Source organism: Sus scrofa, chromosome X (genome assembly GCF_000003025.6).
Source record: "Sus scrofa isolate TJ Tabasco breed Duroc chromosome X, Sscrofa11.1, whole genome shotgun sequence".
Taxonomy (NCBI): domain Eukaryota; kingdom Metazoa; phylum Chordata; class Mammalia; order Artiodactyla; family Suidae; genus Sus; species Sus scrofa.
The window spans coordinates 22995615-23067703 of NC_010461.5; the positions used below are offsets into that span (position 1 = coordinate 22995615).

Consider the following 72089-nt stretch of genomic DNA (forward strand, 5'->3'; position numbering starts at 1 on the left):
GGAACTCATATTTAACTTTAAATAAGAGAAGTCTACTTAAATATTTTGTCTTAGTACACTATAATTTCTTTGAGTCAATAGAAATGATATTTAATATTCCGCTTAGAAAAAGTACTCTTCCTTTTAATATTATTAAACTAACTTAGGAGGCTATGATAATAATATAGGTGATATAGCTCAATAAATGATATTGTAAGTGAAAGAACTGCTGCACTCAAATGGAGGTTGCATTACATTCCTGATAGTCCTTCTGATTTTGTGACTAAAAGTAATAATTTTCAAGACGAGATTTAACATTAATATGAAAGTATTAATCTTAATAAAATCCTTGGATAAGCTCCTTTGATAAATAGAGGAAAACACTAGTCACCCTTGTTGGTACAACTCAGTACAGACCATTATTATTTTTTTCCATATGTAAGATATGGGTAAAGGTGGGAAGAATTAAATACTACCACTTGCAGCAACATGGATGGACTTGGAGATTATCATACTAAGTGAAGTAGGTCAGACAAAGAGAGATATATATCACTTCCATGTGGAATCTAAAAAAATGATACATGTGAACTTATTTACAAAACAGAAATACCCTCACAGACATAGGGAATAAACTTATGTTTACAAAAGGGGAAAGGTCAGGGGGAGGGGTAAATTAGGAGTTTGGGATTAATATATACATATTATAAATAAAATAAAGAACAAGGTCCTAGCTATATAGTAGGAACTATATTCAATATGCTGTAATAAACTAGAATAGAAAAGAATTTGAAAAAGAATCTATCTGAATCACTTTGCTGTACACCAGAAACTAACAAAACATTAAAAATCAACTATCTTCAATAATTTTTAAAAATCCTCTATTTCTTTATTTTTAATGTGACTACTAGAAAATCATAAATCGTATATATGGCTTTCATTTGTGACTCACATTATATTTCTATTGGGCAGTATTGTCCTACACAGGATTCCTTAACGTATGGTAAAGCAACATCACTGACATTAGGATCTGGCTAATTCTTTGTTATCGGAGGGTTTTCTGTGCATTATAGAATGTTTGAAAGCATCTCTAGCCTCCACCTGCTAGATACAAGAACACTTCTCCTCAAGTTGTTAAGACCCAAAAAGTCTCCAGTCATTGTCAGATAGCCTCTGGGGACAAAACTGCTTCCACTTGAGAACCACTGGTCTATAGTACCTGAAATGGTGTCAATAATACTATACCAAGAGAAGGTGGCAATACTAAATTTGAGAAAGGAAAAACACAGATACCTGAAATTCAAATGCATTGCATTTGCTGATTTGTTGTAATTAACATGAGGATATTTTTCAAAATACGGTTTTCTACTGGAAACACAATGTTATTGTAACTAAGAATATGTTCATAAAACTATGAATTCAAACATGTATCTCCTTAATTTAAAATATAAAATAAAGATTGTTCACAAAAAATGAAATTAAAATTTCAATACGTATTATTTGTTTCAAAAAAAGATCTTTTCAAGACATGGTGTCATTTTTCATAATGACAAATGTATGCTCTAAATGACGACACCAGTTCAAGTTTACGTAAATAATAAATTAATGTGACTACATTCTTTCTGTGAATTCCCTGGTTACATCTTTGTATCACGTCTAAAGAGTGATGGCTTTAAATTTCTCCAATATAAAATTAAAGTTTATGTTTGATTTCATAATCAGTATTTTACCAAATAAGGAGAATAATGAAATTGTATGCATTGAATAAAGCTAAAACTCCTTGTTTTACTAATCGTCCATGTAGCAACATAAAAAGCAGCTCAAATTCCTAAAAACATAACTAATACCTGTTTATTAAATTGTTAAGCAAAGAAATCTCTAGTATATTTAGCTCAAGCCAATAGTCTGTAGTGACTTTTATCACAGTTCAGCTATAGGCTCTTTCAAATAGTGACCCTTTATTGTATGGTACCACACAAATCAATAACCACTAAATTAGAGTTTGTATATAATATTAATGACTGTGTTAATACTCAATGTTGTTTTCAACTGTGAAAAAGCAACAGGAGATCTCATGCCTCATTTGTGTTGCACTTGAAGAAAAGGCAATAACCAAACTTTTTTAGCAAGAAAGAAAATAAATTTTCATAATGAAATATAATCTTTTTTATGTTTCTCATTTTTAATTAATTAATTAATTAATTAATTTTGTCTTTTGTCTTTTGAGGGCCGCACCCACGGCATATGGAGGTTCCCAGGCTAGGGGTCTAATCAGAGCTGCAGCTGCCAGCCTACTCCACAGCCACAGCAACTCCAGATCCGAGGGTCATCTGCAACCTACACCACAGCTCATGGCGACGCCAGATCCTTAATCCACTGAGGGAAGCCAGGGATCAAACCCGCAATCTCATGGTTCCTTGGATTCGTTTCCGCTGTGCCACGACAGGAACTCCTCATTTTTATTTTAAATTAAAGAAATGTGCATTTGACTTAACAGTAACTGCTCCCAAGGTACAGTAAGTTAATAATGTCAATTTCTTTTTTTATTTTTTATTTTTTTGCTAAGGCCTCATTTGAAAATAGGGGAAGAGAAGAAAGAGGATGTTCAGGTGAAGTGGAAAGTGGAATAGCTAAAAAAAGCACAGCTAAGCATTGTGCTCAGTGGGCTAAAATAGCACAATTTTCATTGGGACTACAGAGAATAGAATATAATAGAATAATTTACAATAACGTGCTTGTTATCAAGTACATGTTCTCTGAGGATTTTACAACATCTGCTCTCTTTTTCTACCACTATAGTTGTCCTATATCCCAAGAACCATTACTGGCATGTGGTCCATGGAGGGACAAATTTGCTACTTTGGGTCAATGAATAGCTGCAGGGTGGCACTGAACCTCTGAGACCCAAAGCTGTGATGGATATGTGCAAATAAATCAATAAAATATTCCTCGTTAAAACGACTACCTTACATTTCATAAGACTTATCCATTTCCTATAAATGTAATCTCACCTGATACAAATATATAATAGCTGTGGAGTGAGATTATTTCATTAGTATGGACCGTCCAATCACTTTTTAGACTAAAAATAAAGAAAAATGTTGCTAACTGATCACTGCTTCCCTGATTCTATGCTTCTTGTTACCATGCCAAAAAACTTCTCTCATCTTTTGTTTTTTTTCAGTGGGCAATGAAACGTTTCCAAGGGCCCAGAGCATTCTAATATACCTTGGTGAACACATTTTGTGTATGTTAATGGGAAATTTTGTAGCCGTCACCCAAGAATGTCGAGAACTGTAATAATTCTGCCAGAGGCCACTCTGCCAAAGTAATCTCATTTAGGAGAATACCCTTCTGAAGAAACTATTTAAATAATAGGCAGAAGATAATATGTGATCCAGAAAGGCAAAAACATGAAGTCCCAGGATAGGAAACAGTCATTTAGACCCCTTGGTTAGAAATTCCTAACAGCAGGCTACAGATGGGCAGGGTTTCTTCTTTCTCTTCTCTTTTCTTATTCTCCTCCCCTCCATTACTCCTCTTCCTCCTTCCTCCCTTCTCCTTCCTCCCTCCCTCTCTTTCTCTCTCTCCCTCCATCCCTCTCTCTCTTTCTCTCTCTGTTTCTCCTCCATACACTCTTACTGAAAAAAAATCAGCATACTGAATTTCGGAGCAGATCTGGACCTGGGCAGAATTGTAAAGCAGGAGATTATGTGTCCTTCCTCCTTACATCTTCCATTTTTCTGCACTCTCTGTGCATCCTAGTACCCACTACCTTGGGCTTAACCCTGCTGTCTTACTCATTGCTGTTGAAACTACTGCTACAGCACTGACCAGTTCCTCAGGACCTCTCTCATTTATATTAAGTTATAGGAAGATATTATGGAATCATCTCTACTAGTGACACATTAATTTTTAGATAATCTATTAAAGACAACGATTCCAATGAATGAATTTCTAAAGCTATACTGAAACAAGCGGTGATGCCAACTGAGACAGAAAAGTTGGGTTAAATTTATCAACTTGTTTATCATGAATACTGTAGGTCCATTTCCTCGATCACACAATGCAGTAAAGTTACCTACTCGAAACTTGATCTCTGATAGTAGAGCAGCTACTGAGAGGAAATTGATGTGAAAAAGATCATTCTTGTTTACTGACATAAAATATCATAAAAAGGCCAGGACATTCACGCAAAGACATTTTGACCTGGAGACAGATGCAAAGAAGTGGTATGTAAAAACATTTTTTTCCTGAGGAGACAGGGGAAGCTCAACTATGAAAATAAATGTCCAGGTAAATTATTTAGGGTACTTCTGTGAAAGATAAACTTTTACTTTTAAAATAAAAAAATGAACTGGATGGTTTATGATCTTCTGTGCCATTCACAGGTGATATATATGTGAAAAGTAGCACAATAGTTCAGGACAAAAAACAGCAGATAAAATCTTTTGGAAAACTGGCTTCTTAATTTGTTTCTCTGCCTGCAAAAATCCTACTAAACCCTTTCAATTGGATGACATTCTATATCCTAGTGTCTGAAGAAATACCCAAATGTGTATCACCGGAGAGGAAATTCATTTTAAAACTGAGAAAAGAGTCTCAAATGACTGATGAAGAATAGCTGGATCTATATTCTAGAATGAACTACGTGTTGTCTACCAAATGTTTTTATACACACACATATAACACAGACATTTGGAATAAAATATCCAAAGAAATACATGCATATATATATATAATTATTTTTCTTATAAAAATAAATATCAGTGTTTACTTATTTAATGTTTATACTAAATACAAGTTTTTTTTTTTTTAGAAATTTATGGTATAAATCAACTCCAGGTGACCATGTATCAGAAAAATTTTTCTGTAAAGGGTAAGAGAATAAATATTTTAGGCTCTATAAGAAATATTGTTTCTGTTGTAGCTAGTCAAATCTGCCATTATATTGTGAAATCTGTCCCAGACAATACAGAGATAAATGGGTGTGTCTGTGTTCCAATAAAATTTTACTAGCAAAAACAGGTGCCAAGGATCAGATTTGACCCACAAATCATAGTTTGGTGATGTCTGCTCTAAATTATATTTTCACATAAAATTCTTTGTCCTTCCAAAAGATTTCTTTCTTTTGGAACTCTGGTTCTATCATTGCAGTGGAATGCTGCAGTAGGATTCCAATTTTAACTTCCAAACACTCTTCAATAAAGAGTTGAAAGCATCCTCTAGGAATAAGCAAGAGAAATGCTTCCTTCTATTATTTTCCTTCCCCCTCCCCTTGCACTTCTGCATGAAAAAGACTATTTTTTATCATGATCTTTCTAGTATTAAAGGGAATCTTCAGTCTTTACACTTAATAAAAAAGTGAACAGCTATGGTTGTCCTTAATAGCCACTGTACGCCCTTGTGCAAATGCTTGAATGATCCCACATGGTTATGTGAAAATATGTGTCTGGTTGCCTGAGACAAGTTTCTGTCTTTTGCCTCTGTGTTACAGACACTCCTGTTTGCCATGAGTGTTTGTCTGGGCAAGGTACATTTAAAGTGTATTTCCATCTTCCTTTTAGAGGATAGGAAACTCCCTTGATATTGAAATCACTGGCTCTACCTTTCTTGCCTCTTATTAGTAAATAATTCTAATTTATTAGAATTATCCTGGTGTAACATAATATTCCCTTATGTGTCTGTCCCATTAGTGCCCTATAATAGTGTTCACTTCTTTATCTTTGAGCCAGGTAAGTGTTTTAATATTTTCTTCCAATATAAACCATCAATACCATTCTATCGTCCCATATAAGTATACAAAAAATTTGCTTGATTTATGCCTGTACTTGTATTAACTAATGGATTATTTTTGAAGACTAATTTCTGTCACATAACATTCCCCTGGTTAACAAATTCCACAGTCAACAGACTTCCAAAGTGAGATCACATTGGGCAGCACATGATGAAGCACTCAGCGCATCTTACTCATTTTTTCCCCTTCGAACAGAAGTTAGGAATTTCACAGCTGGAATCTAGGACCATGAGACTCTTATAAAGTATCTTTTTGATGAGACTGGGTGTGTTCAAGGTGGTATGGCCGTAGACTAAAATATCTTTTTGGAAATAATGCTTTTTAAATCTTTATCTCAAAGTTTTTACATTTCTAATATTTGTATAGTTTTAGTAATGAACATAATGTACTGGAACATCAGTACAAGTATAAATTTAAAAATAAGTAAAAGAATATGTTTATGTGGGAGGCACACTCAGAAAAGTATTACTGATAAGAGTACATGATCAGTCAATGATGAGGAATTCAAAAGTCCCTTAAAGTTCTCGACCAACCATCAAATGTCTCCTGGGGCAGTGGTCATGTCTCTAGAAGAGAAACAGGATAGTATATGCAGTAATATGGGATATATAGTATTTAGCAGACCCTAGTTTGACAGCCCATGCTGATATTTTGATACAGATCACTCTACTGCTCACCATCCAATCCTACAGGGAGAAAGTAGGTGCTGAATTTACTGAGCTGTTGATATATTATATCATGCTAATAGTTATCAAGACTATGACCTTACAGACTTCATGTTTCCAAACTTTGCCGACATCTCTTAGACACCACATAATGTTATGCTGTCTATAATAGGCCCTTTGCAGTAAAGATCACATCAACCGAGTAATTCAGTTAAGCATCATCTTGGTTTCAAGGTTGTGTGATGTGGAAGTTCACCCTGAGGATTGCTGCATTGCATGTTATAAATTCTTACCCATCGACTAGTTTGCAGCAACTCAAATTCAGGACCCGAAATGGTCACCTGAATTGCTCAGTCATACTTCACTGTAACTTTGGAGAGGAAATTACACACTTTCAAAGTATTTGCAAACTAGGAAAGAACAATACTTGTGAGAAGGGAAAATAAGAAAAATTAAAAATTTTGAAATAATTCCCCATCTCCACAAAAGTATTATAATTTCTTACTTAAGAGGCCTCAAATACAGGAGATAGAGGAGTGTGTCTGATTGATTCAGGAAAAAATAAAACTCAGCTAATACATTCTTTGTCCCTGTGTTAAATGAATGATCCCCCAGTTCTCTTTCATGTTTCTAATGTGGCATATCTCAAAACAAATACATAGGATTGGAACTTGTACCATGAGGAATTAACACAGAAAAACTTAAGTTCTAGTTATATTTTACTGTTAAGTAATTGATAGTATATAGAGTCACCAAATTCTAGCCCCCTTCTAGAAGAAGAGATTAAGGTCTATATTACAACTACTCTACGGAAGACACATGTTCCTTTGTGCCCTGTATTTATCTTTCATAAAATAACCATATAATCTGTTTATTGTACTAGCAGTGTCTCTTAAGGTGCAAATATCAAACTTTTGTTCCTCTCAGTCACCATTAGATGAACTCTGTGGGACCAATTCTCCCCCTGCCTAGGATGACGTTTCAAGTAAAACTTTTACAATCACTGTTAAATAATGAAAAAGCATTTGGCCACATTTACTCTTAAGGACAGTCTCAAGTTCACAATTAAAATGTCCTCTGTATTCTAACTATCACGATTCCATAGTCTTATTTAGTTTGGAGGTGGGTCTCTTACCTAGCCTCACTCTTAGGTATTATTTGGTTCTCCACCTTTGCCATCTCTACTCCATCTTGTATTTCTCCATTTTTTCCACTCTCTTACTCCAAATGGGCAGCCTATAGGATCAAGAAAAGATTTACTTGAATGACAGATGTGTTTTCTTGGTGATTCCCTCGGAGTATGGCAGATTCCTAATGTCAATTATTTCAAGAAGCACTTCATTTGTGTTTGTGAGAATCATTAAGAAATATTCCAGATGGAGCCATCCAAGTTCATCACTCCTGACTTTGAAAATGTCTCAACTATTGCTGAGAGCTTAGGACACCTCACTCAGTTTCTATTCATAAGGTGGGACCATAATCTACAACCAGTCAGGCAGCAATTTTAGGAAAGATCAAAGATAAACCCAGGCAGATTTCTTCACATTAAGGCTACACTTAACTACATTGCAGGTGGCTTTTAATTCTTTGCTTTCTTTTCCATCTTTTTTCTTTTTTTTCTTTTGCTTCTTAGGGCAGCATTTGTGGCATATGGAAGCTCCTCCCAGGCCAAGGGTCAAATCAGAGCGGGAGCTGCTGCCTATGCCAGAGCCACAGCCATGCCAGATCTGACACATCTACAACCCACAGTTCACGGCACCATCAGATCCCTAACCCACCAGAAAGCCAGGGATCAAACCTGTAGCCTCATGGGTACTAGTCAGGTTCTTAACCTGCTGAGCCACAATGGGAACTCCTAAATTTTTTATTGTTTATTTTGACTTTTGATGGGTGGACAGTTTGACCTCTATGGACTCTACTTGGCAGACTTTTTTATTCAGATGCAAGTCTGTCACTTGTTCCTCTACAGCCCAAATTCAAGGAGGCACAGTATTAATTGTCCAAATGCTATAGTCAACATGGTAACAGGTTTACCTCAAATTCCTGTTTTCAAAGAAATAAATCATTTTGGATCCCTCACTAAGAGCATTTCTTAAGTTTCTTCTCAGATGTACCCACTATCCAAAAGACAGTGTTTATCTTTCCTAAATTTTATATTTCATTACATATGAATAGTCCCATGAATTATATATAATGATTTTTTGGTTTTAAGCTTCATATAAGTGATGCAATATAATTCGTCTTTCTGCAATTCGATTTTCTCTCTTATGTTTTAAAATTTTAGTGTTAATAGCATGTCCGTGATCCAGGATTTGTATATCATTACATCAATGACTCATGATACATGAATATTAATTCATTTTAACCTCTACTGAATACTCCCCTGAAAATGTATAATTTATTGATCCATTTTCTATGCATAGGTCATGTATTGCTTTTAATTTTTCATGATTATAAGCCATGTTGTAATAAATAATTATGCAAATGATTCCCATGTTATGCTTGCTAGTTTTTCTAAGGTATATTCCTAGAGATGCATAGTGATCTTAAGGTATGAACATCCTTAACAATTGTAAAGTTTGTGAAATTGCTCTTTATATATTTACTTATTTATTTTTGCTTTTTTAGGGGCGCACTTGCAGCATATGGAGGATCCCAGGCTAGGGGTCGAATCAGAGCTACAGCTACTGGCCTACACCACAGCCACAGCAACGCGGGATCCTTAACCCACTGAGCGAGGCCAGGGATCGAACCTGCATCCTCATGTATCCTAGTTGGGTTTGTTAACCACTGAGCCATGAAGGGAATTCCTGAAATTGCTCTTTGAAGTCACTGTACCATTTTACACTACCATTGGCAGCATATGAGGGCTTTTTTCCCCCCCAGATTCTTATCGAAATGTGTCTAGCAAACTTATGAAAAATTGGGCAATCTGATGACTTTGTGGTTGTTGCTATTTTTTGGCATCCCAAAAATCATTAGTGAGTTTTTCTGTGTATTTTTTACATGTTTGGGGGGGGTTGTCCTTTTTATTAGGTTATTTGTCTCTCTCTCTAGTTTACAAGTGTCCCATATATTTTGAATACTAATACTTTGTCACTTGTATTGCAAGAAATAGCTCCTGTTACTTGGTTCCTGAGCTGAGAGCATCAATCCCCTTAGGCCTGAAACTGCTCTGAAGCAAGAAAAATACCTGCACAGCCCTGACCCTGGTGAGGGCATCAACTTCACCGACTCCTAGTGCTGCTTTGTAACTGTAGATCTGAAAAATGATATACCAGCATGTCAGCATTATTTACTGATAAGCAATATTGATGGTTTGCACGTGGTCTTGGTGAGGGACCTGGACTGCTCTGCCACTGGGGCAGGTTATGCAGTGGGAAGATGCCTGTGAGACCATCGGGACACAAGAAAACCTGGCTGAGACTCCATTTTGGGTTCTCTAGTTTTGGGGTTTTATGGGCATGCATAGTTGGGTTTTGAGTTAAGAGAAAATTGTGTTCTTGGTCTGAAAGAAAAGGTACATCTTGGTATGGCCTCTGCAAAGGTAGGATGATGGCTTGGTTTTTCCACACGCTTGCTGTGAGGGAGCCTTTGATTGTGATCCATATTGGGACTTTAATGCTGGTGCCTTACTGTCACTTTTCCATGAAATAAACTATTCATTTTTAAGCCTTGTCATTTTTGGTCCTGTGAGTGTCCTTTAGCAATTGAACTCTGGCTAATGCCTTTTGCCTAATCCTTAGTATATAACCTGTCATTTAATACTGTTTACAATGGGATCACTGATTTCTGTAGTTAGAAACATATATAGTGATCTTTACTATTGAAATACTTGTATTACAGACTGTTTGGGTTGTGTTTACAATATGAATATACCTACTTGCTATGTGGGACTAATGTTTCTTAAAAATAAGCGAACTTCTCAGGATATTCCAGAGAAAGTTCATAAAACATTAAACAAAGCATCAGATTTTTTATATACTGGTAACTGCAGTAGCTTGGCAATAGTTCCAAGAAGTTAGAATGTCCACTATCCAAATTTCCTTAATAGTAATGAACAGTTTGCTTGGACTGAATACAGATGGCAAACAAATGTTTGTGGTGGGAAAATATTCTCAACATAATATTCTGGTTTAAAATAAATATTTTTACATAATGCCTGTTTTATAGCATATAATTATAATGTTTAATATTGCTCTACCTTTAGGAAATGAAATGGAGCCAATTATCTAGAAAAATAAAGAATTAAAATTACTTTTTTTCAGTACATATCAGACAAAAATGTATGTGTGTTATACATGTACGTATAAAGATAAAATGACTTGTATAAAATATGCAAGTCATTCATCTATAACTGAACACACTATCTGCATATTTGACTATTTGCATTATATATACATAACATGTCTCCATATAGGGAATGCATATATTTATAAACTCATATAACCTAATGATTTGATTACTTTCATTAGAAATGCTCTGATAATGAGTTCCAATTCAAATATCTACATTAGTTTTAGTATTTAATCCAATAATTTGATAACCAGTTATTTTGTATATTCTATATATTAGACAGGGGTCAAAGACTAAAAATTAGGGAATAAGTAAGATATACAACATGACCTGAGAGAGCTCATAATGTTACATAAGGACAAAACAGATACATTATCAGGAATAAATAAAGACAGATAACTATACTGACCCAGTCCAGGGAGAGCTTGCTTATTGGAAATTGGGAAAAGCTTCATGAAGTGAGTGGCAACGTCAGCTGAAACTGAACACTTAATCCCATTAAAACATGAGAAGAAGAGCTGAACAGACATTTTTCCAAGGAAGACACACAAATAGCCAACAGTACATGAAAAAAATGCTCAACATCATTAATCATCAGGGAAATGCAAATCAAAAGTAGACCTCATACCTGTTACATTGGCTGCTATTTTTAAAAAGCAAGGAATAGCAAGTGTTGGTAAGGATATGGAGAAGAGGGTACACTTGTAAACCATTGGTGAGAATGTAATTTGGTACACCACTATGAGAAATAGTATGAAGGGTCCTCAAAAAATTCAAAATAAAACTGCAATATGATCCAGCTACCCTACTTTTGAATCTTTATCTGAAGAAAATGAAAACATTAACTTGAAATGATATGCACCCCCATGTTCACTGCAGCATTATTTATAATAGCCAAGATATGGAAGCAACCTAAGTGTCCATCAATGAATGAATTTTAAAAAATTGTGGTGTATATACAAAATGGAATATTCTTCAGCGATACAAAGAGTGAAATCTTGCCATTTGCAACATCAAGTATAGACGAGGAGGGCATTATGCTAAGTGAAATAAGTTAGACAGAGAAAGGCAAATACCATATGAGTGCTCTTATATGTGACACCTAAAAACAAAGCAAATATCTGACAGACAGAGAATAGACACAGGTTGCTAGAGGAGAGGGATGGGGATGGGGAGGTGGGAGGTGGTAAGAGAAATGGATGAACAGATTTTTTTCTTTTAGTTTAATAAATTGAATAATATTTTTAAAACAATTATTGAATAATTTTAAAAGCAAATAATTTAAAAAATAATAATTAAAAAACAACTAGGAGAAGATACATAGCAACATTTATTAAGGACAATTCCTTAGAGGGAAAAATAATGGAGATAATGAAACAAATATTCTATTTATTTTTTTCTTTTTGAGACAAATATTATCTTAAGGCATCCAGGGGCTTCTGAAATAAGCAGACTCTGGTCCCCTGAAATAACTTGTCGAGAAATGGCTTTATTATACATAATTTTCCAAAATGTTTTCTATTACATTCCAATACCATTGATATTCATTTAAAAAAACAAAAACAATTAAAATGATTTGGGCACTCATTTTGGGCAAGGAAGAAAATACTCTGAGTCAAATTATGAGCATGGAGAAAGCATAAATTATGGACTCAGTACAAAGATACTTAAGTTTGGATGGATTAGAGCATAGAAAGATGAGATTAATGAAAACTTGAATGGAAAAGTGTGATAGAATGAGATTAAAGCGGACCTTATATGTGAGCCTTTGAAATTTGGACTAAGTAGTAACACAGGAGGAGGCACTGAAAGTCTTTAGGTGGCAGAGTGATATGCACAGTTTCCTGGGTTTAAGACAAATCCAAAGGTCTTTATCTGGCAACTTCTGAGGCCAACTCAGACTACAAAAAGCAATCTATAATTGTGCTGTTCCATACAATAGCTACCAGCGTTACGTACCCATTCAAATTGAATGTTAATTAAAATTAAATAAAGTTTCAGTTTCCCAATTGCATAAGCCACTTTTCAGGTTTTCAATAGCTCCCCTAATGGCTACTGCACTGGAAAGGATTGAGGGTAAGAGACCAACATTTGGTTATTGCCTGTATATAGTTAGTAAATACAGTAAAAAAAAAAAAAAAAAGCTAAAAATACTGAAGGTAGAAAACTTTGGGAATACAGAGAGAGGATTTTTTTTAAAACCACCATTAATGTGCTAAGGAAGCAAGAGGAATTAAAAAATAATATATGGAGAGAAGCACTGGACAAAAAAAAAGTGGAGAAATATGAGAGAAACACCATAAACATGATAAATATAAGAAGGCAAATTATTTCCAGGATCGAATGATAACTGTATTTAACATCAAATTTCATTTTGCTAAGTATTAGAGTATTCTTTCCATAACATTAAAATGGATTAGGGCAACGTTATTTAAAATATGGTGTTATTTAAAATATAGTTCATAGCTTAATCTGCTTGAATATAGATTTAATAACAAAGTCTTAAGTTAATGTCATATTCATAAGTTAGTTAATGGGTGGAGACCTTATTTGCCTTTCATAACATCATTTAATAGCATCATTGCGTGAACAATTGTTAACAAATTAGTAACAGCCAAGTTCGTCCAGTCACTCTATCTGGTTTTCCTTACCTTCCATTTGATTGGTTTTTGTACATGCTTTTAGCCTACTGAAGTAATAGCTGGAAGAATTAAATTTATACTCACAATTCATCTGCACTTTGTCTAACTGCAAAGAAGTCAGCAAAATTATATTTTCCATCTTTCTTCAGAAAGGACGACCGAAGCTACTGTTTGTCATTTAAAACTATCCCCTACATTTCTAAAGTTCTCTGAAATTACATAATACATATTCTAACTGTACTGGTCATCAAATTGTTTAGTCTACTGTACAACAGCATTGACTTGCCTGAAAATTCCATTAAGAAATATCTCTAGAGTGCATTTGACCTTGGTACATTAGATTGAAAACATGCTGACACACTTGCATGGGCTAGAAATAAGCACTTCAAAACAATGGAAAGGATGATAATTTCTCTCAGTTAGTGCATCATTTATATGTGTAGCATTTTAAAGTTTTTTAGAAGAAAATGATATAAATTAAAATGTTTATTATATAGTGCTTTATAGTTTTTACAATAAAAGCACAGTTAATTAAATTTTATCTTGAAACATTATTTCAGTCTGGTGTTACACAAGAGCAATTTTTGAAGAATTGGTCATATTATAAAATATGATTCTAATTTTATTGAAACCTAAATCTAAGGTCAGATTATTTAATTTTTTTATTTTTTAATTAAAAAAATTTTTTTTTACATTTTATGTCCATACCCATGGCATATGGAAGTTCCTGGACCAGGGATTGAATCCGAATCACAGCTACAGCAATGCCAGATCCTTTAACCTACTGTGCCAGGCCAGGGTCGAATCTGCACCTTTGCAGCAACCTGAGCTGCTACAGCCAAATTCTTTTTTTTTTTTTAATTTTCCCACTGTACAGCAAGGGGAAGATGTGGTATATATACACAATGGAATACTACTCAGCCATAAAAAAGAATGACATAATGCCATTTGCAGCAACATGGATGGAACTAGAGAATCTCATACTGAGTGAAATGAGTCAAATTCTTAACCCACTGCACCATAGCAGGTATTCCTTAAATGTTTCTTTTCAGTTAAGCCAAATGTTCTAAGTTATGAAAAACTGTCTTTTCAAAAGCATTAATATGCATTAATTAAATATGTAACAAATGTGTTTCCATTTTTCAGAATAAAAAAATTTTAAGCACATACTGTAAAATTTTAGAAGGAAACATATACAAATTATAGTGGTTATCTGGTTATCTTTGACTCTATTTTTACCTCATATGCTCTACCTGCTCCAATGAGTCTGTAATAATCATGTAGCACTCCTAAAGTGGGAAAAACAATGCATTTTTTGTAAACATAATAAATATCTCTTTTTTTGTCCTTTTAGAGCCACATCCACAGCATATGGAGGTTCCTAGGCTAGGAGTCCAATCGGAGCTGTGGCTGCCGGCCTACGCCAGAACCACAGCAATGCAGGATCCGAGCCGCATCTGCAACCTACACCACAGCTCACAGCAACGCCGGATCCTTAACCCACTGAGCGAGGCCAAGAATCGAACCCACGTCCTCATGGATACTATTTGGGTTCGTTAACCACTGAGCCACAACAGGAACTCTTAAATATCTCTTATTTATACAGCTCTCAACCAGAATGTGCATCTTGCTTTAACTGTTCGAGAAACTGGTCAAAGAGAACAAATTTTCAGTTTCATATAACATGTATATGTTCTAGGAATTGAATGTATAGCAAGATGGCTATAGTTAATAATACTGTATCATATACTCAAAATTTGCTAAGAGAGTAGATCCTCAGTGTTCTCACCAAACGTGCCAAAAAAAAGTAACAACAACAAAAAAAGCGCTATCTGTGAATGGCAGTTTGAGTAGAAATCACTCTGAAATATCACTGTTTTAATTGAGAAGCAGGTATCATTTAATATGTGTATGTTTGAACTATTGGGTTTTCTATTTGTTCTTCAAAAAAAAAGTATCTGATTTCAAAAGCCATATTTTCAATTAAACATTTATTGAATATGACAAATCAGGTACTATGTTAACACCTTTAAAAACAGTACTGTATTTAATGATCTAAAACAACACTATAAAATCATTATTGTTAACTGTATTTTACAGATATGAACACTTATCCAAGGTAACACAGTTTTAAGTAGAGCCAGCATTTCAACCCAGGTTTGTCTAATTCTTCCTGTTATAGAGGCAGACCTTGGAGTTATTGCGGCAATAAATCAACTATCATGATAAAGTCACAAATTTTTTGGTTTCCCAACATATATAAAAGTTATATTTCCACTATACTGTAATCTATCAGTGTGCAATAATAGCATTATGTCTTTAAAAACGTACAAACTTTAATTGAAAAATACTTTATTGCCAAAAAGTGCTAACCATCATCTGGCTCTTCAGCAATAACAAATATAGTACTAATGAAAAAGTTTGAAATATTGCAAGAACTACCAAGAGGTAACATAGAGACACAACATGAGCAAATGCTGTTGGAAACATGTCACCAAAAGACTTTACGCAGGGTTGCCGCAAACTTCCAACTTGTAAAAAAAAAAAAAAAAAAAAAAAATGCAGTTATCTGCAAAGCACAATTAAATAAGGAATGCTTATAGTTGCTTTGAGAAAGTGAAACAAAGCAAAATAGATACTTAGACAATATAGAAAAGGAGAAAAATATATATTACTCAATTCCATAATTCAGAGAAAACCTTTTGATGAACTTCCTTGCTGGTTTACATTTCATTTCAAAACGATGTATAATTGTATAGAACAGGGTCAGAGAATACTGAGTTATTTTCGGCTCATTTTGTAAGCATTTCCCCATGTCATTAAACATTCCCTTGCTGCTTTCTAGCAGTTATGGGAAAGTCCTTTGTTTGATTTCATCTTACCTAATAATGAAAAAGTACAAATTGTTTTGAATTCTACTAAGGTTAATGTTAAGCTTGGCTAACATTTTAATATATATGTCTTCAATTATTTTTGCATTTTATTAGTCTTCCCTATTTCTCAAACGTGTCTGGCATGTTCCCTCCCCAAAGCGGAGGCACACTTACTCTTTTCCTGTCCTGATTGTTCTGACTCCAACTACCTGCTGTCCTCACTATCACTTCCTTCAGGTCTACCATCAAATGTTACCTTCACAGTAAAGTCATACGTGGCCAACTTATTCAAAAGTACAACCATACAATCACCAATTCTGCACTCTCACCATCTCTATTCCCCTTTTATATTTTATTTTTCTTTGTATTATTACCATCTAACATACAATATATATTTATCTCTTTATCTTGGTTATTGTCTTCACACTATTTTGCCAGCTGCCTATGGGGGCAAGAATATTTTTCTTGGAAGACAGCTGTGCTCATCACTATACCACCAATGCAGGAATATTTTTCTTGACTAACTCACTGCTATATCTCCACTACCTAGAATACTGTCGAGTAGGTAGTAGATGTTCAATAAATATTTATCAAATGAATACATAGTCATCAATAAAATTATCACAGTATGTTCCTTTCCCCTCCTTCCCACTGAAATCATTGAACTGAACAATAAAAGGAAGTACTGCAGAGATCCACACGTGAGATTTCTAATAATTAGTAGATTTAAGAGAAAAGGACAACCTCAGGTTTCCCAAATAAAGTTCAAACACTGCCGGGAGCCTATATTTTGGTGGAACAGTGAAGTGAGATATTGTTTTAGGCTGACTTTCTGGGTAACATTTCAAGTCTTGGTATAGTGAACAGAAGCCTGACATCACCAACTTGGGTAAATTTACCAGTTCCTACACTCAAGTCAGTTCAGACACCCAGAGCACCTTGACTCATGGGGAGGTTAGGTCATATTGAATGATGTCCTTGTGATGCAGCCAGAATTGATTGCAGTGACTACTCTAAGCCTTTTCCTAGAATGACAGCCATTTACTAGGATGTGTGGGCACTGGGGAAAATACAACACCCTAAGCGTTTGGGAATTATTAGATGCTAAGTATGATGTGTCTCTAACCCCTGGGGAATTTTAATGCCACCTTGACCCGCTGATCAAAGTGGGGGCTTTGGAAAATCAGATACAGAACGAGTCTTGGGCTAAGTCCATCTATCAGTGAGTTCAGACCACAGACTTATCCTGTAGTATTCCCTTAATTACTGAGTAGGCATTGGCAAAGATTTATGAAGTATCTAGCAGAAACCCCACCTTGGTTTTTGGATCCCAGCAGTGAGAGCTCTTAAAAAAAGAAAGGACAATTTGAAGATTGTAAAACGGTACCCTCCTACAAAAATAGCAAGCCAACATGCTACCACATCACTAGAGAATTCCAGAGATTAGTGCCACCTGCAAAAACTTAAAGGTGCAGCATCTGTGATTTTCATTTAACTCACCTATTTCACAGTGCAGAGGGCCTCTGGGTCTCAAAGAACAGCTGTAGATTATTATACATTTAATCACATGGTGATTCCACTTGTTCCAAAAAAGCTATCTTTACCAGGGCTTTTTGACACTGATACTGGCACCTAGTATAGAGCTAACCTAGCAAACACTTTCAATACAAATCAGTAAAGCAAATCAGTTGTACACTTTCCCCTGCCAAGGGCAGCAGGACATATTCCTTGTCTTATCTAAGGACGATACCATCACCTTGTGTACAGTATAACACTGGAGACTTCGGTTTTACTCACATCCCACTGATTACCTCTCTGGTCCATTACATTGATTATGCTAATTGAAGCTTTTCACAGAGAAGTAGCCAACACACTAGATGCCAAAATTCAGACATACCATCCTTGGAAAGTTCATGGGCCTCATCATTGACGTTACCAGGTAACCAATTATCTATGGCACATTGTGATTGTCCCTCTCAAGTGAGAGACAAGTTCCTGCCACTCAAACTTTGCACAGTGAAAAAAGCAGCGAAATTCTTAGAACTTTGAAGCAATACATACCACATTCAGGAGTGCTTTTCTGATCAACTGTGGTAGCTCAGAAGCTACCTGGTTTTGAAGAAGGTCTAGAAAAAGAGACAGTTCTATGGCCAGCTCAGGCTGGCATTCCAACTGCCCTAGTACATGACCCTAGGACCTCAGAGTGGCAAGGAGGCAAATCTAGACAAAAGAATCAGAGAAGAGACCCCTAGTGTTTTGGAGGAGGGCTAGGATATATTCGGACAAAAACCTTCCTCATCGTTTTGTGAACTATCCCCACTCCAGGGAGGGCAAGGAGAGTTGGAAGAAAGAGGCAGCCCTTCTGGATGAGTATGTGGCAAGTTTGGAACTTACCCAATAGGCTTGTCTGGGCGCTGCAAGGTGACTGAGTCCATACACATCCACGAGAATCTTAAAACACTTACTCAAAGGCCTGCACGGGCTTCAATCACATATCCAAATGGTCTCAACGCACCTCACTCTCAAGGCTGCAGCACCCTGGAAATGGCCCTGGCTGTGAGAGCTTCAGGCTGAGCAGACCTTCCAAGACCAAGGGAATGGGGAGGAGCCTCTGACTGCCTGGATCCACCTGGAGGGTCAATCAGCAATCACGTCCTCTTGATGACCTCCTTCAGCAGTATTTAAAACCAGCCCCTAGTTGGCTCTGGGCTCTCACAAAGAATGTCCGAGTATGGAAAATCAAGGGCCCCTGCCACCTCAGCTTCCCATTATAGGTTGTATGTTTTCTGACACATATCCTCATAAATTTGAATTTATATATCAGTATTCCATTTCTTTAGGTGAAAATGAAACAGAGGATACTGCTGCCAAGCAGCTTTAATAACACAATTAAATATTAGGAGCATGTGGCTCTTACTGCATTCACTTGTGCTTAGCTACCTCTCCCTCTAAACCACAGCTTTGGCTTCAAGGGGGCATTCCCTAAGACAAGAGTCAGGAAAAGCATGGACCTAACTGGTGCATGAGTCTGCATATGTGCTGGAACCAGCTGGTAGTACAAGTTACTGCATTATGGCCTCACTGAGAGATAAAGCCTTGTTAAACTATGATAAAGGGAATTCTTCTCAATGGGTAGCTTTTACACCTCCTGCCTCTCACTACTACGGGAGGTAGGATTCCCACTGTGGCTTGTGGCTTTTTCAATGTTTCAGCTTTTTGGTCTCCTTAGCTCTGCCCTTACCTCTAATACAAACCCTTCACTAAATTCAATCAGACCTTTAAATACTAACTTTCCATTTTCTGAGGAGAACCTGACTAATGCAGATGTGCTAAGAAGTGACCAGAATTGCTCTTTTATTTATAAGAAAAATCTAGAGAACCACTGAAATACAAAGTTCTTAAAAGAGAGTTGTTACTGTATTAGACTCTAATAATTAGATCATTCTACGAATACGGTTCACGTGACATTGAGATGTATAGTCTATGTGAAAAAGCAATTTAACCACCTCAACATACCTGAATTGTAAAGGCAGGGGGAAAAAAAACCCAAACCTGGGATAACAGTGATTTTTTAAAGGATATTTTATTCAGAAAAACGGTAAAGAGGAATTATTTATAGTGGTCACTGGCTTCAGGTGTATACCATTTCTTTATGGACAAGAATGGTAATGGCTGTAAGTGGAGGATTCTTAGCACATACCACCCTTCTGCCCATCAAGTGAATTCTTGCCCACTTCTCTCCATGAGTGTACCTGAAAGAATGGTACATGAGTACAGACTGGTGGGGATAGAAAAATCACTCTGGCAGTTAGATAATTACAGATCCCTGATGCCAGATATTGGATTTCTCTGGCAAAAAACAACCAGTAAAAGCTAAAATCTGTTTGGGTTTTTTTGTTTGTTTGTTTGTTTGTTTGTTTTTTGTCTTTTCCAGGACCACACCCGTGGCATATGCAGATTCCCAGGCTAGGGGTCTAATCAGAGCTGTTGCTGCTGGCCAATGCCAGAGCCACAGCAATGTCAGATCTGAGCCGCATCTGCGACCTACACCACAGCTCAAGGCAACACTGTATCCTTAACCCACAGAGCGAGGCCAGGGATGGAACCCACAACTTCATGGTTCCTAGTTGGATTCATTAGCCACTGAGCCACGAAGGGAACTCCAAAATCTGTTTTGTTTTGTTTTTTTAAACCCCTTCAGTTTAGGTGCTCTCTTAAATGGTAATAGTTGAAAAAGATTTAATAGATTATGACATTTGAATGTGACCAAAAACTTTTTTCCCCTCTGAATCTGTAGTAGCTTACCATTCCCTTGGTCTTTGCTATAGAGCACAGGGAAAAGTAAGAATAAGCTCATGCTTTGATTAGTATTATCTCAAGATTTAGTGAAACTGCATGCTGTAATCTGAGAAAGATGCCCCATCTGTATTTGAACTCTTCTTTAAGATTCTTAGGAATGAGTTCATTTTCAGTAACAAAAAATTACTGAGCGCCTATTATGTTTCAAGGCACTCTTCACACCACTGGAGATCCAGCAATAATGAGTGTTGCTTAAACTATAATGGGGCTCTATGGAAAATAAAATAAGTAAAACATTCCACATGTTGTTAAGTATATGGAATAAAATAAGGCAAGGGAGGTGGATAGGGATTTTTGAAGAATGAGAAAAAGATTCTCAAATTAATAAACTGGTCAAAGTCTTACTGAGAGGCTCTCATTTGACTTAAAATCTACAAGAAGAGAGAAGAAAACCATTGGGATATCTTTAGAAGAGCAGTCCAGGCAAAGTCAAAGGAGAGGAAGGTTGCCATTGAGGGTGTGAAAGCTCTGAGGACACATTTGATCTACTTAACTTTTTAGCTTGGAGCGCAGGTTTTCAGTTCCATCACTATTGATATATTAAGCCAGATAACTGTTTTCTGAGGGGCCTGTCCTGTGTGTTATTGAATATTTACCAGCATTCTGGGTCTACCCATTAGAAGCCAGCTAGCTACCTGAGACAACCAAAGATGTCTCCAGGCATTGCCAAATGTCTCTTGGGGAGCAAAATTGTCCCAGTTGACAACCACTAACTAGAACTTAACATAAATAATGACAGCCAAATACATTTTTCTTTAATTGTACAACCATCATCTGCTTGGCCTGTAAAAAGAACAAATTATTTGATTAGATTCTTTGCCTCACTACATACTCAGTTCGGACTTAGGTCAAAAGGAAAGAACTTCGTGACAGATGGCTTTTCTGGTCTTGAGATGGTATTTATTTTTCTAGTCATTCCACATGTGTTCGACTACATGTTTTCTGTAGCTGTGACAAGGACATGGAGTTCAGCTATGGCCATTAGAGTGCATTAGGCTGGATCTCATTAATGTATATTCATCCAACAATAGGTGCTTTTGTAGGTCATGAAAGCAGTGTCGGAAAAATGTTCTGGGCAGAGCCAGAATTCTTCACTGCACCAGGCAACCCTGTCACTCCCTAGCACCTTGTAAAGGTCGGAAGCAAAATCTGGACAAGCTGAATACTTAAAGCAGCAGTACCATTCAGAGAGGATTTTCAAAATTTTAGGTGACAGACCTCAGTAAAACCCAGATTCTAAGAGATGTTGATTTTTTCAAAGAACCAAAATTATTGGGTTTTGTGGCTATCAATAATCACAGATAAGGGATACATAGTCTACATATATACAAACACAGTTTCCATTAAGTATTTTTAGTTTATGTAAATGGAATTTTTCACTGAGCCTTATTTTTAGGATTCATCTACACTGCTACATGCATTTCTAATCAGCTGTTTCTAACTACTGCATAATGGTCAATTGTTTCTAAAAGGTTTTTACTATACACTCTCCCAGTAAGGCACACGTGGTAGGCCTCCAAGTCTGTACAAATAATGAAGCAATGTAGATCATTCTGCATGTCTCCTCATGGGCCTATAGAAGGATTTTCCTGGGAAATATACATAGTAGAATAGCTGGATCATAGGTCACACTTATTTAGTTTGATAATATAGTGACTGACTGCTTTCCAGAATTTGTTTTTTTTTGTTTGTTTGTTTGTTTGTTGTTGTTGTTGTTGTTGTTGCTATTTCTTGGGCTGCTCCCGCGGCATATGGAGGTTCCCAGGCTAGGGGTTGAATCGGAGCTGTAGCCACCGGCCTACTCCTACAGGAATTGAAAAAATATGTATTCATGAAGATCAGCTTTGCTAAAATTATGAGTCTACGAAAACAAGACTTCACTCTTTTGTGAGAGATGGAGGCAGCCTTTTCACCCTGTTAGCTATACTCTTAAGTTTTCTAGGTGTTTTCCTAGTGTAAATGTCAACTCCTTAATCTTTATTAGTAAGAGCATTTATTCAGACAGACATCATCTTAAAAGTAGTGCTGTGATATGACTAAGAAACATATTCTGCCTGGAGGTTACAGAAAAACAAACAAATAAACAAACAAAAAACTAAACACGTACTGTATAAGAGCATCCTGAGCTTTCTTTTATTCAAACTATTTAACTCTCAAGTTTCATAGTTGTTCTTTCTGGTTTGTATTCTGCATAACTTAGCATTGCTCCTTTTGGTATTAACAATTGTTCATTTAAATTCTGTACTTATTTCATTTAATATAGCTGATCCCCATTAGGAGATGATGCAGATATATTTAGAAAGTTGAGAAAAGGCAGATAATAAACTGGATGGATCTATTAAGACTTGGAAATAGTGTATTGATGCAATCAGATTTTCATTTAAAAATGATTACTGAAGGTACAGTGTAAGAAGTGTGTTCAGCTTATTTGGGTAGAGTAGTACATAATATCATTGTAGTAGAATAGATATGAATTATTTTAGTAAGACAGAGGAGAGACAAAGGTGGCCTTTACCAAGGAAATACCAGCATGATAGAGCAAAGTTCACAAAAAGACTATGACTAGGAAGAATTCACAAGAATTTAAAAAATTCAGTAATTGTTTGGTATTGGGGTGGGCTATCACTGATGACTTTCAGTTTCTGGCTTTGTAACATGATCAAGCAGTATCCCATGTAGAGTTTGCTTGGGCTGCCATAACAAAATACTACAGGTGGGTAGATTAAATAAGAGAAATTTATTTTCTCACAGTTCTGGAGGATGGACGTCCAAAATTAAGGTGCCAGCAGAGTTGGTTTCTGGTCATATACCTCCTCCTGGCTTGCAGGTTTCTGCCTTCTGTCTCTTCACATGGCCTTTTTTCCATGCACATGTGGGGAGAGAAAGAGATCCCTGGCATTTCTTTCTCTTTTAAGGACAACAGTCCTTTCAGATTATGCTCACACCCTTATGATCTCATTTAACGTTATTTATCTCCTTAAAAGCCCCATCTCCAAATACATTCATCTTGAGGATTAGTTTTTCAACATATGAATTGGGGGGTGGGGGATACAATTCAGTCCACAAGATCCCAGGTTTGACATATCTTTTTTTTTTTTTTTTTGTCTTTTGTTGTTGTTGTTGCTATTTCTTGGGCCGCTCCCGGGGCATATGGAGGTTCCCAGGCTAGGGGTTGAATCGGAGCTGTAGCCTCCGGCCCACGCCAGAGCCACAGCAACGCGGGATCCGAGCCGCGTCTGCAACCTACACCACAGCTCACGGCAACGCCGGATCGTTAACCCACTGAGCGAGGGCAGGGACTGAACCCGCAACCTCATGGTTCCTAGTCGGATTCGTTAACCACTGCGCCACGACGGGAACTCCTGACATATCTTTTATGACTGAAAGAAGTAGGTTAAAAGTATGGATTACTGCAGATATTTTCTCCCAGTCTGTGAGTTGTATTTTCATTTTCTTGATGGTGTCTTTGAAATGTTTTAATTTTATTAAATCCAAGCCATTCATTTATTTTATCACTTGCAACATTTGGTTTTAAATAAAACAAAATTTGCTAATGTAAACCATAGTTTATGATAGCATAGTCAGAAAACCACATAGGTAATTCAAGTTAGTTTTATTTATGTTAAGAAGTCTATCAGCCAAGATTATGTTCAGCTGTATAAAAAAAAACACCAATGACAGTGGATCAAATAAAATATTTTGTTTGTTCCAGGAATCTGATGGGTTCAGAATATTTCCAAAAACATCCTCTAACCAACTCCAAAGAATTGCAGATTGGTTGTCTGAAAGGATCTTGCCTACATTCCCTAGTTGCCTAGACCACAGAACAAAAACCTGACTAAACCTTTGCCCAAAGGCATTACACCAGGGAACCTTGACCCCATGTTTCTGTTTTGACAAGACACTTAAGAAAAATAGCATCAGAAATACCACTGATGAGAGCAGTAACAAGGTATCAACCTGTGAGCAGAAACCAAGACAGCAGGTTTAGTTACGATATATTATTAACTGTAATAATAGAGTTAGGATTCCAAAGAACACAAGGTAATAACAGAGTTAGGATTCCAAAGAACACAAGGTAATAATAGAGTTAGGATTCTAAAGAACACAAGGTAATAATAGAGTTAGGATTCCAAAGAACACAAGGTTACTTATCAACAAAGCCAATAAAAGCATGCACTCTTTTTGGCCAGTTTGGTTTATGCAACCACAGTGAAGCTGGGGATGAGATTATCCTCACTAAAACATGCACATGTTTACATACATCACCTGTGGGAGAATTAAGTGATGTCGGTATGACTCCACTGAAAGCACTGGAATATCCACAGAACAGGTCAGTAGCAAGTGATCCATCTTCTGGAAGAAAGTAAAACAACAGATTTAGAAGAGAGATTTCTACCACATTAAAGGAGTTAAGATCCCGACTTTTTAAAAACTAGAGCTTGTTATTCAATGAAGCCAATATCAATCTATCCATCAAGTACTTGAATATAGTATCCTTTTATTAGCTTAGCTTATGCAAACCCAGTGGAGCTGAAGAAAGAATTAATTTCATATGAACTTCATCAATTCCAATTGTAGGAAGGGCAATTCTCCAAAGGAAAACTGCAATGCAGTTCCTCAAAACAATGGGAATGTTTCTTAGCAGTTAAAGCTAATGATGTCCGCTAGAGTCCATCTTTCACTCAACTTACTGACAATCAACCTGCTGAAAGTGAATATTCCAAATGAGTAATTAAATGAAGGACCAATTTGCAAAATTATCAACTTTCCTAAAACCAATGACCAAATACGGGCAAACCAAAAATGGTTATAAGAACAATGTTAATGTCCATTATCTGTGTATGAAGATGAAAAAAAATTATCTTGAATACTAAATACATTCAGAAAGAATTTCACCATGGTTAAAAAGTTCAACATATTATATAAAGATGAGTCTATTTTAACTGTTAGTGTTCAAATGTTATTTCATATTTAATTTTATCATTTTATCATTCAAATATAGTATCTGAATTTAATCAATTTAAGTCCATTGTGCAAATTCACATATGTACCATTAATAAATACTGGCTTTGAAGACTTAATTATATGATTCAATGAGAATCATTTTTAATGGGCAAATTCATTTCTCTTCTGCAAACCTTTGAAACTTACATTAATTTTGCAGCAGTTTGCTGTATTTCCAACATTTTTTCCACAAAACAAAATTACAGCATTTCCTAAGTGACTATATAGCTGCAACTAATTATAGATTTGGGGTTTTTTTGGTTATATTATCAAGTTATTAACTAAACAACAAATTTAATTTAGCTAAATGAATATATACATGTAACTAGTTATCATTCAAAACTCTACTTTGATTTGGATGCTTTTATTGGAATTGAATTATTTTATTTCATTTAAATTAAAAGAAAACAAATAGTAAGACTTTTGCTATTCCGGCATCCCTGACACAAGGCACTTGGACCACATCATGAAGAATCTCGAGGCTCCCAATTTATCTATGTTGGTTTAATTCTCAGAATATCTCCCTTCAAATAGTAGCCCTACATGTTAATCTAGTAGTTCCCCAAACCAGCAGCACCAACATCACCTAATGCACGTGTGAGAAATGCAGACCCAACTTCAGATGTACTGAATCAGAAACTTTGGGGACAGAAAAGGTGGTCCAGTGCCTAAGTTTTAACAAGCTTCCCAGGCGATTACAATGCAAACATCTGACAGCCACTATAACTGCATGTGAGATAACACTTACTGTGCTTTTTGACACAAGAGGATCCTCTTTTGACCACTGATGTTTCAGAGCAATCTATGTCATGTCGTCCCACCATTCTAGGAGCCTAAAGTGTGCACGCAGAAACTGCCCCATGTATTAGTTCCTTCAACTCTCTTTTGCTTTGTGAGCTCCTTGTTATTTTCACAGAATATTTTTTATAATGTATAATATCCAGTCCCATCTTGGATCAATCATCCACACAATCTTTGGACTAGTAGACTTCTCAGGGAGCCTCTTTCTTCTAGAGGTTTGAAAACCACTCATTGTGTCTGTAACAAGTTTACTGCCAAGCTGGCCTGGATAAGGGAAAACATGACGCCCCTTGCACTTGACTTAAAACATGGGGAAAGCAATCTTTCTTCTCTTACAAGTATGGAGAAAATGCCAGTCAGGGTGGCAAGACTTTATGCTATCTTTCACCTCAACTCTTTTATACTGCTTAGCTGAGTGAAAAGTTAATGCCTGCAGAATCAGTTTTGGTCCAGTTTCTCTGCAAGGTCATGCACCACTCACTTTATAATACAGGGTTATTTGGCAGGTATAGTTTTAGACTTTGGAATCTCCAAACTCTCGTTTAAGAGAAACTGCTATTTTTAACATCCAATTCAATGCAGGTTTTCAGGGATATGTTCGACCCATAACATCTTCACTCACAACACTTTTACTTCAGGCAAAATGGGTAGACATCATATCTTCTCCAAGAGGTGAGGAAACAGGTCTAGGGCAACCACAAAGCAGTTATGGCTACATACTGCTATGGCCTAAGATTTACCATGAAGAAAGGGTTTACCTGCTAGGAAGGACCTGGGGTGGGCACCTTCAACTGGTGTGAAACCTCCTCCTCCTTATACTTGAGAGCACAGATTTGGGGTCCTGCTTTTCTAGATTCCAATCTTAGCTCTGTCACTTACTGGCCTTGAGGCTTCAGGAAAGTAATTTAATTTTGATCGCCACTATTTTTTTTTGGGTAGACAACAGATATTTCAATGTTCTCCATGCAGTGAGCTGAAACGAGATGATAAACATAAAGCCTTACTATAACTTCTGGTACATAACTGGTACTTCTCATTATTAGTTATATTAAACAATATCAGCCTCAGTCTAAAATGTTCAAAAGACAGACAGTGGCCTAGAGCAGTATTCTCAAGAAGTGATCCTGAAACCAGCAGTGGCATAGCCTGGAATCTTATTAGAAAGCAAATTCTCAGGAGTCCCACCTAATCAGACAATCCAATCGGAATCAGTAACCTGATAATGTTAGCCTAAAAACATATTTTATACATATGCCTCTTTTTAGAAGTAGAATACCCTCTCACAGGCATACTCAGATCTTTTGATATAGTAGTCATTCTCAAATTGCGGACCCTGATCAGCATCGTGTGAACACTGGCTAGAGATGCCAATTCTCAACCTCACCTTTTGAGACCTACCTACACAGACTCAGAAGGTGAGGTTGGGCCATCCAATCAGATTTAACAAAACTTCCAGGGATTCCAATGCCCACCAAAGTTTGAGAACACTTTTCCCTGGACCACTGGTTTTTAGTATTTCTGCAAAAGTGAACCCCAATGACTCTTTCAAAACAACTGAAGCATGGGTTTTACAACCAGAGATTCTGACTAATTTGACATGAAGTAGGAACTGGGAAACAAACATTTTCAGAGTTACCTTGAGGATTACAACATGCAGGAAGTTTGATAACCACTGCTTGACTGAGCTGCCTAAAGATACTAAAGGGAGCAGCAGCAGACCTCATAGCTTCAGAAATCTTAAGAAGACCACACAGTGACCTTTCATGGGTTATGTGCCCACATTTACTTCAAATATTTTGGCAAGGGCAACAGACGATTGATTGATGGAGCCTTTGGATTCTCACTCTTGATATATAGAGAAAGGTGAATTCCACCAAAATAACTCAGAATGAAATTCATGGTGAGTAGTTCCTAAGAGTGGAATCATATATTTGGGGACAGGGTAGTTCTAAAAGCAAACCAAAAACATGCAATTCAAAAAAAAGTTTGGGAGGAATTTTTATTGCCAAAATTTTTTGTAGTATTTATCCTTCAATGATTATTATGGTTACATCCATCTTTTCTTCTCAATTTAAAGTAAAACCCAGTTTCTTTTTCTAGAGAAACACTTCTTTTCTAAATTATTAATATAAAATTGCATAAAGGCTTGTCACATTTATAAACTTCTCATATATTCTGGTCACAATAACTTTGTAATTATATAAACACTCATTCTGTTTTCCGTCAGGTTAAATTTGTTGTATATGCTGAGGTCTTGACTATACTCTCAGATATGTTACAAATATAAAAATTGTCACCCTAAACATATAAAAGTATTCTTGGAAGTTAAAATCAATCAGAATAGTCAAAAATAGGTATTTAGGCACAAGAACTATGAGAAAGTAATCAAGATAACTATTTTGTAGTTGTGCCCACAATCATGGATGTATTTGTTAGTAAACAGTGCAAGGTGAATGAAACATCAGAATACGAATAATTGATACTGTAGCAAATAAAAAACTAGTTATAAAATTATTCATTTATAACAAAACTATAAATCATATATGATCAAAGGTACCATACATAAGCAGATACATTTATAAACTCTGCTGTAAAAATTCTAAATTGGAAGGCCTGAGTTGCTGAAGGCCTTTATCTGGCAAGGTCTTTAGTAATGAGGATAGATCTGCTCCATGGGGCCCTTAGACGCCCTCTAGGACAGGAGTCTTTGTGTACTTGGGGCTTTGAGCCACACGATATTATCAATGTGATGTTGGAGAATGTCTGTTATTTTAGGCCTGGGGCTTGAACCACACTATGTTGGTTAACCTCTGTCACAATGGGGCTGGAGAAAAAGTACCCCAAGTCAGACATGGTGACTTTCCAGGCTAAGTATCAAGGTCAGGGGAATCTTACGTGGTTGGCAGCACCTGCACATGGGGTCCCATGTGGGTGCTTGGAGGATTTAGCTCAGTGAATGGGACTCCACCACAACAGGACGACTGGAGGGTTGCACCAAGTTTCTCCTACACTCCTCCTTGTGCCCCCCTTCTCTTGGCTCTTTTGAATGAGTCTTCTTGCGCTGCCATAGACTAGAAGCATAAGTTTGACAGCTTTTCTGAGTCCTGTGAGTCATTTTAAAGCAAATATTGAACCTGGGGGTAGTCTTGGGGACCCCAGTGAGGCTGATTAGTAAATGATGTCCCACATGGACAAGCTGCATCCAGCTCTAATTACATGAGAATAACCAGTGTGATGTGTAGTTACCCTCACTGAGCTCCCTCAGGCAGGCGGCCTCTGCCTGAATCCAGAAAAAAGCTATGCTGAAGATGCCTGATGCCATCTCCTGATCCCACAGGCCATCATCCTGTAGGAGAAAACTCTGGGATTCCCACAGGTCCCAACAGGACTTAGGAGCCAACCCTCTGGAAGAAAGCAGAGTTGAGATTCAGAAGACCATATTTCGGAGTTCCCGTCGTGGCGCAGTGGTTAACGAATCCGACTAGGAACCATGAGGTTGCGGGTTCGGTCCCTGCCCTTGCTCAGTGGGTTAACGATCTGGCGTTGCCGTGAGCTGTGGTGTAGGTTGCAGACGCGGCTTGAATCCCGCGTTGCTGTGGCTCTGGCGTGGGCCGGAGGCTACAGCTCTGATTCGACCCCTAGCCTGGGAACCTCCATATGCCGCGGGAGCGGCCCAAGAAATAGCAACAACAACAACAACAAAAAAAAGACAAAAGACAAAAAAAAAAAAAAGAAGAAGAAGACCATATTTCTACCAGGCATATAAAGTTCAATGCCCAATTTTTAAAAACAAATGTTTATGGAATATAAGGGAATCCAACATTAATTAATCTAATGGATAGTGGAAAAAGGCCAAATGGACCAGTTTGATTTCTATAGCACCCATATTGTTGGGGATGGCACTCTCTACTTAAACACCATTAATGGAGATATTAGGAAGTACAATTCACCAAGGTAAACCTGAAATGCAATTTTACAACCAATGTAAATTTTACTTTTTTTTAAAATGAGAATTTCAATGTTTCTTTCAGGTTCTCTCTCTCTTTTTCCTCTTTTCTTTTTTGTCCCACAGTCAGCCTGTGGAAATTCCAGGGACTGAATCTGTGCCACACAGCAGCGACCAGAGAGCCACACAGGTGAGAACACAGGAGCCTTAACCCACTAGGACATCAGAGAACTTCCTTAGTGGAAGTTTTTGGAGCAAGTAAAGCTAATGATATCCATGAGTTCATCTACAGCTAAGGTTACAAAAAGTAAAGGTACTTTAAATTTCCAAAGAAGTTATTTTCTAAATGAGCAACCTGACATAATCAATGACCAAATAAAACACACCAGAAAAACAGCATATAATAATGTTAATATGTTATTATTATCTAAGGATCAAAACTATTTTTCATGTATTAAATATCTTAAAAAGAGCACATTTCACCATAACACAAACTTCAGCACTTTAAAAAGAAATTAGTTCATTTTAATACATTTTTTAAAATTCCATTAATAAAAATTTTTAAAACGTTTACTAATCAAATATAGAGTATTGAATTTAGCCAAGTTCTTTCCAATCTGTCTCTTATAAACTCATTTTGAGCTTTAATAAACATTCATTTCTAGGAATTGAACATGTGAATCAGGAGGACATCTTGAAAAGATGGACTCAATTTTCTCAGGAAATTGGAATATATCCATAATCAGCTAATGGATGAAGGGAGGTAGATCACCTTTTTCAAAAAACCAAAAATTTTAGTATGTACTCACTGGTGATATTTATACCTGTTTATGTATATTTGTATGATTTTGATTACACGAGGAAGATTTAATCTGAACGACAGACTTGATATGAAAGTACACACACATACCTTTTAATTTAATTTAAATTCTTTCCTTTTGAGGCTTGAATGAAGATTTAAATTATTTTCAATAATATAAACTTTAAAGGAAATTTGGAGATACTCTGGCTCTTCTGGCATTTCTGAAACTAAGCCTGAGACCATGACATGGACTCTCTAGGTATCACTTATCTGTGTTGCTTTTATCCTCAGGAATTCTTCCTTCTAATGGTAACCTCACAGGCAGCAACACCGGTTATCAGAGTGGTTAACTCAAAACAGCAGCACTCACACATCACCTCACACTTGTTACAGTGAAAAAACCAGTTCCACTTCACATATGGGGAACCATAAATTCTAGGAGTACCAGAGGACCCAGAAATCCTGTTTCCACACACATGATGCAGGCTAACATCTGAGTACCAAACCTTCTCCACGTGAAGTAACACTTACTGTGTTCTTTGGAATGCAGAGGCTTTCCTCTTGATCCTGTGGTTTTTGAGTCTCCTGTGAAGCCAGCACCACTGCTTACCAAGCCTCCACGTGCGTTCAGGGAGCACACAGAAAATGCCAAGGACAGGGCTTGCTCGGCTGTCTCTGTGTTTGTAACCTCCCTGGTTGTTCCCAGAGAAAATTTTAATGAAGCATTTTCTCCAGTGCTATCAAGTTTGATCTCAACTCTGAACAGGCATCTTGGGCTAGTGAATCTCCTGAGGAAGTATCTTGACTCAGAAGATTGAAGGACACTCATTGTGTCTGCAGTGAGTTTGCTGCTGAGCTGGCCTCATGGGGGCAACTCTCTGGAAGAAAGCAGAGTAGCAGACTCAGAAGACCTATTTCGAAAATATATGCAAAGTTTGATGCCGAATTTAAAGAAATACATGTTTATATCATAACATCTATAATATCAGGAATCCAACATCCATTAATACATCGGAGAGCTGAATATGGCCCTATATTGATCAGGACGCTTTCTACAGCACCAGTGGTTTGGGGGATGGGGTTTTAAATTCTCCTTTCCCTTTTGGGCTTGAATGAAGATTTAATTATTTTTGATAATATAAACTTTGAAGGAACTTGGGTGATACTCTGGCTCTTCCGGCATTTCTGAAACTAGCTTGAGACCATGACATGGACTCTCTAGGTATCACTTATCTTGTGTTGGTTTTATGCTCAGGAATTCTTCCTTCTAATGGTAACCTCACAGGCAGCATTACTGGTTATCAGAGTACGTAACTCAAAACAGCAACTCTTAACATCACCTTAGACCTGTTGCCCTGCAAAAACCATTTCTACCTCACACATATGTAATCATAAATTCTAGGAGTCCAAAAGAATCCAGCAATCCTATTTCCACACGCCATGATGATGCACACAAATGTAAAAGCAACCACACTCCATGTGACGTAACACTTACTGTGTTCTTTGGAATCCAGAGACGCTTCAGCTTTCTTCCTCTCCTGTACTTCTGAAGCTCTAGAACAGCCAATATTGCCTCTTCCCAGGACTCTCTGGAGCTTGGGTGCACGTGGAGATGCTGCCAAGAGTGGACTTGCTCCAGCTCTCTCTGGGCTGGTAACTTCCTGGTTTTTCTCAGAGAAATTTTTAATGAAGGATCATCTTCAATGTTAAGTTAGTTACCAATTTTGAGCAGGGATCTTTGGACTAGCGAACTTTCTGAGGAAGCTTCTGGTCCTCATATGTTCAAACGTCACTCACTGTGTCTGCAGTGAGTGCACTGCTGAGCTTGCCTCACTGGGCCATGCTTTCTGAAGCCTCTTGTACTTGGCTTGAAACAGGGAAAAAGCAGACTCTCTCCCCCTCATACAAGGCTGGAGGACACGCTGCCATGAAGAAGACCCTTACAATATTCCTTCTACTTTATCCACCTCAACTCGTTCATGTCTCCGGATTGAGAGATCAGCAAATGCCAGAAGAACCAGTTTTGGCCAGTTCTGGCAAGATAAAGGAGCACTTCACTTTAGAATAGCAGGGTAAACTTTGGAGTCTGGGGTCAGACTCTCCTATGAGAGGAGTTGTTGCTTCAGGATTCAAAGCCATGCAGGTACTGAGGGGGTGTCTTCCCTTAGGGCATCTTCACTCCCGACACCAATTATTGGCACATTTGGTGCAGTTTTCCGTCTTCCCCAAGAGGTGCAGAGAAACATACCTGAAGCTGTCACAAAGCAGTAGTGGCTGCATACTGCTGTGGCTCATCTTGACATGCGGAAGATGTTTACCTGCCTGGCATAGGTAAATTTCCAGGCCAGGCACCTCCATCTGCCTTGAAACCTCCTCGTCTTCATTTAATAAAAAAGAGATTTTGAGCCCTGCTTTTAAACTTTCCAATCAGAGTTCTGCCACTTTTTTACCTGTGGCCTGAGGAAATGTATTTTTGCTTGATCCTCAGTTTCTATATTGCAAAATGTGTAATGTTTCCACACCTTTCTCACACACTGAAACTGAAATGAGATAAAATCTATAAGTCTCAGTACAACTCCTGGCCCAAAACTTAATAGTGTCATTAGTAGCCCTTTACCCAAATTTCAGAATCAGTCTAAAATCTTCGCTGGAGAGAAAACACAGTACATATTCTCAAAATGCTATCCTCCCCAAACAACATTCACATGAACAGCCTGAAACCTTGTGGTGGGTGCACTGCAAATGTCTGATGGGTCCTCAAATATAGACTTGTCTGCAACGCCACAGTAAGCTCAGAAGTCTATGGAGGTTTTTGGTTAGTTTTCTTTTTTGTTGTTTTTGTTTGTTTGTTTTTAAATTCTCCTGCTATTCTTCACTCCGAAGAAAAGTAACTTTTTCACTGGTATATTCAGACCTTAACTCAGCGCAAGGTAGTTACTCTCAAAGTTTGCTGATCAGCAAAACCTGGGCACCTATTAAGCTACACATTCTCACCTCACCCACAGTGACCTGCCTAGTCAGAAACTCTGAGGGACGCTAAGGCACACAAGGTGGACTTCGGCAAGCACTCCAGGCCTTTCAATGGGTGCCCAAGTTTGATGAAATTATTCTCTTGATCAAATGTCTTTAATATTATCAGAAAAGAGGAAAATTTTGGACATAATTACAAAACCATGGAATCATGGATTTTACTCCTGGAGAACTGATGAATTTGAATGTGACAGAGCCTGAACAACAGTTGTTTTCAACTTTGGGGATAACAGGTAGTAAATCAAGGAATCATGACTTAAGAAATATCACGCCCATCTTTACCATAAGGCATGAGAGAACCTGTCTTCCTAAATCCTCAAAAAAAGACCTCACATAAACATAATTTATGTTCTCTTTCTCCCACAGGTACTTTGGCCCTGGGAATAGAAGACTGATTGAGGGAGCCTTAACATCTTACCCATACTGTTTGGGGAAGGTGGGCTGTCAATGAAAGTAATCAAATTATTATGGACATTGTACACATTGTAATTAACATGTTTGTATCACTTAAATTCATGGTCAAAATTCTATTCTCCATTTTATTACGTGACTTCAAATTTATTTTTTTTCTGTTTTCAATATTTTAAAATTGTTGAGATGTGTGTGAATAGCATGGTAACTTGACAGTAGGCTCGCAGATCATATATCTCTAGTTTTCCTATTTATCTGCCTGTTTATTTTATTTTCCTTTTTTGGCCACACTCATGGCATATGGAAGTTCCCGGGCCAGGGATCAATCCTGCACCACAGCACCGACCCAAGCTGCCATAGTGACAATGCTGGATCCTTAACCCTGTTCAGCCGTAAGAGAACTCCTATTTGCCTGTTTAAAATCCAGCTTTATATAGGTGAAATTGGATAAAGCACTATATAAATTTAGGTGTACAAAATAATGATGTGAGATATGTATATACTGTGAGATGACTACCACAGTAAGTTTACTTATTATACATCTCTGTTAATTTTACACTCACATGTTCTCCTTCGAATGGCAGCCTTATATGTTGCATCTGTGGTTACTCAAAACAGCAACTGTAACCTCAACTCTATTCTTACGAACATGCACAACAAAGCCCCATCTCAGGCATATTGAATCCTAAACTCTGGAAGTAGAGGAGGGTCCGGCAATCCTGTTTCCACAAATGTGATACACAATAATGTATGAGAAGCAACCACACTCCACATGTGGTAACGCTTACTGTGTTCTCTGGAATCCAGAGGATCTTTTCTGACTCTAGACCAACCAGTAGCTCTTCTTCGAAGCACTCGATGAGCATTCAGTGAGCAGGCAGAAACTGCTAAGGATGGGATTTCCTTCAGCTGTATCTGGGTTTGAAACTTCCTGGTTGTTCTCAGAGAAAACGTTAATGAAGGCTTATCGTCAATGTTAAGTTGGATCCCAACTCTGAACAGGGATCTGTGAACTCGTGAACTTTCTGAAGGAGCTTCTTTTTGTTAGAGAAGCTTAAAGGCCACTCACTGTGATTGCAACGAGTACACTGCTGAGCTGGCCTCACTGGGGCAACTCTGAAGCTTCTTGCACTTGGCTTAAAACAAGGGGAAAAAAGACTCTCCCCCTCTCATGAAGTTGGAGAACACTCCTGCCATGAAAAGCACTCTTCCAATATTCTTTCCACTTTTTTTATTCTCTTATATCTATGGATTGAGAAGATAGCTAAAGTCTGAGAACCAGTTTTGGCTGGTCCTGGCAAGATAAAGGAGCGCCTCACTTTAGAATGGGAGGGTACTTTGGAGTCTGGCGTCAGACTCTCCTATGAGAGGAACTGTTGTTTTCTACATCCAGACAGAGCCATGCAGGTATTCAGGGTGTATGTGACCCATGGCATCCACACTCCCAGCACCTTTAGTTGTTGGCACACTTGGTATAGTTTTTCATCTTCCCCAAGAGGTCTAGAGACACACCTGGAGCTTCCACAAAGCAGTAGTGGTTGCATACTGCTATGGCTCAGGTTACCATGGAGAAGACATTTTACTGCCCTGAAGGGCACAGGCCAGGCACCTCTACCTCCTGTGAAAGCTTGTTCTCATCTTCATTAGCACAGGTTTGGGGTCCTGCTTCTTCAGATTCCTAGAGGTGCTCTCCCACTTTTTTATGGTCTGAGGAAAGTTATTTATATCTAATGCTCAGTTTCTATGTTGCTAGATGACTATTATTTCCATACTTTCTTCATGCAGGGAAACTGAAATGAGATAACAAATAAAAGCCTTAGTACAATTCCTGGTAAACAGCACAGTAGCTCTCTTTACTTGTTCTTTACTCAAATTTCAGACTCAGTGTAAAACAGTCAAAGGAGAGTGAGGAAAATGATATTCTCAAAATGTAATCCGCCCCCCCCCCAAACAGTAGTCACATGAACAGAAAACCTTTGAACTGCAAATTCCTAGGGGATCCACATATATAGACTTACCTGTAGGACCTCAGTAAGCTGAAAATTCTACGTGTTTTTTTTTTTTCTCTTTTAAAAAAACTTTTTATGCTACTCTCTGTTGAAAAGAGCAACTTTTTCACTAGCACATTCAGATCTTAACTCATAGCACAGAGCAGTTGTTCTCAAAGTGTGTGGACTGATCAGCAATACCTGGGCACCTATTTGAGTTACAGGTTCTCACCCCACCAACCTTGACCTGCCTAGTCAGAAACTCTGAGGGAGGCTTGGGGCATCCCAGGTGGATTCAACAAGCACTGCAGGCCTTCCAATGAGTGCCAGAGTTTGAGAAAACTATTCCCTTGAATCAACGTTTTAAAATTATCAGCAAATACAAATCTGTTAGATGTTCTTTAAAAAACAAAAAAAATTGAAGGAGTTCCCACTGTGGCTCAACAGTAATGAACCCCACTATTATCCATGAGGACAAGGGTTCGATCCTTGGCCCCACTCCTTGGGTTAAGGATCTGGCATTGCCATGAGCTGACATGGCTCAGATCTGGTGTTGCTGTGGCTGTGGCATAGGCCAGCAGCTGTAGCTCCAACTCTACCCCTAGACTGGGAACCTCCATATGTTTTAGGTGTGGCCCTAAACACACACACACACTGAAACATGACTTTTATACCTGGAGAACTTAATTTGTGGTGGAGCTGGAGAAAGAGGTATTTTAAACTTTGAGGATTCTAATGGGAAGTAAGTTAAGAAATCACAACTGACTGAAGAACTATCATACCCATCTTTACCAAAAGGCATGAGAAAAGACCTTGTCTTCCAAGAATCTTCAGTTAAAGACCTCACATTAATACAACCTAAGTTATGTCCTCACACCAACTCCTAGCATTTGACCTTTGAAGAGAGGATTGATTAGGAGAGACCTGGCCTCTCGCAGATGCTCTCTGGGGTAGGGTTGGTTATCAGTGACATTAATCTATTACTATATAGAATACATATATTTTAATTAATATGTATTTATCAATTGATGTTAAAATTATATTTTCCTTTTTAAGCTTTGACTTCAAATTTAATGTTTTTTACATTTAACTTTTTTTTTTTTTAATGTTGAGATGTGTGCTATTGTGGTAACTTGACACTAGCACAGTAGGTCTTATACCTCTAGATTCCCAATTTATCTTCCTTTTTTTCTTCCAGCTTTATTGAGATGTAATCACATAAAGCTTTGTACAATTTTAGGTATGCAAAGTAATGCAAAGTATATATATTACTTTACATATATATATATGTATATATATATATATATATATATATAGTGAAAATGGTTACCAAAATAAGTACATCTGTGTTGATATTACCCTCAGATATGTTCCTACAAATAGCAGCGTTACTTGCTTCATCTGTAGTTACCAAAGTGCTAACTCAAAACAGCAACTGTAACATCACCTTTACACTTGTGAACATGCACAGCCACACACCCACCTCAGATATATTGAATCATATACTCTGGAAGTAGAGGAGCGTCCAGCAATCTCGTTTCTACAAACGTAATACATAATATTGTATAAGAACCGACCACACTCCACATGAGGTAACACTGTGTTCTTTGGAATCCAGAGGCTCTCCTCCTGATTCTGCAGTTTCTGTGTCTCTAGTGCAGCCAATATCACTTCTTCCCAGGGGTCTATGAAACTTCAGTGCTCAAGTGGAAACTGCCAAGATTACACTTTAGCTGCTCTGGGTTTGCAGCTTCCTGGCTGTTCTTAGAGAAAACTTTAATGAATAATTTTCTCCAGTGCTAAGTTAGATGCCAATTTTTGGCAGGGATCTTTGGATGAATGAACTTTCTGCAGATGCTTCTTGTCCTCAGAAGTTTAAGGGTCATTCACTGTGTCTGCATTGAGAGCAATCCAGAGCTGGCCCCACTGGGGTAAACTTTCTGAAGCCTCTTTCACCTGGCTTGAAATAAGTGGAAAGAAGACTCTTTGTCTCTCCCCAAGAGGTCAGAACATTCCTTCCATGAAGAACCCTCTCCCAATATGCTTTCCACTTTTTCCACCTCAACTCTTTATATATCTCTTCATTGAGAGAATAGCTAATGCCAGCAGAACCAGTCCTGTCCAGGTCCTAGCAAGATAAAGGAGCAGCTCACTTTAGAATGGGAGGGTAACTTGGAAGTCTGTGCCCAAACTCTCTTATAAGAGGAGCTGCTGCTTTCAATATTAAAAGCTATGCAGGTATGAGAGTGTGTCTGAGCACATTCACTCCCCATGCTTTTAATTATTGGCATGCTCGGTGCATTTCTACATCTTCTCCAAGAGACTACCACAAAGCAGTAGTGGCTGCATACTGCTATGGCTCAGATTTCCATACTGCTATTGGAAGTCTGTGCCCAAACTCTCTTATAAGAGGAGCTGCTGCTTTCAATATTAAAAGCTATGCAGGTATGAGAGTGTGTCTGAGCACATTCACTCCCCATGCTTTTAATTATTGGCATGCTCGGTGCATTTCTACATCTTCTCCAAGAGACTACCACAAAGCAGTAGTGGCTGCATACTGCTATGGCTCAGATTTACCATGGAGTAGATGTTTACCTGCCCAGAAGGGCACAGGCCAGGCACCTTTAACAGGTGAGAAATGTCCTCCTCATTGTGTTCAGGATCACAGGTTTTGGAGCTTGCTTTTCTACTTTCCAACTGGAGCTCAGCCACTTTTTTTTTACCTGTGGCCTGAGGGATATTGTTTATTTCTGACCCTCAGTTTCTTTTCTGCCAGAAGGGAAATATTTCAGTATCATCCCCATGCAGTGGAGCTGAAATGAGATGAGAATTATAAAGCCTTTATACATGTCCAGGTATACAGTAAAGAAGCTGTAAGGAGTCATATTAATATCAGATTCAGTGTAAAAATTTCAAAGGAGAGGATATAATTTACTTCAGGATTTCTAAAAATGTGGTTCCCCTGAATATCAGCATTGCCATAATCTATAATTGCCATAATCTGTAAGGGGCCCATATGTATAGGCCTAACTGGAAGATCTCAGTAACCTAGAATTCTATCCTTTAAAAATCAAAGAACCTCTTATGCTACTATCTCATGTATAAACATAAATTTCCTGGAGATTCTTTCAGAACAACTGATACATGGTTTTAACAGCTGAAAATACTCATTAATCTGAGGGGTGATGTGCCCTCGTCAATAGGTGTTTTAACCTTTTAACCTGGACATTATAACGTGCATTTAGTTTGTGAATCACTGTCTTAGGCCTATCTTGCACAATTCTACCAAATAATGTAGGAAAAGACTGTTTTTTCTGGAAACCTCAGGAAAAGATCTCATTTGTCCTAACATGGTTATGTGCTCACCCCAACTCCAAGCTCCTTGGCCTGTGGGACAGAGGATTGTCTGATGGGCCCTCTGCACTCTCATTTACAGCATGTGAGGTAGTGTTAGTTCCTCTTAAACAACTTGTCCTGAAAATCAGGGTGAAATGGTTCCTAAAGGGAATTTGTAACCTGGAAAGGTGGGGGGAGGGAGGTCTACAGTAAGTGTCTAATTAAATAATGGTTTGATTAATGCTTAGTGCTACGTTTTTGTTAATATTTTCTAGCTTGCCTACCTGTTTGCATTTTGTTTATTCTTTCAGTGGATAAACTTTTCTTATCATGGCTACATTCATTTTTAGTTTCCAATTGTGAAGCAAAACCCAAATTACTTTTTTTTTCTACAAAAAGATTCTTTTTTAAAATGTATGACACAGAATTGCAAAAATGTGTAACATTTTCCAATTTTTCACATATTGTTGTCACTATAATTTTTAATTCATATAAATGTTTACTCTCTTTAATGTTAAATTTCTTGAACACATTGAAGGCTTGCCCATTTTTTCATTTAACAATAAGAATATTATCACCCTTAATATTTAAAAGGTTTCTTACATGCTTAAAATGATTTCAATAGACAAATTAAGAATTAAGGCTTAGCAATATTAAAAAGTAATCAGGATAAATCTTTTGTATACATGTAAATATTTATGATTTCAATTATTTGTAAACAAAACCAGACAACCAAACTTTATTATAATTAATACAAATACCAGCTATGATGGAAAAAATAAAAACCATTAAAAATACAAATATTTTATAAGGAAGCAAAATTAAAAATAATTTTATAAAACATTTTCATTCCTAACAAAACTACTGAAGAAATGACATTGGATAAAAAATACCATATGTAAATTAATAAGAATTTACAAACTGTCCTTTTAACAGTTTGTAAAAGGTTCTAACTCAGCATGCCTGGGTTGCCTACAGCCCATATACACCAAAGCTCTTCAGGACTAGCCCTTGACCAGTTCCTTGGAGATAGAAACTCTTGACTGCTCAGACTCCCCTGCCTGATAAGAGTATCTGTTTATACCTGAGGCTTTGGGCCATACCAGATAGTTTATGCTAACCATGTGATTTATGGTGAATGTCTGGTTTTATTTGCCTGAGACTTTGGGTAGGGCTGCATCAGTTTGATCTCTGGGTGGGGCTGGAGACGAATAAGATCTCTCATGGGGATGATCCAAGAACTGAGGCAGTTTATCATATTGGCAATAATTTGCATGTGTGGCCACACATGGGTCTGGGAGAACTGACCACTCTGTGATTCCACTTGAATAGGACAATTGAAAGCTCATATCGGCTTTCTCCTAGATTCCTCCCTTGATGAATTTTTCCTTTTTTAGTTTGTATTCCTTTGTTAGTATACTGTAACCATGGATATAACAGCTTGTCTTGGTTCTGTGAGTTGTAGTAGCAAACAGTCGAAACTGAAAGTGGTCACAGACTCCCAACACACTAGTGAATAAATGATGTCTGAAGTAAACACGCTTGGTCTATTCTAAAAACATGGAAATTACTGGTTGTGGATTCATCCTCACTTAAAGTCCCCATGTAGTTGCCCCACGCTCCTGCTTCAGCATACTATCTTATTCTAGACAAATAGTATTCGAATCTCCACAGGTCAGGAAAGTAGCAAAAAACTGTAACCTTCTGGAAGAATCAAGGGAGCAGATTTAGTAAAGTTATTTCTAGTATGTTAACAGCATTAGGAATACAATTTTTTTTAAAAAAAATTAGTTTTATACATTATAGCAGCCAATATCAATGAATCTTTCAGGTAGTTAAATGTAGCACTCTTTTGAATTAGCTTAGTTTATATAGTCCCAATGGATCAAAGCAGAGGATTATCTTCACATAAACTTTATCAGCTGAGATTTCTGAAGGACAAATGCTAAAAGGTAACCTATATTGCAATTTTCCAATGTGCTAAACAATTATTCTGGGCAGTTAAAGCTACTGATGTCCACTAGAATCCCTCTTTAAGTCAATTTACTGAAAGTCAATGTACTGGAATTGAATTTTCAAATGAGTATTTCACTTCATGGCCAAATTGCCAAAATTCACTTTGCCAAATACTCAAGTTTCCTAATAACCAATGACCAACTATAAAGACGTGCCAAAATGGTTATAAGAACACACCAAAAATATCTGAAGATAAAAAATATTTTTCTGAATATGAAACAACTAAACAACTTAGACAACTGAAAGTTATTAGAATTGAAGCAAGTATTTTATAAAATAGAAACATAGCTGGAAATCATTTTTATATATAACAAAAATCAGTAAGAAACTACACAGGGCAAAAATACTATGCATATATGCATATACTGTGAAGTCCAGGTTAACTTCAAGGCTTGGATTGTGCCAAACCTGCCTTACGTCTTCTGGACTGGCCCTTGTCCTGCTCCTGGGGCATAACCTCTAAGACTTTGGGATATCCTGCCTGATAAGAATATCTTTATATATCTGATGCTTTGGGCCAACATCAGATGGTTTATGCTAACAATGTGATTTATGGTGAATGTCAGTTTGTGTTTGCCTGGAGCTCTGAGTCATGCTGTCTCATTTTGACCTCTGTGGAGGCTTAGAAACTGAGTAGCTGGGGTCAGTGATGGAGATGCTTCATGCCTCTAGGGCACATGTTAATGTTATACATGTGCTGTCATACATCATTGCTCAAAGAATTATTAAACACTGTCTGAGGAATTCCACAGGAAGGGGATGGCTGGAAGCTTCTGGCTAGTGTCTCCAGAATCATTTCTATGTACCTTTTCCCTTTGCTGATTTTAATTCGTATCCTTTTGCTATAATAAGCTGTATTTGAGAGTGTAATAGCTTTTCTGGTTTCTGTGAATTCTTCTGATAAATAATATCTCAAAGTGGTCTTAGAGATCTCCAGTATAAGAATGAATAAATGAGGTCCACATGTGAGCACACTTATCCCTTATTCAAATAACAGGGGAATTACTGTGTGGAGTAATGCTCACTTAAACTCTCCAGTTACCTTGAATCCACAACTAAATCTGCTATGGTATTCTTGAGCTCCTGTTCCTGCTTCAACACACATAATGTGTTCTAGAAGACTAACACTATCATTTCTACAAATCAGGGCAGTGGAAAGGAATTAGCCTTCCAGAAGAAAATAAGGCAGCAGATTTAGAAGAGATTTTTTTTTCTACTATTTCAATCCAGTTAAAATTCCAAATTTTTAAAAACTGAGTTTTATATCAAGGAAGCCAGTATCAATCAATCCATGGGGCAGCTGAACATGACACACTTTTTGATAGGCTTGGTTTATGCAATCCTAGTGGAGCTGGAGATTGGATTATTTTTTCTTAATCCCCTTAAAGTGAGATCTCAGGACACATGATTCTTAAAGGAAAACTGAAATGTAATTCTTCAACACAATGTCAGAACCAACCAAAATTCCATGTACATTCTTACTTACGTTGTTGCTCTCCTGTCACTCAGGATCCTTACATAATTCCTCAAGTTTGGAGGCTCCAGCGAAGTCTGCATCACTTCATCCCATCATTCAACAGAATCTCAAGTATGCATGTAGAAGAAAGCATACCTTTGACAGTCTTAGGTTCTTTTTGCATGGACAAATTCTGTTTGTTCTTCATGCACAGGGAAAAACTCAGTGAGTATTTTTTCAGGCCATTTGGATGGAATAGAGCATATAGGGTAAGTATACAATCTCCAGACCCACACTGCATGGGTTCCAATCCCACATGCATCATTTACTACCAGTATTAATTTGAGAATGATGCTTGCTTTCTTTAAGCTTTGTTTTCCTCATATATAAATGAAGATAACAGTATTTACCTCAAGGTGTTACTGGACACTAATAAATCAATCCAGGTAACGTACTTACAAACACCAATCATTCAATAAATGTTAAATACTATTATCATGAACTAATCCTCCTCTTAATCTCAGTAGTACTTTTAATCTCAGTAGCTCGTTAGTTACTATAACAGTGCCTCTTCTGAATGTTATACTTTTTGGCTGCCTTTTCTTGGTCTTGTTTTCATGACCAACCTCCTTTACCAAGCCAGTAAATAATTAAGTACCCCATGCTCTAACCCCAGGACACCAATTTCTCCTCTTTCCACAGTTTTCTTTAACAGTCCTGTTTAATTCTATGTTTTCAACTGACAATTTATATACTAATAACTCCCCAAATACACCCTCCATCTAAGATTTCACTTCTGAATTCCACATCTCAACATACAATGGCATCCTTACCATCTCTATCTAATTGGGTGAAAGGTATTTCAAAATCATACGTAAAAGGCCAAATTGAGATTTTTAACTTTCAGCCCTGTTTTTTCTTTTTTCTTTTGTCTTTTCTAGGGCCGAACCCGCAGCATATGGAGGTTCCCAGGCTAGGGGTCCATTCGGAGTTGTAGCCGCTGGCCTACGTCAGAGCCATAGCAATGCGGGATGCAAGCGCATCTACGACCTACACCACGGCTCATGGCAACGCCGGATCCTTAACCCACTGAGCAAGGCCAGGGATCAAACCCGCAACCTCATGGGTCCTAGTCAGATTAGTTAACTACTGAGCCATGACTGGAACTCCAGCGCTGTTTTTTCTTATACACTCTACTATTGCTGTAAATGGTAGCTGTTATGGACTGAATGTTGTACCCTCCCAAAACTCACATGTTGAAATCTTACCCTAATGGAGTTGCGGGCCTTTGGCAGTTAACTGGATAATGAGGGTAGAGTCATCATGAATGAGTTTAGTGCCCTTATAAAAGGGACCCCACAGAGCTCTCATGCTCTTTTTCTACCACATGAGGATATAAGAAAACAGCAGCAGTTTGCAACCTGGATGAAAGCCCTCATCAGAACCTGACCATGACACTTTGATCTCAGACTTTCAGGCTCCAGAACTGGGAAAAGTAAATTTCTGCTTTTTATAAGCCACCTAGCCCACGGTACTTTGATTAGCAGCCCTACCTGATAACTAAAATAGCAGCCTCTAAGCCATTCTGCTATACTAGCTAAAATATAGGGAGGTCAGTCTTAACTCTTTTCTTTTACCTATTGCATCTACTTCATTGTAAAGTTCTATGTAGCTCCCATACATTACCACCTCAACTGAAAAGCTACCAATAGTCAAGTATACCATAGCAACTGCAACTTCACACATTCAAAACTGATAAACATTAAAGCTGAAAATTTCTTCACTTCCTAAGAATTACAAAGCCTGATCACTGTCAGTTTCCAAAATTCCTATGCTATGGGCTTTTATACAGCATTATTGTTAGTTCCTAAATAAAATGCAAAATTAAAATGTTATAGGCATTTAGCTTTTAATAAAAAATATCCATTAGCTCTACAACATAAGATTATGTGTCACTATGAACTGATTTGGTTTTCACTAATGGATCACCAGCAGTTACAACTAGATTTTGCTACTTCTTTCATCATTACTTTTAAGCATGAGTACTCATGTCGATTACTGAGTTTACTTAATTTACATTTTTAGTGTTTATCAAAATGAATACCAATTGCATGTCTCAATAAATCAATAAATAATGTACATAATAAATAAAAGGAAGTTTTCTGTGAGTACAGTTGTACTTAAAAATTAAATAAAACCAATAATCTCATGTGAAACACTAAATTAGCCTGGGGTGAGATTACAATCCCTTAATCTGAGATTTGCAGAGATATCTTGAAAGTGTACTGATTCATAACTATACTGAGAAAGAAATGTTATATCTGAAGCAAATTTAACACCAATTTATGTTCAAATGTCATATTTCATAATTATTGTAATGCACAAGAAATCTTTACGGTTTAATAATACAGTTGTTATTTTAATAATCTAAAAGGCAAGAATTACATGCTTCAGTTAACCCCTTTCAGAAAATATTTACATCTTTCTTTAAATAAAGGGAAGACAATACAAAATTACTAATTTGACATCAAACATTACAGCACAAATGTAGAAATAGCTTAGCAGATGAACTTTTCTGATCATTAATTAAGATAATATTATCTAAACCTTTCTGTACCTGGTGATTTATCATTTTAGAACCTTAGAATCTCACGGGCACTAGGAATATCCAGCCTAAGGGCCTGCCGAAGATGATAATCTCTCTTTTGTCACCTTTGTAAAGCAGAGCACTGCTCAGATCAATGCCTTTAAAAAAATACTTCATGAGCCCAAAATTACCAACAAAATAAAATCTACAATGCAATAGCCAGCATCCAATATATTCTGCCATCTGGCTTTCCAAAATTATCTCCCACTGTTTTTTTTCCTCACACACTCTACCTTCGAGTCAAAATAAATTACCTAGTTTTCCCTGAAGCGAGTCTCTGCACCTCAGTGGCTTTTGCTCAACTCTTCCAGTGACGCCATCTCATAAACTCCAAATCTAAACCATCTGTCAAGGTGTAGCTCAGACATCAAGTCAACCATGAAGTCATACCAGATTGCTGTATATGACAGTAATTTCTCCCTCCTCTAAATTTCCTTCATAGCCAGTGACACATTTGCCATGTTCTAGTATGCATTAAAAGCATTTATATGGATATCTTAAAATGTATTCTCTAAGAAGAACCCACTCTTGATTTACCATTTTTCTTTTCTGCCTTACTCACTGAATTTTAGTTGAGTGAACAACTGTCTCACTAAAAGAAAGAAAAGGTAATCATATTTATGTAAACACTTGAAGGGAAATATACTCACTGATTTCATTTTAATGGGTGTCAGTGTTTTTTGCTAAACATACAAATAAATTCTTACATAGCCAGAAATCTTTATGCATCAGCCTCAAAGTGGTTAAACTGTTTTAAGATACAATTTAATTGCTAAAAACAAGACCATAGTTTAATTCTTTATCCTTATACATAAAAAAACACTTAGAAGGATAAAATTATAATGATCTAAGTAATGGAAGTATTAGACTTAGATTATCACATGACCTGGAGGGAGTTCCCATTGTGGCTCAGTGGTTAACGAATCCGACTAGGAACCACGAGGTTGCGGGTTCAACCCCTGGCCTCGCTCAGTGGGTTGAGGATCCGGCATTGCCGTGAACTGTGGTGTAGGTCACAGACGTGGGTCGGATTCTACATTGCTGTGGCTGTGTCGTAGGCCAGAGGCTACAGCTCTGATTAGACTCCTAGCCTGGGAACCTCCATATGCCGTGGGTGCAGCCCTAGAAAAGACATCAAAAAAAAAAATTATATGACTTGGTAAGCACAGTATTCAGTCATTCATGTATTTGACGGAAAAAAACTACATTTTTCTCCAGTGGAAGAAGGCCCTATACTAAATGAGGAACAGAATTTTTCCAAAAAGTGGTGATTCACTCTCCCTTTACTACTCCTGCTTCCCAATTTGCTCCACAAATAATCTCTTTTGAAAAGTGTATAATTTGGACCCAGTAAGATTACTTTTCATTAACCAAAATGAATCCAAAATGAATGGGGAAGAATAAAGAGCAAAGCAAACATAACAGAACTTTGGAAATTGAGACTGCAAGGAACCTTGGCTAACAGGTACTAAAATTGTTATCTAATACAAATAAAAGAATGGAAATAGCAGGCAAATAAATTAATATGATAAGTTAACCCAGAACTAAACTCTTGTATATCTAAAATTTTAAGATATACATGTAAAACTTCCAGTTTAGTTGGTAAAAGACATTACTTATTTAACAGTGTTACGACAAATAATTGACTACTTGAAAAAAATACTAACTACTTTTTTTTGGATGCACCCACAGCATGTGGAAGTTCCCAAGCCAGGGATCAAACCAGTGCCACAGCAGGAACCTGAGCCACTGCAGTGACAACACTATATCCTTAACCCACTATGCCACAGGAGAACTCCTACCCACTCTTAACATAAAATACCAAAATGTAATTTTGAGTAACTTAAAAGATAAACTTAATAAAAATGTAAATATGACTGTTTATCATATTGAGCAACAGATCAGAAGAGAAAAATGATAAAAAAAAATCTAAATGTATCAAAATAAATTTCAACTCCCCAAATTCTAAATTTGTTTTAGGTCTTGGAAAATTTCATTGGACAAGGATAGAAACAAAGTGATTTCATCTGTGATGCAAAGAAATCATGATAACAACATCCACAGAAGGACAACTTTTTAAAATAGACACTTCAGATTCTACTTAATAAAAAAACCTAAATAAATGTAGAGGGAAGTGAAATATTTTCCTATTATGAAATAGCTACGACTATGTAAATTGTGAGAGCACCAAGAAAAAATACTGTTAGAAATATTTAAAGAAGAGGGAAAAACTGAAAGAATGTTTCCTTGTTCCAGGAAGAAGACCTTGAATTGATTGAACTATTTTGGCCAGTGATATAATAACAAAGTGTTTTGGAGGACTACATTTATTTATATATTTTATCATGTTTATGAGGAAATAATTATAATCTCTACTTTGCCAATAAAGTTATTTTAGGTGTGCAGAAATTTAATTATCTGTTTAAGGACTCTAAGCGTCAATCCAAGTTTTGACCCTTGTACTGTGACTACAGGTATCATTACCACTACCCCAATAAGTCTTGAGGTTTAGTTGATTCATAGAAAAATAAACTATAACACGTTCATAAAGTAGAAAAAAAAAACCCACAAATAAGATTATAAAATGCTATTCCAGTGGTTATAATTGGTCAGTCTTTTAAGGCATGTGAAACAAGTAGAAAATATCCAGTTCCCAGTAGGCATCTCTTCAAGGGAAATAAGCCTGAATCAAATCAAATGCACCATATGTCATAGTAGGATATGGTCTGCTCTTTTTTTACAGATCCTGTTTAGGGGAGTGTGTGTATATGTGTATGCAAAAAAGTGATTACATATTGAACAAATTCTATAAGAGTCAATGACCCAACAAATTTAATTTTGTCTCCCTAAATACCCTATTATACAGAAAATTACATTATGTTTGACATAAGATAAGCATACTTTATTAGTTTTTAGAATGAAAAGCAATATTTTGGAAAACAGTTATGCAAGAACGTCTGTGTAGCAAATGGTAAACTGAGAAGATGCAAGCTTGTAGTCATTGCTTAGCAACAATCTAGGATGAATGCCCAGGAAATAATTACTAACTATTAGAGACAGGTAAAATTTAGAGAGGATAAAATGTATTCTTGTTGAAACTTCTGAAGGAAATAATGCTTTGTTTCTGAGCTTAGATATCACTGTTGGATACTGTGTAATGACTTTTCTCCCCTCCTTGATCTGTTCATATTCCAAGCCCTGTTTATTTCTACAGGCAATGTTTCAGTAACATTGTACAAATCATTTTTTGACATGCAAGTTTTGTTTATTCTCAAGTTACCATATCTTGCATAAATACTAAGAATAACAATATAATCAAAAATCTTAACTATATTCAGAAATATCAGATATAAAAAGTATATAAATTTCTGAACAGAAAGAATAATTTAATTATTTGATGGTTTTTCAAAGTTTATAAAATTCTTTCCTAAATAACATATCATATAGCTGTAACAATAAACTGGAGTTGACATTTATGTCTTCCTCTTTTACATATGTGCACATAAACTAATGGGCATGGATGAAAGACCTATTAGAAATATATGATCAAATAGTCAATATTCTGTGGTTTTTAACTACATGAAGAACAGCCCCAGTAAATATTTAAAGTGACCTTCCTGTTTTAAATCTGCTGAGGGATAATTTGCATTCACCTAGATTCATCAGTCATTAAGTGTGGAAGTTGATAACATTGACAAATGAGTAACAGAAAATAATTTCCTCACCTTAAGTGAATCAATGAAAAATCTATAGTTAGCATAATAAAGTAAAAGACTGCTTCCATACAAATTTTTTAATTATTTTTCTAGTTCTGTGGAAAATGCCATTGGTATTTGACTATAGCACAGGGCTATAGTAATCAAAAGAGTATAGTACTGTCACAAAAACAGACACACAGATCAATGGAAAAGAATAGAGAGCTCAAAAAAAAAAATCCATGTACTTACGGTTAATCAATCTATGATAAAGGAGGCAAGAATATACAATGGAGAAAAGATGGAATCCTCAATAAATGGTGCTAGGAAAACTGGACACCTACATGTTAAAGAATGAAGTTAGAACATTTTCTCACACCATATATAAAAAGAAACTCAAAACAAATTAAAGAACTAAATGTAAGTTTAAAAATCATAAAACTAGAAGAAAGCAGGTAAACACTCTTTGACATAAATTGCAGCAATGTGTTTGGATCCGTCTCCTAAGGCAAAAGAAACAAAAGCAAAAAGAAATAAATAGGACCTAATTAAACTTAAAAGCTTTTGCAAGGCAAAGGAAACCATCAACAAAACAAAAAGACAACCTAGTGAATGGGAGAAAATATTTGCAAATGAAATGACCAGTAAGGAGTTAAAATCCCAAAAAATATAAACAGCTCATACAACTCAATGTCAAAACAGACAAACAACTTGATTAAAAAATGGGCAGAAGACCTAAATAGACATTTTTCCAAAGAGGACATACATACGCCCAACAGGCACATGAAAAGATGCTTGACACAGCTAATCATGAGAGAGCTCCAAATAAAAACCACAGTGAGATACCACCTCACACCTGTCATATGGCTATCATCAAAAAGACCACAAACAGGAGTTTCTGTCATGGCTCGGGAAATGAATCTGACTGGTATCCATAAGGATGCAGGTTCAGTCCCTGGCCTTGCTTAGTGGATTAAGGATCTGGCATTGCCATAAGCTATGGTGTAGGTCGCAGACATGGGTTGGATCTGGTGTTGCTGTGGCTGTGGTGTAGGCTAGCAGCTACAGTTCCGATTTGACCCCTATCCTGGGAAACTCCATATGCTGTAGGTGCAGCCCCAAAAAGACAAAAAACAAAAACCACAAATAAAAAATATTGGCAAGGATATGGAGAAGAGGGAACACTACCGGGGAGAATATAAATCAGTGAAGCCATTGTGGAAAACAGTATGGAGGTTCCTCAAAAACCTAAAAACAGAACTACCATGTGATCCAGTAATTCCACTCTTAGGGATATATCCAAAGAAAACTAAAATACTAATTTGAAAAGACAAATACATCCCAATGTTCACAGCAGCATTATTTACAATAGCCAAGATACAAAGCAACCTAAGCATTCACCAACAGATAAACAGATAAAGATGTGGAATAAATACATACAATGGAATACCACTTAGCCTTAAAAAAAAGAATTAAATTTTACCATTTGTAACAACATGAATGGACCTGGAGGGTACCATGCTTAGTGAAATAAGTCAGGTAGAGAATGACAAATACTGTATGTTACCACTTGTATGTGGAATTGAAAACACAAAACAAACTAATGAATACAACAAAAAAGAAACAAATTCACAGATATAGAAACAAACTAGTGGTTACCATTGGGGAGGGGGAAGAGGAAACATGGGGTAGGGAATTAAGAGCTATAAACTACTATGTATAAAATAAATGTTACAAGGATATATTGTACAGCACAGGAAATGTAACCAATACTTTTTTTTTGGTCTTTTTTTTTTTTTGGCTTTTTGTCTTTTTAGGGCTGTACCCACAGCATATGGAGGTTCCCAGGTTAGGGGTCGAATCGGAGCTATAGCTGCTGACCTACATAGAAACGTGGGATCCAAGATGCATTTGTGGCTTACACCATGGTTCACAGCAATGCTGGATCCTTAACCCACTGAGCAAGGCCAGGGATTGAAACTGTGTCCTCATGGATGCTAGTCAGATTCACTTCCACTGAGCCATGATGGGAACTCCACCAATACTGAATCTTTTCATCTGTGAACATGGATTTGTATTCTTTATAATAACTATATATGGGGTATTATAAAACTTTTGATTCACTATGTTGTACATCTGAAACTAATATAATATTGTGAATCAACTGTATCTCAATTTTTTAAAAAGCATATCCTTTAACCCAGTAATTCTGAGAATCTATGTTAAGAAAACAAAAACCTCTATGCACACAAAAATAAATAAAGTAAAAGACTGAATGAATTTCCACAGGTTTAGAAGCAAGACAAAGGCATTGGTTCATATCATTTCTAGTCAAACTTGAAACGGAGATCCTAGATAGCTTAACAAGACAATAAAAAGAAATAAAGTATACACAGATTGAAAAAGATGACAAAATTTTTTTAAGAGATGGCAGTACCATATATATATAGAAAATGTGAAGGAATACACAAAAAAGTAAATAAAAGAAATAAATTATCAGATATATAGGATATAAGATCAGTACACAAAAAATCAATTACACATCTATAAATGAGCAGATAACATCAAAAACAAAATTAAAATATTATCATGTACAATAGCATAAAGAAATATGAAATACTAGAGAAACATTAGCAAAATATATGCAAAACCTGTGAGTGAAACTACATACATTGCTGAGAAAAACAAAAGAAAATATAAAGAAATATGATGCTCTATTTTCTTGGGTTGGAAACCTCAAAGTGTTAAGATATCAGTCTTTTCAATACTACAAAGCTACAGTAATCAAAGCAGTGTGGTATTGGTATGAAAACAGACATATGCATAAATGCAACATAAGAGAGAGCCCAGAAATAAATCCAGACACCTATGGTCAATTAATCACTGACAAAGGAGGCAAGAATATAAAATGAGAAAAAGACAGTCTCTTGAGCAAGTAGTACCAGGAAAACTGGATAGCTGCCTGTAAATTAATGAAATTAGAACATACCCACAAACCATGCACAAAAATAAACTCAAAATGGCTTAAAGATTTAAACATAAGACATGACGCCATAAAACTTCTAGAAGAGAACATAGGCAAAACATTCTCTGACATTAACCTTACAAATGTTTTCTTAGTTCAGGCTCCCAAGGCAATGGAAATAAAAACAAACAAAAATAAACAAAATTAGACCTAATCAAACTTACAAGCTTTTTCACATCAAAAGAAACCATAAAGAAAAGAAAAAGACAACCTACAGAACAGGAGAAAATAGTTGCAAAGGATACAACTGACATGGGCTTGATCTCCAAAATATCCAAACAAATCATACAACTCAACAACAAAAAAACAAACAATTCAAGTGAAAAATGAGCATTAGACCTAAATAGACATTTCTCCAGAGAAGACAGACAGCCAGCCAGTAGGCATACTAAAAGATGTTCAACGTCACTAATTATTAGAGAAATGGAAATCAAAACTACAATGAGGTGCCACCTCACACTGGTCAGAATGATCATCATTAGTAAGTCTACAAATAAAAAAATACTGGGAAACCCTTAACAAAACAAAAAGACAATCATCACAGAATGGGAGAAAATATTTGCAAATGAAGAAATCTCCAAAGTTTATAAATACCTTCTGTAGCTCAATACCAAAAAAAAAACCACCCCATCAAATAATGGGCAGAAGATCTAAACAATTATCCAAAGAATACATACAGATGGCCAAAAAACACATGAAAAGATGTTCAACATCACTCATTATTAGAGAAATGCAAATCAAAACCTCTAGGAGGTACCACCTTATACCAGCCAGAATGGCCATCATCAAAAAGTCTACAAGCAATAAATGCTGGAGAGGGTGTGGAGAAAAGGGAACCCTATTACACTGCAGGTAGGAATGTAAATTGGTGCAACCACTGTGAAAAACAGTATGGAGATGCCTCAGAAAACTAAAAAGAGAACTAGAACTACCATTTGATCCAGCATTCCCACTCCTAGGCATCTATCCAGAGAAAACCATGACTCGAAAAGATATATGTACTCCAATCCTCATTGCAGTACTGTATACAATAGCCAAGACATGGAAGTAACCTAAATATCCATCGACAGAGGAGTGGACAAAGAAGATGTGCTATATATACACAATGGAATATTACTTAGCCATTAAAAGGAAAGAAATAATGGCATTTGCAGTAACGTGGCTGGACCTAGAAATTATCAAGCTAAGTGACGTTAGTCAGACAGCAAGACACCATCATCATATGCTATCACTTACATGTGGAAGCTAAGAAAAGGATATAATGAACTTCTTTGCAGAACAGATACTGACTCACAGACTTTGAAAAACTTACGGTTTCCAAAGGAGACAGGTTGGGGGGTGGGGGTTTGGAATAGAAATGTTATAAAATTGGGATGTGATGATCATTGTACAACTATAAATGTAATAAAATTCATTTAAAAAAAACAAATGTTGGAGAGGGTATAGAGAAAGAGGTACCCTCCTACACTGTTGGTGGGAAAGTAAATTGGTATAACCACTAGGGAGAACAGTATGCAGGTTCCTCAGAAAACTAAAAATAGAATTACCATATGATCTAGCAATCCCACTTCTGGGCATATATCAAGACAAAAGTATAATTCAAAAAGATACATGCTTCCATATATTCATAGCAGCACTATTCACAATAGCCAAGACATGAACATAAGTGTTCATCAGCAGATTAATGGATTAGGAAGATAGATATATTACATATATATAATGGAATACTACTCAGCCATAAAATAGAATGAAATAATGCCATTTGCAGCAACATGGATGCAACTAGAGATTATCATACTTAGTGAAGTAAATCAAAAAGAGAAAGACATATACTATAGGAAATCACATGTGGGATCTAAAATATGGCACAAATGAACCTATCTACAAAACAGAAACAGACTCGCAGACATATACAGCGGACTTGCGACTGCCAAAGGGGAGAAGGGAAAGAGAGGGATGGACTGGGAGTTTGGGGATAGTAGATACTAACTTTTACATTTAGAATGGAGAGACAACAAGGTCCTACTGTATAGCACAGGGAACTATACACAATCTCCTGGGACAAACCACAATAGGAAAAAAAAAGAATATATATATACACACACACACAGACACACACATTCTTATTTATACGTTGTAAATCAACTATACTTAATTTTTAAAAAAGGAAAAAATATATCAGTCCTTTGCAAATTGATCCACAGATTCACCCTCAACAAAAATGTCAACAGGCATTTTATGTAAAAATTAAAAAAAAATTCTAAGATTAGTATGGAAATGTACAGGATCTATAGTAATAACCTAAATTAAAAAAATAAGTTGAAGGATCTTTAATACCTGATTTTAGGACTTCCAACAAAGCTCTAATATTCCATAAGGAGAGAATGGAGCCAAATAGAAAGTCTAGAAATATGGCCAATTAATTTTTGACAATGGTAACAAACTAATCTAATGGGAGAAAGAAGAGTTGTTTCAATAAATACTGTAACAATTGAATAATCATATGAAAAAATGTATTTGGACATGAATTTCACACTATACAAATGAACTTGAGATAAATCTTGGACCTTAATATTAAAGTACAAACTATAAAACATAGGAAAGAAAACCAGTTCTTCCTGTAGAGAAAAATTTCTTTGACATTATACCAAAAATAAACAAAATAAATTGTATCTCACCAAATATATAAACTTTAAATATATGCACAACTTTAAACATATGCACAATTGTCTTTAGTAAATATTTCACTGATAAATATCCAATAAGCACATGAATAAATTCCCCACATTCTTAGTCCTCAGGGAAACGCAAATAAAATCCACAATCACACCAATTCCTAACTTCTTTAATAACGAAATTTTAAAAGTGTCACAAAACCAAAAGCTGACGAGACTACAGAACAACTGAAACTTCACACACCGTCGTTGGGACTGCAAAATGGTACAGCAACTTTGAGAAACATGTAGGCAGTTTCTTTAAAAATTAAACACACCATACCATTTGAACTAACCCCGTACTCCTAGGTATTTACTCAAGAGAACTGAAAGCTTATATCCATACAAAGATTTCCACAAAAACATTCATAGCCACTTTACCCATAATAGCCAAAATATGGAAAGAATTGTAATCTCCATCAACTCATAAATGGGTAAACAATAAGTGGTATAACCATGAAAAGTAATTCTGACTCAGCAATGAAAATTAACTACTTTCTGATACATGCTAGAACATGGATGAACCTCAAAAACACATTAAGCCAAGTGAAGGAAACAAGACAAACTAGACCACATATTATAAATAATCATTTACATGAAATTACCCCAAAAGGCAATTTTAGAGAGACAGAAAGCAGGATCATAGATATTTCAAAATAACCTTTAGTAATAGGCCATCATGTGTCCATTCCTTTGACTTTTAAATTTTCAATTACAAACATGGCATTATTCAATGTAAAACTTCCAAAATGCAAATGCATATCCCTTTGCAGAAAGAAGCCATGATTATCCAACAAACATGCATATTAACAAATGTAAATATACATACACATTTACATAAGTAATATTTATACATTGTGCCCTTCTCTGAAAGTCTACAATTTAACTTTTTTATTGGTAATGCTGAGATCTTTTCTGTAACTATATATAGATTTACTAGATTGATTGTAACAGTTGTATAGTATTCAGGACACAGCGTAATTTATGTCACAATTGCTTTTTTATGTTTCCATACTTTTTTTTTTGGTTTTTATTTCACTGCTTTAACCAAGGGTGTGGTTTGCTGCACTGCAGCTTAGAGAGGGCTTCACAACAGACACCCTGGGCATCACAGGAAGCACTTGCTTTTTGCAAATTAATATAGGAAGAAGGTATAACTAGAAACAAGTTAAGGCCCTCCTGGCCCCATCTTGAACATGAAGGCAAACTCTGAAGTCCCAGATGAGTAAGCTTTCTCTTGAACAGGTCACCTCCACCCTCTGGGTCTGGAGCTCCTGGCTGCCCATCTGAGGTCAATTCCTAAAGCAGGAGTGGCATCTGGCAAGGGCAGCCCCAAGTGGGGCAGGCAGGGAGTGGGAACCCCAGAAGCCCCAATCATGAAGAATCCTTCCCCATCGTTTAAGTAGCTGTGTCAGGTACAGTTCTAGAAGTAGAATTACTGTGCAAGACAACGCAAAGTAAATTTGTGGAACAGTGTCAAATTTCTTACTAAAACAGGAGTAACATTTAAAAATCCTTCATAATCTAATACCAGGGTAAAAATAAAAAAATTATATTTTTAATTTGCATTAAATATTAACCATATTTACTTACTGATCATTTATACTTTCTCATATTTATGTGTTGGGTTTTTTTTACAAATACTATTTGTTTAAATAAGCTTTCATTTCATTACATTTGAAATACTAAAATTATTATATATTAAGCCTACATACATGTATATTTTCATTTTACTTTCACTTGTGTTCTGTAAATAGTGTTACTTCATTGATTCTGATTTGATCTAGTTTATATATTACTATATATAAACTGTTTTGTGAAAAATTAATGTTATTGGGTATTATATAATTATTGTAGATATAAAACTTTTAGTCATAGGTAATACAAGTGTCACTTCATTTTCTTTATTAAAAGATTTGGCTGTTCTTATATAATTTTTCATCCAAGTTAACCTTAGCATCAGATCGCCAATTATAAGAAAAAAATTTTTACTATTTGGAGATTTTGCTTGGAAATATTCCTAAATTATATTAACTGGTATATGATTTATTTAAACAAATATTTTAATAAGAAATAAAGAAATTTTTTGGCTTTTATTTTTTTTTTGCCTTTTGAATTCTGTTTTGTTGTTGCTCTCAGCCAAATTAGTTTACTTATATAAATTGATCTCTTTATAGAAATTAAATAATTTTGATTAAAAAACTATAATTTTTTTGAAATGTTTTGCCATTCTGTATATTCATCATATATATAAAATACGAAGAATATTATGAAAACATGAAGTGAACAAATGCATTTCCAATATTGCCAGAGAAATAAGGACATATAACCAAGAAGTAAACAATGATTTAAATGACTAACCTCTTGTTAGACACCAAGCAGCATTCAGTTGGGAGATGTCCTCATGCACTTTGAGAAGATGCCTGTCTTCTCGATGGCATCCATGGAAAACTACGATCAAAGTGAAAGAAAAAATAAAGCCACGGAGGCAGAATCCTACATTTAGCAGGATTATTCCTCCAAACTGAGGCCGAAATGAGACAAATCCACATAAATCCAAGACAGTTTGCCTCAACGGTAATTCACCATGCCACCAGAAGTTCTACTGGCTGAAGGGAAGTAACGAGTAATGAGAACTGAGAACCACTGAAATACGAGGAAAGAATAGTAGGAGGCGGGCCAAGACGGTGCCCAGCATTGGAGGCAGCTGGTAATGGCAGTTGATTAGAATGTCAGCCCAGGAAATTATGCAGCATCCCACATGCTGGTTTCCGTCAATTAAAAAGCATCATCAGGTTGACCCAGAATCTTGGGTAGAGCCATAAACCTCATCTCTTGAAGGAAAGAATGTCAAAAAATGTGTAGACCTGTTTTTAAAATGCCTTATATAAAAGTACAATAGTAGAAATTAATTTGAGGAATAAAAATCTTTAATAAACACAAAAGAAGGCACAAAAGCAGGAACAGACAAAAATGAGCTGGGAAAACAAAATGAAGGGCAAGATGGTCAATTTTATTTATTTACTTATTCTTTTGTCTTTTTGAGGGCTGCACCCATGGCATATGGACGTTCCCAGGCTAGGGGTCCAATCGGAGCTGTAGCCACCGGCCTACGCCAGAGCCACAGCAATGCGGGATCCGAGCCACGTCTGCAACCTACACCACAGCTCATGGCAACGCCAGATCCTTAACCCACTGAGCAAGGCCAGGGATCAAACCCACAACCTCATGGTTCCTAGCCGGATTCGTTAACCACTGTGCCACAATGAGAACTCCTCAGTTGTGTTTTAGTTACATTTTTATCTCATATACTTATCCTAATCATTTTTAATTGTGTCCCAGGAGCTAAATATAAAAATTATAGAGATAATTCAAATTTAATTTCACTCTGGAGGAGCAACTAATAACACTATTATTTCCAGACACCCTTAATACAATCAGAGAGTCAAATGATTCAAAATCAAGTTTTAGGATCTGGTTAGAACAGGTTAATTTCAGGTTCACTGTAGCTTCCCCAAATCATAACCTTGAGTGTCCCACCCAAACCCTGCAGAATTTACTTCCCATTTCCCACTATACAAAGACAGAGCCTAATGACTCCTGAGCTCTAGCTCTCGTTCTCCCTATGTTCTGGCTTATCTACTGGAAGGTAGTTTTGTTCAGCGTCTAGTCGCTAAGCAACTATCTGAACCTGCAGAACCATCAAAGGTAAAGATGGATATAAATGTTGTGTTCACTTCTATGGATCTTTACTCTGTAATCTTTATTTACTTTTGTTAGTTCTCCAATCTCCAGGTCTCTTTCTCTGTTCCAGTCCCTCAGATTGTACTCTAGAGAGAAATGGTCTGATTTACCAAATCTGCCTTGATCAGAAGAGTTTCAACTTACAAATGATCACAGTGCACAAATTACAGATCCTAGTATACCACTGACAACTTGATCAGAGGTTATTAAATATTTGACACAATTTCCTTGAAACCCTTTATATTTTTAAGGTCTTACATGTTTTGTTTCGTTAACATGTGCTAACAATACAGGAACATGTATATACCTGTACCTTAAATACACACCGTATTTACTTGACTCTTTTCCAATTTGCTGCTACATCTATAATGTACCTCCAGCAAATTAACCAAACCTGGTACATTAATGCTGAAGAAATATTTAGTGACTCTATTAAATAAAATTAATTGAAATCATCTAAGTGAATTATTACAAAACAGATCTACTGCTAGTAAGGATCATGTGCCTTAAAATAAATGGTTTATCTTCTTAATTTTATATTAACTGCCTTTATGGATAAAAGCTACAAACTAAAGCATACAAAAAAAAAAAAAGAGGGGGGAATATTTGTGACAGTGCTTCCAGTAATGTGAGAATAGCCTGTTTCAACAAAACCATCCTGCTGAGTAAGTCTAGAAAAATTGAAAAAATTATTAAGGACATCTGCTTGATGGCAGAATGGCAAGGGAGCAAAAAATTTGAAGGAACGAGTTTCTTAGGAAGAGTCACCCAGGTGGTAACAATGAAGTTTGGTACTGCTTTGTCTTTAAAACGTTTTACTGATGAAAAGTTCATGACTGAGAACACAAAATGCTAAGCAGAAAGTTGTCCCTGAGAAGCTAAGCAGCTGAGCAGGGCTTCAGCAGTCACACCAGCCCAAAGACACAGATTGGATTCACGGCCCATGAAGACAAAGGCTCTGGAAAACAATCCAAGGGTTCATTTGGTGTCCCTAAACGGCTATGCCCCAAGTGTCCCTATCAATCAGAAAGAGAAAACTCTTCACAAAATTGACACCCAGCATCAAAATTTCTCTGATTGCTATGAGACGAACTACACCCACCTCTTAGAAGCAAAAGCAAATTTTCCCTGGAAGAAAATCAAATCACCCAGAATCTTCAATTATCGTTTTTTTTTTCCTTCTCCCTTGGGTTACTTCAGATATATTTTTTTTCTATTGAAGTATAGTTGATTTACAATGTTGTGTCAGTTTCTGGTGTACAGCAAAGTGATTCAGTTTAATATATATATATATATTTCTACAGAAAATCCAGCATAAAACCAAAACTAACCATACATGCAAAATATGAAAAATAATTAATTGGAAAACATTTGGGAGTAACTAACTTTCCAACTAATTTGTGGCTTAATTCCACTCTGGATGGGGAATATACTGTGTACAAGTTATATGAATTTTGTCAAATTTTGCCTAATGTCAGTATGTGATCAAATTGTGTAGATGTTTTCATGTGTACTTTAAGACGTATTCTGCAGTTGTTGAGTATATTTCTTTTATGTGTCAATTTGGAAATGTTGTTTAAATATTCTTCTTTCTTGCATTTCCCCCCTTGTTTTTCTATTAGTTTAAAAAATAGGTGAGCTAAACTCTCACACTGTGATTATTTGTATCTCCTTTTACTGCTATCGCTTCTCTTATTTTGTAAATTGAGGCTATATTATTATCTAAATAGAAGGTTAGAATTTTTCTATCTTCCCCTTGTATTCAGCCTCTCTTATACTGAAATAAGCATATTTTTTCCTAGTAATAATTTTTTTCCTTAAATCTACTTGCCTGAGAGTAACAATACTAGCTTTCTTTGGTTAAAAGCCATGTTGTACGTTTCTCCCATTCTTTTTTACAGGGCACTCAATTCATTTTTAAGATTATATATGTTTTATGACAACTTAACCTTTGAAATGGAGTATTTTATCTGTTTATATTTAATTGAATATCTGATATGTATGGATTTTGAATCTTCCATATTATCATTTCTTGTTTGTTCTTCAGAATAATAACATAGGACATGTTGAGTAGAAAACAACAGATAAACAAGGACAACAACAACAAAAAAAAATGTGTACTACATTATCCTGGGAAGGGAGATTTATAGAATTAGAATATTAAACTTGAAAACTTTGGCACACTATGTAAGTAAAAAGACTTGAATTGAGTAATCATTTGAAGAACCGTTAGACAAATGTCTTACTCAAAAGACTATATCACATTTAAATAGCAACTGGCATTTTATATAAATCGATCTAATTATTTACAAGCTTGCTTGATTTGAACAGATTTCTTTTTGACCCTGAATAGCCAAAGTGATCTTGAGAAAGCTGGAGGTATCATGCTCCTTGACTTCAAACTATACTACAGAGCTCTAGTAATCAAAATAGCAATGGTACTGGCACAAAAAGAAATACATGGATCACTGAATAGAACATAGAGCCCAGAAATAAATGTTTAAACTTGGTCCATTAATCCGCAACAAAGGAGGCAAGAATATACAATAGAGAAAAGACATTCTCTTTAATAAAGTGGTGCTAGGAAAACTGGACAGCTACATGTAAAACAAAGAGATTTGAACACTTCCTCACACCATATAAAAAGTAAACTCAAAATGAATTTAAGACTTAAATGTAAGACCTGAAACCATAAAACTTCTGGAAGAAAACATAAACAGTACTCTGTGACAGGGCTCTTAGCAGTATTTTTTGGGCTATGTCTCCTCAAGCAAGGGAAACAAACACAAAAATAAACAAATGGGATAAATCAGATTACAATGTTTTTTGCAGTGATGGAAACCATCAAAAAAAAAAAAATGAAAAGGCAACCTACTGAATGAGAGAAAATCTATGCACACGATATGTCAGATAAGGGGTAAATTTCCAAAGTATACTTTAGAAAACTCATACAACTCAATACCAAAATGTCCAAATAATCCAATTAAAAATGGGCAGAGGATCAAAATAGACATTTTTCCAAAGAAGACATACAGGTCATCGGCAGGCGTCTGAAGAGCTACTTAATATCACTACTCATCAGGGAAATGCAGATCAAAATCACAATGAGAGGAGTTCCTGCTGTAGTGCAGCAGGATTGGTGGCATCTTGGGAGTGCTGGAACACAGGTTCAATCCCTAGCCCTGCACAGTGGCTTAGGCCGCAACTGCGGCTTGGATTTGATCCCTGGCCCAGGAATGCCATTTGCCAAGGGGCAGCCAAAAATAATTACATGTATATCACAATGAGATATTACCTCTTACCTGTCAGAATGGCTATCAGCAAAAAGACAAGAAATAACAAGTGTTAGCAGGGATGTGGACAAAGGGAACCCTAATACACTGTTAGTGGGAATATAAATTAGTACAACCACTAAGAAAAACAGTATAGAGGTTCTCCAAAAAATTTAAAAATAAAACTACTATATGATCCAGCAATTCCATTTCTAGGTATTTAACTGAAGAAATCGAAAATGCTAATTCAAAAAGATACGTGTACCCAATGTTCAAAGCAGTGTTATGTACAATAGCAAAGATATGGCAGCAACCTAAGTGTCCAGTGATAGATGAATGTATAAAGAAGATACAATATGTGAGTGTGTGAGTATGCACATGCATACACACCAAGGAATTTTACTCAGCCATAAAAAAGAATGAAATCTTGGCATGTGCAACAACTTGGATGGACCTGGAGGGTATTATGCTTAGTGAAACAAGTAAGACAGAGAAAGACAAATACTGTATATTTTCACTTATATATGGATTTTATAAAACAAGACAAATGAATAACTGTAACAAAACAGAAACAGACTCACAGATACAGAGAACAAACTAGTGGTTGCCAGAAGGGAGAGAGCAGGGAGGGGCAAAATAGGTGAAGAGGATTAAGAGATACAAATTACCAACTGCAAAATAAATGAATCACAGGCTATAATATAAAGGGTATAATGTACACATGGAATATAGTCAATATTTTATAAATATGTATGGTATGTAATCTATAAAAATATAAAATCACTATGTTCTAGCCCTGAAACTTACATAATAAGTCAACTATACTTTAAAAAATAGATTTCTTTTAAGTTTTATGTCAGAAGTTATTTTAATTGGAATGAAATAAATATTTAAAATTCTCATTGCAGATTATAGATGGATAACTCAATGTTGGATTCCAACATTATGTTGGAATCAGTTTCTACTAAAGAAATCACCTGCAGGATGACAATCTTTCAAGTGAGTTGCCTAGTGTTATATGTGCATCTTACTGCAGATAGTTTTGAACTATGAGGCAATTTCTCTTGATGAAAGTTCACTTATTTCAGTTAAGAATTTTTATACATCAGAAGACCAAATCCATTATTTTAACCACTATGAGATGCTCAAGCTCACACTTCACAATGACCAAATATAATTAACATTCTTAAACTTCCTTTCACTTTACAATTTTGGAGTGTGAGCCTGCTCACAATATTTTAGCTTTATTAACATCTTTTTTAGTATAATAAATCTAGCTATGGAAGAGTTTTTGATTCCAGGGAGGGGATACTGAGTTTTGTTCTGATCTTGAAAATAAAATACTACATTTCAGTTTTAAGTTACTTTCTATTTCAATATGGAGTTGATATCAATACTCATATATCAATATATTTGGATGCTTCCAAGTAACAAGAATTTTAGATTTAGATTTTGTTTTAATCCAAAGGATGACCAAATTATAATTAACTGGTTTCAACCAGAGGTTTCAAATAATGGTACCATCAAATATTTTTAGAAGAGTAATGCTATTTATCAAGATTATAAAACAAAATAAATTTTACCCTATTTAACTATCAAACACACGAAATGCATACAAGAGAGATTTTCATGTGAAGCTTGTGGAATGACTTCTATCTTGTACATCTACTGTACATCTTTTAAGTGAGAGGAGATGTGGAAAGATTAATGACTATGACAGATTTTAAAAATGAGTTCATAATGGCTTGTCTGACTACTACAGTCCAAAGTTTTAAATACAAATGAAAGAAAACAACACATACAAAATAAATTTAAAATATTTTTTGGCCACGCCCACAGCATGTGGAAGTTCCGAACGGAGACTGAACCTGTGCCACAGCTGCAGCCTGCACTGCAGTTAATCACAAGGCTGGATCCTTAACTTGCTGCACTACAAGGGAAATTCCCTAAAAGATTTTTAAAATATATAAATGTATATTTCAGTTATTTACATATGTTACAAACCCAATACTAAATATGAACTATATGCTAACATTTCACATCAGGCCCTTAAAGTTCTGCTAGTGTATCTGTACCATCGATGATTTTCTTATTGTCCTAGAGAGGCTGCTAGTGCAATGTCTTCTGGTAGAAGATGTGGGATTTCATTAGTCTTTGAAAATAAATGCGGAAACAGCTGGGTGCTGGGATTTTGAAGGCTACCATATAAAAAGAAAATAATTGGTCTTTGGAGATGAAATTAAGATCTAGTGTCAGGAAACAAACAGTTAAAAGGAAGTACAGATAAATACAATTTAATATTTAATGGATGATATTTATTAATTTGAGCTTTTATGAAGCTGTTAATTTGTGCTAGGCTTGGTGGAACAAAAAGCAATATATATATATATATATAAAGCACCCCCTTGTATTATCATCTTATAGTATACCCAAACCAGGAAATTATCATCAACAAAACACTTGACACTTTGGAAAGAGCTGGCCAGTTATTTTGCTGAATGTTCCTCAAGTCGTATTTGTGTGATGTTTCCTCATAATGAATTTCAGTTATACATTTCTTTTTTCCAATAATATCACGGAAGTGACAGTGAGTTCTCCTCAGTGTATCATATTAAGGGGTTTATAAAGTCAATATATCTTGTTACTGATGATATTGACCATGCTCACTTGGCTAAAGTGGTGTCTGTCAGGTTCTCCACTGTAAAGTTACTATTTTCTCCTTGGTAATCAGTATGTACCTTGAAGAGAAATAACTATAAAACTGTGCAAATATCCTTTATTGAGGAATTTGTAATGTGTCACCTAGTTCATACATATGTTAAGTATTATTAAAGTATTACTTTATGTAGAAATTGCAGTAAAAGCATGATGAGGAAGTAATAAATTCCACTGAAAATAATAACTTTTAAATATAATTTCATTTTCCTGCCAACAGAATATTTTCCTTGGTAATATCCCCATATAGAGATAGTCCGTTGCTATTTCTTGCATACTTTATTAGTACATCTGCAAATGCAAAGAGAAACAGCTCAGTAGAGAAGTGTAACAGAACATGCAAGGCCTAAAGCAGAATATCTTTCCCCCAGAGTATGCTGATCAGGGAAAAAAACACCACCAGATCTCAGGGAAACAGTGCAGCAAAAAACAGAGTAGAAGCTTGGCTCCCTTTTTAGCCTTCTGTATATTTCAGGAAGAATCTGCTTAAAAGCTAATACTTTTGTTACTTTGAATAAAAGTAATCACTACGAAAAGTATCCATAACAAGTGTTTCTCCTCAGTCTCTCTCCCTCTCTCTCTCACACACACCCTATGTATTATACACATGCAAAGTTCTGATGAAACATTATTTACAAAAATAGGGTGGGCTGGATTTGGCAAACAGGATCATAGTTTGCTGATCCCTGCTTGGACTAGTAAAGCAAGATTTCTCAGCCTCAGCACTATTGATAACTGGGGCTAAATGGTTCTGTGTTGCAGAGAGAGCTGTCCTGTGCACTGTAGGATATGTAGCAGCACTCCTGACCTCCACAAACCAGAGGCTAGTAGCACCCCTCCCCAGGTGTGACAACAATATTTGAGGCCAGATAATTCTTGGTCACGGTGAGCTCCTCTGTGCCTTGCAGGCTGCTGAGCAACATTCCCGGTCTCTACACAATAGATGTCAGTTGATGGAAGAAATTTCACATATTGAGGCATGGGGAAGTCATTTGACTTATACATGATTTAACTTAAACTTTATGTTAACTAAAACAGCCTCTTTTGTGGGCTATTAAACTTACATTGAACATGTGCATTAACCTTAAGTAAAAAAATGTCTATTTTAAAGATAATGATTCAACATCTCCCTTCCTGAGATGCCACTGCTAGGACTCTTTCATTGATAAAAGCTCTCTTCCCAGGCACCAAAGCCAACATGAATCTTCTGTATACATGTTAGTCTGTCTTTTTTGAAACCTTAAAGAAATGTGCCCCGTCATATTTGATGTTCTTTGTTCTGACAAGATATAAAACTGTGCTGAAAATCACACATCTCAGAGCTATCTGAGGCTGTCTCCGGAACTTCAAGTTCTCAGTTTTGCTTGAATAAAACTCTTTTCTATTCCTATTATAGACTGGTGATTGATTCTGTTGACACAGTAGAACTCTCCCACACCAGAAGTGACCACCACAAATGTCTTCAGACTTTCCCTAGCATCCCAAGGGGACAAAAATCTTACCTGGTTGAGAATCACTGCCCTCACAGTCTCCTGGCCAAAGGGAGCAAACTTAATCTGATTTTTTTCCATGGTTCTTTAGGTTTTTTTCAGCACCTGTTGGCATGTCTGGGTTGAGAACTTCTCTTGCACTCAGGTTGGGGATATACGGGAGGTGAAAGGAAAAAAAAAAAAAAACCCAGAAGACTCAACTGTGAGTCTTGCCTTGAATCCCAGTGTCCCTATCTGGGTCGGCCTTCTTTTCTCTACCTTGCATAGTCTTCTGCTGTTTGTTTTGTCTTATCTGGTTTTTAGGTATAACAAGTGGGAAGACTAAAGTGAAATTTCTTATCTCCCAGATATATATTCTTAAAAGATGATTCTGGTCTGAGAATGTGGTTAAGTGTGGTTAAGAGTTCAGAAGCCAACTATTATGAATTACGAATTCAACTCATGGCTTTATTATTCAAGGCCATGCACAAGACACATAGCCTATTGCTACCCAATTTTTTCAGATGTAAATTTATAGTGGTATCAATATATATTTCAAAGTTGCACACAGTATAATCCACATTTAACCTGAGGATTAAATTAATTACTACACACAAAAAATATGGACCAGCGTTGTTACATAGCAAATACTACGTATTAGGTATCATTATTTCACTTTACTATAATTATCTGGAAAACCACTGGCAAATAACTTTACAAACACCATGCTGATGATTATTAATGCTCCATACTCATACACCCCATCCCAGAGTGAAAGCAAAAATCATCAAAAAGGGAAGCTAACGTTCCCAGCTAGGGGTCCAATCGGAGCTGTAGCTGCCGGCCTACATAACAGCCATAGCAATGTGGGATCTGAGCCACCCTGGGACCTACACTACAGTTCATGGTAACAAGGGATCCTTAACCCAGTGAGGAGGTCAGGGATTGAACCCACATCCTCATGGATACTAGTCGGGTTCATTACCACTAAACCATAACAGGAACTCCAGCAAATTTTTCTAAACTGGAAAAGATTCACTTGAATTTAAACTAATGTAATGCACGGTTTGAAAGGTCTGGGAAAGTGGGGATCTTGGTATCTTGAGGTTTTTCAAATTATGAAGAATCCAAATGTTTGAACAATGAAGACCACATTACAATGTTTTCCTTTCAAATAACTCTTTACTTCCCTTGGGAACAATGACAGAGAAAGGGCTAGTCTTTCATTAAAGCTATACCTAATCTCATTCTCTATAGAACAACATTGGCCTCCTATGCAAGGATGCACATTAATCTCTCTGCATGGAAGTTCTTTCACCCTTGTCAACCTGAAGAGGAGAAGTTCTTTCCATCCTTCAGAATTCGTATGTCATCTAAGGTTATAGAAGCTAAGCACTAGAACAAAGAAATCCACACTCACACAATTCCCACAGCAGATGAGAGAAAACAAAAGAAATACTGAATATAAAATATCATAGAAATAGCAGCACTATTAACAATAGCCGAGACATGGAAACAACCTAAATATCCATTGACAGATGAATGGATTAAAAAGATGTGGTACATATATACAGTGGAATACAACTCATCCATAAAAAAAAGAATGAAATAATCCCATCTGCAGCAACATGGATGCAACTAGGGATTCTCATATTAAGTGAATTAAGTCTAAAAATAAAGACAAATGCCATATGATATCACTTATATGTGGAATCTAAAATATGGCACAGATGAAGCTATCTGCAGAACAAAAACAAACTCACAGACATGGAGAATGGACTAATAGTTGCCAAAGGGGCAGCGAGAGGGAGAGGGATAGACTAGGAGTTGGGGTTTGTAGATGCAAACTATTACATTTACAATGGATGGGTAATGAGGTCCTACTATATAACACAGGAAACTGTGTCCAGTATCTTGTGATAGAACATGATGGGGATGACATGAGAAAAAGAATGTTTATATATATATATATATATATATATATATATATATATATATATATGACTGGGTCACTTTGCTGTACAGCAGAAATTGGTACAACACTGTGAATCAACTATACTTTTAAAAAAAGTCAAAACAGGAGTTCCTGTCATGGCTCAGTGGAAACGAATCCGGCTAGTATCCATGAGGACCCAGGTTCGATCCTTGGCCTTGCTCAATGGGTTAAGGATCCAGCATTGCCATAAGCTGTGGTGTAGGTTGCAGACGCGGCTCAGAGATGCGGCTCAGATCCTGTGTTGCTGTGGCTGTGGTGTAGCAGGCCAGCTGCTGCAGCTCTGATTTGACCCCTAGCCTCCATATGCTGCAGGTGCACCCCCCAAAAAAAAAGATTAAAAAGTCAAAACCAAAAAAAAGAAACTTGGAACTCAAAAAAAATTTGTATCCCATAAGTAGAAATAAGTTTACATACCAGAGGTAAAAGACTAAACAGATGAATAACTATAGCACATATACATGGATCTAATAGGTATATTCAAAATAATTGAAAAGTGAAAGTATGAACCAAGTTGTGCCATGATATTAATCCCAGACAATGAAGACTTCTTAAAGAAGAAAAAGAGGGGCATGTTATAATGATAAAAAGCACTGCCCACATTGACAATAAAACTTTGCGATTAATATTTAGTCACTGAAAAAGAAAACGTCTAAAACAAAGACTGTAAGAAACAAAATTAAGGGAAACAAAGAATGAGAAACTGGCATTAAATCACCATGAACACATAACGAAAAAGTCAATCTTTTTGGCAGTTAACCATGCAATCTATCAGAAAAAAAAATGTATTCATAAGATTGGTACTGAATTCCTCCAGAAGCAGGTCCTAAGATAATAATTCCCAGAAGTGGCTCTGATCTGGCATTGCTATGGCTGCGGCGTAGACAGGCAGCGACAGCTCTGATTAGACCCCTAGCCTGAGAACCTCCATATGCCCTGGGTGCAGCCCTAACAAAGACAAAAAGACAAAAAAGAACTCCAGCGAAATGTGTTTAGGAGGGAAGACCAGGGACACAGGCTGGGAAGAGAGAAGCTATCTAGCTAAAGGGAAAGCATCTAGCAGAGGGTGCATAATTAAACTACCTGCCACAGACTGATCACATGCAAAAACTCTGAGAAATGGCATAAAACATGATCAAATTTTCACACCCAAGTTGGGAGGAAACTAGGGTAGTTATATACCATATCATAGCAGTCATTGGTTGGGGGCTGTGAGGCATGTATTAATTCATATTCTGGCCTGCTCAGAATAGCCTTCCAAGAGTTCAGAAAAAGCTTTGTGGCAGAGAGATAAAGACACCGGTAGTTGGAAGTTCAAAGGCACACACTGAAAACTGTAGGTCTGAGGGATATGGGCAGGGTACCACTAGTGTCTGTTATAGCCATATTATATGCTTTATATCCTGATAATAAAAAACTTTACATGATGATAAGGTAAGTACTAAAACTGAGCAATATTAGACTACAAGGAAAATCATAATATATTTAAATAAAAAAGAAAGAACTATATTTTCTGACCACAATGGTGTAATATTTAAAATTGAGGAAAGAAAATCTGAAATTATTTCAAAATATTTTAGAATTACAAAGAAAACACTGTCATACAACTATTAAAGGTGAAACACACATCAACACTGTATAGTATAGAGACTGTCACACTTAAGGACAGCATTTTTTTTTTTTTGCTTTTTGAGTCCACACATGCAGCATATGGAAGTTCCCAGGCTAGGGGTCCAATCTGAGCTACAGCTGCTGGCCTACACCACAGCCATAGCAACATGGGATCCCTGACCCACAAAGCTAGGCCAGGGATCGAACCTGCACTCTCATGGATATTAGTCAGTTTGTTTCCACTGTGTCACAACAGTAACTCCCAAGGACAGCATATTTTAAGAATAGATAATGCTAAAGTTATTTTCAGTGAAAGACAATTCGTGTCTATTGACTCATATATTCCTAAGTAAGAAAGACTTTTTCTTTAAATTGTTACATTTTCAATGTTGGGTTTTTTAAAAAAAAATTCTATCCATGTAAATTGAATAGAAAAAATTTTAAAGCTTAAATCAATAATACTCAAAATCCTAAACTGGTTTACATCTATTTTAAATAATATTATAATGACACTAGATTAATATATGAAAAAAGGATAAAATGCTATGATGCAAAATTAGAAATGAGGAAAGGAAAAAAACAAATAGGAACCTGATATACAAAAAAATTCTTAGAATAATTTGTATAAAATTCTTTGAAAAACAGGATTAAGTATATTGTATTATAGGAATAACATCAACCAAAATTAACTCCAGAAGAGATGGAAAATCTAAACAAGCCAATCACTGCATGAAAATTAATTTTAAAATATTGATAAAATACCTCCTTAAAAGTTAAAAGGCCCAGATGGTTTTGTAGTAATTTCAAACTAAGAAGTTAATTCCAATGCAATTTAAATATTCCAGAGCAGTAATTAGGGTAATGCTTAAAAATATTGTTTTGATGTCAGAATAATATTGATTACAAAATTCACATCAGTGTAATTTATTAATATCAATACTCATGTAAGAAATCAAATGTTAGAAAAGGGAGGACACTGATAATATTAAAATATATACCTTTAAGTCAAGGATTTTAGATGTTTTATTTAGTTCTGAGTTTCTAACTTCTAGGAAAATGCCTGCCATATTTTAGGCACACGACAAATACTGATAGTATGAGTGAATAACGACAGGAGAAGAATACAAGGGTGGTTAAAAATTGCCAATTATGTATGTACATTTTATATATATATATATATATATATATATACACACATATATATACACATTTAAGTAGATCAGGGTAAAAATTTATGTTTATGGTTACCATGTGGCATTAAAGATACACATAAAATAATATTTTGTCCTGATTTTTAACTAAAATATAACTGACATATAACACTGTGTAAGTTTAAGGTATACAACATGTTGTGTTGATTCATATGTATTATAGTATGACCATCAACATTGCCTTGGCTCACACTTCTAGTATGTCACATAATTACCAGTTCTTTTTAGTGGTGGGAACACTTAAGATCTAGTTTCTTAGCAACTTTGAAGTCTATGATACAGTATCATTGACTATAATCATTATGCTGTGCATTAGACCCCAGGACTTACTTATGTAGTGTATACAGTCTTGGAGCTAGGAGATAAATAAGTCCTGTAGTCCTAATTTTTAAAAATAATTGTCTTTAACTATCTATAGCTATAAAATCAAGGAAAGCAAAATGCTTAATGAAAAAGTACAAGAAAAATTCCATGAAGACTTAGAACAACTAAAGAGCCCTGAATAACAAAACTATTATTTAAATTTCTTCTAAAATTCCATGTAATCTCCAATGTAAATCATGCATGCATACAGAAGCATGCACATGTGTAA

At 36.2% G+C, this 72089-nt stretch overlaps 2 long non-coding RNA genes across 2 annotated transcripts; both read right to left on the minus strand.

The window, feature by feature from the left end:
* LOC110257817 lies at positions 6090–19140 on the minus strand. The gene is made up of 3 exons (XR_002340819.1): positions 18644–19140; positions 7574–7674; positions 6090–6339 (listed from the first exon to the last, which is right to left on the minus strand). It is a non-coding gene; the product is annotated as an uncharacterized LOC110257817 (long non-coding RNA).
* LOC110257818 lies at positions 24324–33698 on the minus strand. The gene is made up of 4 exons (XR_002340821.1): positions 32660–33698; positions 31696–32042; positions 27175–27389; positions 24324–24964 (listed from the first exon to the last, which is right to left on the minus strand). It is a non-coding gene; the product is annotated as an uncharacterized LOC110257818 (long non-coding RNA).